At 45.4% G+C, this 72,089-nt stretch overlaps 2 protein-coding genes across 2 annotated transcripts in view; both read left to right on the top strand.

The window, feature by feature from the left end:
- LOC119378971 (BMP-binding endothelial regulator protein) overlaps positions 1-9,902 on the top strand; it is a 230,375-nt gene extending 220,473 nt beyond the window's left edge. Inside the window, exons 16-17 of the mRNA XM_037648088.2 lie at positions 6,665-6,795; positions 8,429-9,902. Coding sequence (XP_037504016.1) covers positions 6,665-6,795; positions 8,429-8,613 — 316 coding nt within the window. The 3' untranslated portion in view covers positions 8,614-9,902. The remainder of the gene's footprint in view (positions 1-6,664; positions 6,796-8,428) is intronic.
- A 20,627-nt stretch (positions 9,903-30,529) lies between these two features.
- Positions 30,530-49,283, top strand: LOC119378970 (death-associated protein 1). Its single transcript, XM_037648087.2, has 4 exons — positions 30,530-30,781; positions 34,571-34,685; positions 41,045-41,087; positions 48,794-49,283. The coding sequence occupies exons 1-4, from the start codon at positions 30,730-30,732 to the stop codon at positions 48,908-48,910; spliced, it is 327 nt and encodes a 108-aa protein (XP_037504015.1). The 5' UTR covers positions 30,530-30,729; the 3' UTR covers positions 48,911-49,283.
- Positions 49,284-72,089: the final 22,806 nt, after the last annotated feature.

Genomic DNA, 72,089 nt, shown 5'->3' with positions numbered 1-72,089 from the left:
CAAAGGAGTACCTCCCTCCCAACAATGTTCCTTTCTCGGAATGCAGATCCCGCATCGACTTTTCGAACGTAAAGTACGCTTGGCTCTCGCACACAGCGTGCACAGCTCAATAATTCAGCCTTTTAACGAAGGCTCTATGGGTGCCGCCTAATCCCCTCAATGATGTGATTGTCTGAGCCCCGAAAATGCACTGCAGGGGCAGTGACGTCACCCTCTGTGCGCCCGCATCAAGTTGCTATCGCCGAGATATTGAATTCCGCGGCAGTGTCATTTTCTTTGTAAATAGCGTGGCGCATTGTAGTCTGCACAGTGGCGCCGTCAACAAAAGCCCCAACTGCAACAGCGTGGGTTTTCACTGCGATAGCAATTATATGGACAGTCTCGACGGGTTTTTGCCGTCGCCGTTGCCGTCATGTCCTTCCGGTATGAAGTCCAAATTGATAAGATCCCCCCCGCGCATTATATGTTCTACCGCGGGTAAAAGCGCTCGAGCGGGGGAGATGAACGCGGCCGAAGCAGGGTTCAAACAAGGCGGCTCATCGCTCGGAGGGTGCATGCGATAACATCACCCCGCTCGGGGGAGGCCTGCCGTCGAAGCAGACAGGAATCGCCTGGCCTTCTTTAACGAGCCTTAAAAGACGCGAGGGGGTGGGGGAGTGCCGCGTCGCGCGAGGAGCACCGGAGGAACTTTGAACTTTGAATCTAAGGGCGCAGTCGCGATCGCTGGCGCGCGCGCTATCTCGAAAGCCATCACAGCGGGCGGCTCAACGCGAAGTGACTATGCGGAGAGCATCGCTCCATGGAGTGGCCGTATTCTCTTACACCAGCGTTTTGTAGTTACGCGAGATCGGATACAAAACAGTTAGCTGCCAGCCTCATTTCGTGTAACACTACAATTTGTTGCTATCGCACTCATTGCTTCGCCCTTGCGGTGAAACTGTGCCCTTTTTTTTCATGTTTTCTCTCCGGCTGATTTAACGAGCAGCTCCTCTTTTTTTTCTTTTCTCACACTTTCTTTTTTTGTGGCGCTCATTTGAGAAACTAATTGCGGAGCTAATCGCGAAGGCCACGAGCCACGTAAGGAACATAGCGCGGTGCCATGTGCTATCGATGCATCTTTTCTGCAAGTTGTCCTTCAGAGCTACGAAATGGGCTTACTATGAAGTACTGCACTTTTTGCCCGCGCGTGAGGTGTGTTAGGTAAAAAGACGAAGAAGTCTGTCGAAAACGACTACCCGCTGTCCGTACAGGGGCAAGAGAACGAAACGTCCCTGGCGATCTTTCGGGGGGATGAGGGGTGGGATGTAGCCCGGTCAGCCAGGGGCGTAGACAGAATTTTTTTTCGGGGGAGGGTTCAACCATACTTTATATACGCAAGCAAAACTGAAAAATTTCGGGGGGGGGATTGAACCCCCCCCCCCCCCCTTGGCTACGCCCCTGCGGTCAGCCACCCCCTGGCTACGCCACTGATTGCAGGATATGTGCCACTGGATATGTGCCTTCGCGAGGCGTACAGACAGGCAAGAAATGAAGAGGTCGGCAAGAGAGAGAACTGCACAGAAGTCAAGTCGACGCCAAAAGTAGCCAAGCGTTGATAAAGAAGTGACCAGAATGACATAAACAATTTGGCCATTTGGGAGGTTATGCAACACGGTCTAATCAAAAACTAAAAATCATTAAAAAAGAAAAGGACGCTTCATTCTAATTGATACAGTAACGTCTTTTAGCTCTTAAAATTTTCAGACTTTATGATCCACCCGACTCTTGGCCGATCCCCCTGAGTGGGTAGGTGCCATCATCCAAGGAGCATCATCATCATCATCATCAGCGTGGCACCGAGCGTGGATGGTAGTGAAATACTTTATTCATGCTTATTGTACACGTGCACTGTGGGCGTGCACAGCGGCTGCCCGGCCTCTCTCTCTATCACGTCCGCTTTGTGTTACGAAGTGGGTGAGTTAGTAACAATATTTAAGCTGGCTACATAGAAGTTGGCAACATACAGGGGAGCCGAGTGTGGTGAAACAAAGTGGGAGCCTTTACGCGTCCATTGAGCGTGGAGCACTGACCTTAAGATATACATATAGATAGCTTCACTTGGCTTCACTTACAACCGATTCTGACATATGTCATGTACGTAACATCCGCCATGTTTTTATTGTTTTTGCTTTAAAAGGACAGTCGATTCAACATGTTACCTGTTTTGCGGACTCAGTCAACTTGTTTGCGTAATGTTTCGAATCGGCGCGCCTTTCTTCTGTTGCCTGGACAACCGTTCTACGCACATTTACTTTCGACATATGTTCGCGTGTTGTTGCAACCATTATGAACGCATGCACACTACAGCGCACACCGTTGAGCGCACACTGCACCGTCCAACGGACTTGGTGCTTGGGTTGCTTGGGCCTTCGCCGTTTTCTATATTTAGATGCGAAGTATCTCTTGCTCGGGGGTATGTAAGGCGGCGTGTTAATTCGCACGCACGCAGCGTTGTCCGAACTGACACTACGCATGCGCGACTCTCCTCCTTCCCTCTCTCCAACAGCTGCGCGTTACTCTCTTCACTTCTCTACCAGCACCTGCTTGCGCTTCGCTTCGACACATATGCTACTCTCTTCCTCTCGTCTCCTCTCCTTCAAATAGTAGAGCGCTGCGCGCGTTCAGTCCAGCGCTTGCCTCGGTTGGCTCCTCTGAAATGCGGGCTCGACATGCCGAAATTCTCTCCTGCGCAGCGCCGCGATGAGGGCCAGCGCATGCGCGTCCCCTCCCCCTCTCTCTCCTCTCCTACGCGCGCCTGTCGACGTTCCCCGCACGCGACACGACGCGCGTAGTGTTCCTCTTCGCGTTCCACGACGCGAGGTCGGTAGCATGCCCAGCGAGTGCCAACGGAACGCGATCGTGCAAGTGCTCCGGCTTCGCATCGCCTCATGGTCTCCTTTAGCGGGAGATGGTGTAATTTTTTTTATTTATTCAACGTACATCACGATAGTATAACCATATACAGGGTGTGTTTTTTTTTAGACAATGCGCATTTTCTGTAAAAATTTTATGACAGTCACGCTCCAATTATTTTCGCACACGCACTCTATGCCGAGGCGAAAATACATGGCCGCAGCTAAAATGACATTGTTGTGAAAGAATCATTAATTAACTTTTTAATTATTGACGTGAGAGCAGTTGTTTATATTAGAAAGTTGTAGTGCGTACCAATTTATGGTATACCGCGCGCCTCTCTGTTAAGTCAGACCGGGACTACCCAACTATATACCCATGATGACTACACGTGACATTATCATTGCACAGGCCTTCACCCTCTTGCCTCCTATTTTCCTTCCTCCTCACCCTCGCATCACTCCTCACGTACCCTCATTCCCTTTCCCGCCCCCTGCTATAGTATACATGGCTATGCTATGGCGGCATGGCTATGCTATATGCTTTACCCAATCCCCATCCTCCTTTTCATCCTCCTCACCCTCACTTCTCTTTCCCACCCCTTGCTATACAATACTATACATGGCTATGCTATGCTTTACCCTCTCCCCTCCCCGTCACCCTCACATCACTTTCCCATCCCCTTTGCTATACTATGCATTTACTCTCCTCCACCTCTCCTACTGTTGCATGCCGTAGCGATACTCGGATTTCCGCCTTTCTTAGCTTCACTCCTACCCGCTTCGCTAGTTTTGTGCGGTCGATAAAACGCCCTACTCCAAGCTTAAGCTCCGTTGTAAAAACCACATTTACAACAACTTTCTCTGACTGTCAGCCTGGCCAGTCTCGTCACCGCTTTTGCAATCACAACACGGCAACGATGGGTGGTGGCAGTTTGCACATGGTTTGCGCATCGCGCAACACACTGCTTTCAGTCTGCTAACAAAATCACTTTCAGACAATAATAGTTACCCATATCAGACGAGCTGTCGAAGTGATTAGTCAAGGCACGGGCCACCATCCCATTTACGATTGTTGAGGAGCCGTTTGATAAATGCGGGACATCAAACGGACTATCAACTGCATGGATGTAGTACCATATATGCATGATACTAACGTGCATTTTTTTTTCGCTAAATGTACCCCTTAAATTTGTGTGGACGTTAAGATCGGGCTCAAAAGCGAAATCGGCATCAAGTTATTTTTTTCAGTTTTCCTAATCTAATATTACTGGCATGTTACAGTCTGGGGCGTGCTAGAATCGTGCAAATGCAACATACTGTTGTATACCATAGCGATAAAGAGTAATGATAGTTTCTTTATGTGAAGGTATATATTGCTTGTTTCAACATTTTCTTATTGCCACAATCTGAGAGAAGGTGTTCTACGAAAAAAATCATCGGTGCACGTTTTGATTACACATAATTTAGGCATACCAATATCATTTTTACATGAATTTACTACTTTATTTACATAAAATAGTGCATAGTCAATTCAACAAGGTGCAATCATTGGGGCATAAATACTGCCAAATTCGTCAGCTGTCTGCTTTGTTGTTATTTCTGCCTCTTGCTTAAATCGACCTGCTGGATAATTCGACCAATTTCATCAGTCCCGTCAAGGTCGAATTAATGGAAGTTGACTGCATAGAGAATAAACAAAGGCATTAAGATAGCCTGGTTTTGCTCCATTACTGGAGACATGAAATTTCATACCTTAAAGGAGTACTGACTCGATTTTGAGACATCGCAAAAGGGTCATTTTTCGTTTCCTTGGTATGCTGTGTCAACGCTGTCCACACACCGGTGTCGGAGAACACGTATAAGTTATTTTAACTTGACTTTGAAGTTTTCATCGCTGAGCATCTGCAAGCCAGCCCCACTGCAATGGACATTATCCCGACAAGTCAAGACAGTTCCCCCGAGTTTGCGAGTTCTGCGTCCTGCATGCAGCCTAAATCGTAGAAATCACTGTCAGGGTCACTGGACGACAGTTCACTCATTGTTGTTTATGTGCACCACGAGCAGATGACAGATTTGCCACTAGTACGTCGCGGTTTCTGTATTGTATCCCCGTGACGTCATACTGACACGAAACGTCACTGAGAAGCCGCCCCCTCGATATCGAAACCGAAAGTGTCTTTTTAAGGTACCGGTAATTAAAATATATACGATGCATTCACAGGCACCACAATACTCGTTTTAGGTTTCTCAACACCAGTATTTTTATTTAGAGCAACAATCGAAAAATCTTTAAAATTCGTGTCAGTACTCCTTTAAAATGTTGTTTTCTAGCAGATAAGTATAGCTTTTAATGAGTTCAAGGGTGCCATCATGTATTCTATAGTCAAATAATGTAATTGCTAGAATGTCACATATTGTGCTGTCAAGAACCTTTCTCAGATCAAGAAATAACCAGGCCACATAGGCTTTTTTTGACATTCTTTAGCAATATTTCCTGTTTTATGCTTAACATATGGGGCTAATATGGGTAGGGGACTTGCTTTCGGAAACCCATATTGAGCACTGTTTATTATTTGATACGAGTACTTCGTGAGAAAGCTCTGTTATCTGCAATTTTGAAACATATTGATACACTTTGGATAGTGCTAGCAAGATGGATAGTGTCCTAAAGTATGATGTGATTTAAAGCACCACTCTCTTGCATATTCATGGGCTAGTTTAAGATTGCAAGGTAAAAAAAAATTATGTTGATGTTTCACTGTGCGAATGTGGCTCGCATGCAAAATTATAGATGCCCTCTTTGTGCAATTTCACATATAATTTTGAATGTTTTGTATGTAAGGGTTGCAGTTATTCAGCCTAGAACCTTCTTCGGGAGTCCCCTAAGTGTGCATATATAAGACCGCGCCTTTTGCCTGTCTTGTTCAGCTCGTGCCTGACTACAATTTTGGGGTCAGTTGACTCATTCTTGGCCTGCTGCCGCTTGCATTGCTGCTCTGTCCTCTCGATTGCCAGACAAAACTGGTACCTCCAAGGCACACACAAAGCCCATAGTATCTGTTGCAGGAGGTCAACCCAGTGTGCCTCCACTGTGGCAGCACTAGTGTCCCTGTGCATGTTCCCCCAGATACATGGACACTACAGAAGCATTTGATGGGTACAGAAATAAAATGTAGAGTTTCATATGTAGGGTACTTGGAAGACAGCCGAGATATTCAAAAGGCTTGCCTGACATAAATTGTCACTAGCAAAAGAGGAACAAAAAGAATCAAGTACATGGCCAAGAATACCAATGCAGCCAACAACCATCCTGTCATTCCAATTCCACCTCATTTTTCTGCATTTTCGTAACATGTTTCACAGATGTTAATCACATCTTGAAGCTCAGCTACAACCAAAAATGGCTTGAGATGTATGCGTGCATTCTGAATGTGCATACTTTCTTTACTTCCCCTTGATTCTTACATGCAACCTTGGTGTACACAATTGTATGGTGCTTAAAGGGGCGGAAAAGGAGGCTGGCAAGGGTTTTGTCAACATTCGTAGACTTTCTATTGGCAAAAATGGTTAGTGCTAGACAGCATAGTTCATTTGCCTTGTTAAATAACACCAACAGCAGCAGTTCATCATCCCTACTTGAATCAACTACGCCAGCCTCTTCCACATAATGTGCCCAGAAAGCATTCAGAGGTAGATGCATGAATACACGGAAAAATATGGGAGATTTAGTCGATTAATCACCCTTTTTGTTCTTTCCATCTTGTTTCCAGATCGTGCATGCTGGACATGTGCGAGTGCCTTCCATCAGACAAGTGTTACTGTGACTCACTCAATGCCTATGCACGGGAATGCAGCAGGGCTGGGATCAAAATTAATTGGAAGAACGTCACAAACTGCGAAGGTAAGCATACTGTCGTCCTGCCCAGGACTTCATGAGTCATGAGGGGAATGAGGGAGCCGGGGCAGAATGGGCTCCCTAACCAAAGTTTAAGGGAGGCCCAGCCACTCTTGCCTGCTGGCCAGCAATACATGCGCACATCCATACCACACCCACCATGGTAGCTTAGCGGCCAAGCTAGGTGGTGGGCTGCTAAGCTCAAGGACCAGGGTCCAATTTCCAGCCACGCCAGCTGCATTTGATAAAGGGGAATGCACAAACACCTGTGTACTTAGATTTAGGTGCATATGAAAGAACCCCGGGTGGTCAAAATCAATCAAGAGTCCCCCACTACGACATGCCTCGTAATCAGATCATGGTTGTGGCACGTGAAACCCTACAACTTATTATTGGTAGTATTATCCCCACCGTTTCACACACAAATACACATGCATACAAGCTTTCTATGTAGTACTGGTCCTAACTGTGATTAATGCACCAATAGTTCCTTTACTCTTCTAAACCTAGCATTAACATCACCTAAAACAGCAGTTACGCAGCACACTTTGCAAATGCATATGCTTTGAAATGGAGCATAGTACAGTGACAGAGAGAGTAGCTGGTTGAAAGATTCACCTACACTGGTGCCCAGGGCCATACCCAGGAATTTTTTTCGGGGGGTGTTGGTGCGTAGAACGGCTAACTTTGGCAACTGGTGGTCGCTGTGGAGACGTGCAAGTAGTATTTTAAATGAGAAAATTTCGGGGGGTGTCAGAACCCCCTCAACCCCCCCTTATTTACGGCCCTGCTGGTGCCCCAGGAGCAAGAAGGTAAAAGACTAAGGGGTGTGGAGATTCCCACAGGGGTGAATTTCAGGATGTGGTAGCCATGTTCCTATGGAAGGCACCGAAGATGTTACTTTGGTAGATGACAACTACACTTCAGTGGATGGTAAACTGCAAGTAGCCTCCCTACACTGTATATTTGCACTACCATATTTACTCAATTGTAACGCGACCACGATTGTAACACGAAGGGTGACTTTTCATTGCATCCAGGAAAAAAAACAAGCAGTAGTTTTGGTATTCAATTGTGACACGAGGGTCGACTTAAGGTAGCAAAAATCTGGAAGAAAACTCATGTTACATTAGAGTAAATACAGTGCTTTGTGCATGGCTACGAAGTTACATCTGAAATCTGAATGAATTGACCTTCCTGTGACAGCACCCAAAACATGGAGAATGCCATTGAAAGTGATACACCTGCAGTGACTACTGAACATAATATGGTTGGTATTGGTATATATGTCGATCACAGTCACAGCTTGTGAAGCACCTTGCCCTCCTGCATGCCACTATCGATAGAAACGTGCTGATTCATGTACAGGCTTCAATCACTCTGTGTGTTCAGGCTTCGGAAGATGTATTTGTATGTGAGTGTCCGCATGTACGAGTTATAAATACCAACCACATGCGTAGACAGGTGAATGAGCGTGCATATAGTGCAGAAAATTTTCTGCTCTTAAAGCTTCACAGGGGGCTTTTATTGTACAAAATTTAACCGTATGTCACCGTAGTGGAACAGTTTAAATTAACTGGCGCGTCTAGTCCTCGGTCAATATGTCATGTGGCTGAAGGCTCACTGCTGCTGAATGCAGGAATGCACTGCCCCAGAGGCTCGGACTATACACCATGTGGGCCCCCATGCCGGCGGACATGCAAGAACCACCATCTCGAGCGGCCCTGCCGACGGAAGTGTCAGCCCGGGTGTCAATGCAAGCCAGGCCTCGTCTGGTACAGGGATCACTGCGTTCCACCCAGCGAGTGTCCTGTGGCCTCGTGATGGGCCAGCTGCCTGGTCAGCAAACCCCCCCTTCACCCCACTCCGACCCTGCCCCCGCCGAGGCCTGTGCACCATCCCGAGCCACGCCCACTCGACCGCAAGCTAGATTCAATCACAGGCTGTGCAAACACATACCCTGCTTATGGCTTTGACTTGGAATGCAAGTTGACGCATTAATGGGATACAAGAGTAGTGCAGGTGCCAGTGTTCTTGGATAGAACGCTGCCCCACATCTGGTTGTTTGTAATGCACGCAACGAGGTTCCCGTTTATTGTACCGATACTGGGCAGCACAGTGCGCTCCTTGACTGCGGAATATGCTGCATAAATGGGCAACATTCCATCGACACTATTCATTCGATGTGCTGACAATGTTTTCTCCAAAATAACCACACCAAAATTTACGTAAACATTACCTTGTATAAAAATTTCGAACTACACAGACACCATCTAAAATTATTCCAGCAATACCTCTAAGACGGCAAGACAACATCAAGAAAAAAAGCTACAGTAAATTAGATTGTCGTAATTTAGTGTCCATTTCCATCTAGTTTGCAAGCGGTCATGGTAGTCAAGTAATTCATGTTCCACAAACCAATCGTTGTTTAGAGAGAAGTGGAGGGAGGCAAGAAGTGCTGTGTGGCGTGGCTGCTGTTGGTCTTACAACTTAGTAGCAGGTTCAAGCCTCGGTGGGGCAGTCATAGTCTGTTGTTTGGTTCCTATCATTTCAACAAAGGTGTGTCCAGGTCCAATGCGAAAACATCAGGTCTGACCGCATTCAGACATTGGCATCAGCATTCTGGTCCAATCGACTCGGAGCAGCTTAGCTTGTTATTCACGTTCCGAGCCTGTTGATATTTATGTCTGTCGAAAGCTGTGTACTTGCACTGTTCTATGTGCTATTTGTTCTTATTGTACCTCATCAAATGTCATGTGTGTTCGTGGTTGGCTAGTAGCCGTTAACATGTGTACTAAGATTTAAGCTACCATACGTCATTTGTTTCATACTTGCACATTCAGTTTCGATGACCATTATTGCTTGTAGCATTTGTTCAGTCTTGCATAAGTTCCAAAACAAAAGCTGTAAATATAGGCGAGGCAAATATCAACAGATTATAAGATCATGTTTCATTCTACAAGCCCTGTGTTCCCTCTCTGCTTTTATGTCTCTCTGAACCTTCGTGGTCCGCTCACACACATGAAAGATCTGAGCTATAGTATCCACAAGACATTGTTTTGTGTTCACCATTCCTGTTTTATTATGCACCTAGGTGATGCTAGTAAGTGTATCTTTAAGCTTCCGTACAAGAAAATATTTATTACATTTATCATATAAAATGCTTACAATAGAAAATGTTCATGTGAATTTGCACCATATAAGCTAACATTACAATTTTCTGTTGATGAAGGAATTAGCAAAAAGAAAGTGTCTTCAATGCCAGCTAAATTGTCAGTATTGCAAGGTTTGTAAAATTTTATGTGTGCTTATTTTCACATACAGTCAAATCTCGTTACAACGAACACCACATTAACGAACATTTCAAATTAACGAACTTTTAAGAAATCCCGTGCCAACTGCTTATAGTTTCAATGTAAAAATATTTCACTACTACGAACTTCAGAATAACGAACATTTCAGAATAACGATCGTTATTTAATTCCCGTGTAATCTTAACAACACCTCAGTACTACGAACTTATATCCCGAAATGCGAGGATTCTTAGATTTCAGTGTATCGGTCATGGCAGTCGGAGCTGTAAGGTAGCAGACGACGCAGCGCGAAGAGCGGACGCCCTCCCGCTAAAACCTGAGATGGCACGGGAGGAGAAAGACGCGGGCGGAGAACTTTTTTTTTTTTCCCTTCGTTGCGGAGGCGACAACGCATCAGGTTTTGTAAAGGCCCAACACGCGGCACGCGACAGGCATAGCACGCGACTTTCGAGCGACTGCGACAAACGGGCTCCGTCGCGCTGCTCGATTGAAAACTATTGCGCGCACGCAGGCAAATTACGAAAAAGAATTACAGAGTAGATGAATGACAACATGCCAAATTTATTATTGTCTTGTTTGAGATAAAGATGCCATAAAAGCGTTTCGGGACTTCCTTTTTCCGCAATTTTATGTTTAACCGCGGCAGTAGTATCTGCTGTGATCCCATGGGGCGCCCGGAAGCGTACGCTGCCTACGCTACGTCGCACTTTGCAAACTGCGTTATGTTGGGGTTAGTCCACGAGGCGCATCTCGACAACGTTTCCTCTTGCTGTCATAGAACGTTTAAGAAAAGCCGCAGCGCCTCACATCGTTGCTTCGCAGGGAGAAGGGCTACCTCACACGACGATGTTGACATTGCAGCAAGCTACCACCAATGCAGCAAGCTACCACCGAAACATCAAAACGAACCGTCGATCATAAATAACGACAAAATACGGCCGCTGCCTCGCTCTCCGCGTGAGATGGGGCTGTAAAGAAGGTAGTCTATAACTTGCATTCCTTGAAGTACGCGCCGATTGGAAGCATCACGAGCAAATTGCAACCGAAGCAAGGGTCAGAGATGCTGCCATGTTGTTGGATATCGTCATGCTCACTTCCGGGCGACAAGCGATGTTTTCTGGCTTTCCAGAAACCTGGGATGCTATCGCGGAACGATTCTATTTCAGATTCCAATGCCTTTCGTGCTTTTCGCGCTTGGCCAGTGGTCAGAACGACGGTCCGTCCGCGTTATCAGCGCGATCAGCCAGCCGTGTGGAATCGGAAATAGCATCGTTTCGCGATTGCACCCCTGCGACAAGCGACGGCGATGGATGGCCCTCCGCGACAGCAAATCCTGTCGGCCGTCGCTCAAAACTCGCGTGCATGCAGTTGGGCCTTAAAGGATTGCAGCGATGACATGGACGACGATGTCACGGTAGCACCCGAAGATCGCGACGAGTCCGTGTCGGCCACAGATGCGTTGGACTACTAGAGGAAACTCCGCATATTCATAGAAAAAAGCGGAACAGCGACCGAAGCGGCGGATAAAAATGCGGACGGTCTAGAATCGTTCGTGACGCAGAGTTTGTGCTGCACCCGTCAAAAAAACGATCACGGACTATTTCAAATAAATGTGCCTTGTCTGACGTTCACGTGTGCATTGTTGTGAGAAACGAGTTCAAGGACGTACCGTTGCAAAGGTAGGACGTTTGCGTTACTGAAATTCTATTGTTATGGTAAATTTTTGGGCTTTCACTATAACGACCTTTCAGAATAACGAACATTTTTCCGCGGTCCCCTGAAGTTCGTTATACCGAGATTTCACTGTATTCTATTTTAACCTGTTCCATGCATGCAGGGCATGGTATCTTAGCTAACTGTTATGGCAGCTGTTATATATATTGCTGATTTGGTGATAAAGTATTGTTAACTTGTATTAGCCTACACCAAGTTACAACAGGGCTTCGAATGCTGTAAAAATAAGACACTGTCCTTTTAACATTAACTGTAGCGCTGTGCTAACTTCGTAACGTCAATGAGTTCACACACCTCAGTTGTTTCATTGTTTTGTACAGTTAGTTTTGTGCACTAGCCTTGCAGCATCTCATATGGTGTCTTCAACTTTCTTCAGTTGAAAATTTTAAAACATCTGCAGCTGTCTAACTGTGTTTTAACAGTTATAGATGTCGTTATCTCGATCCTTTCTGTATGCATTCAGTCATCATACTCATTGCTTCCAATTGCCAGTATGAAATGCTCCGTTACTATTATCATTTGCATTCATTAAAATACAAAAACCTCAGGCACTGCATGAGCTGATAAAGTTTTAAAGCTCCCTACAATATATTGTGATGACTTCAGCCCATTACAAAACCAGCTGTCACAATGTGCGTTGAATTGGAGATACTGAAACATGGAAAAAAAATACTACTTTTAATACTATGAGCATAAGCGTATCATTCTTTTTTATGTAGATTTTGAGGCTTGACAATGGCAGTGGGCTGAAAAATACAGACAGAAATGAGTCTCAGCCTGAGATACTTGACACGCTGCATTTTAAAACATAGACCATACAATATTTAAAGAATGTTTAATTTTTGAAAACCATGGGATACAATATACTTGGCAAGGAAATGGTCAAGTAAATTGCTACGACACAAATAAGCATGATCCTCCCATATATATCCTTCAAAGCAGGGTCATACAGTGCAACATTTGTTTTTGAGTGACAGTGCCACCGCTAGGTGGAAGTGATAAGCATCATGGTTTTTTTTTTCCTTTTTTTTTTTTGTGCTCCCATTGGCACTATCCACCTCAGGACAAGTCTTTCCATGCGGTTTAGTCACTTGAAACATCTTAATGCCACCTATTAATGCAGCCTCCTAGAAATGGCAGTTATTAATTCAAGGTTATCAAACAAAACTTTTTGTTTGATTTCTCAATTCTTCAAAATGTGCTTTTTTTTCATGGAGAATTACTCTCTGCAACATATTTACCTGACTTTTATTATATTATCATTTTTCTGTAACCTAGAGAAGTGTCATTTTATCTTTAACTCGAGGAAAATAATCAAAGTATGAAATTTAAACCGACCTATACGAGAAAAAATAACTTTGATACATGGCGCTAGAAAGCACGTAGGTCTGACGGGTTTCAAGAGACAAAAAAAGATTCGCAATAAGCCAACTAGTTATGATGCCACAGCTTCTGTGTTGAGGAATTTGATCTTGCAATATTTCCTGTTAACCAAGAGGGGCAACATACATGCTGGTTTTCGTATGTGCTAAAAATAGTGGTGCCCCCAATCTTCACCTCATGGGTACTTCGCTGTTGTGACACTTCAGTATTATAACAGATTGTATTTGTTGTCTACTAGAAAAGTTTATGCTGCATGTTGTGGTTATACAGCAGACTCATTGCTTTTAAGTGCATGCTGTGGTCCAGTTTTGGTGTCCTTCAATATCTTGTGCCCTTGACTTTATTTTTATTTTTTTTCGACCAGTTTGAGTTGACAAGCATTAGTCCTTTCTTTTATGTGTACTGTTGTGTCAAGCACGAATGTTGTTGTGACCGTATAATTTATTTAGGTTCTCTAGCACCATCTTTTATGTGTATGTGTGTGCTTTGATCACAGTTCATTCTTCTTTAGTGAAAAAAAAACTTTTCGGTTATCTCCATTCAAGTGGTTATATTTGTGTTTTGCATTTCTTGCCTGCCAAGTGAAAGCATCATCCCTACTTTCATACGCATCAATCTTGGTACCAATGTCTGCAGTGGCATTATAAAATCCCATTTATGAGGTAGTGATGAGTTGCGTTCATTTGCAGAAAGAGAGTTGAGAAAATTACTACATAAGTTTGCCCTGTGATAATATGCATTGTACTTAATGTTCAATCATTTAACTTATTTCACACATATTTGTGCATTTTGCAAAAAATCTTAAAAACGTGTTGTTGTACGAGCTGTTTTACACCGAACAAAAGGTAAACTTGGCATTCTTCATGTGGGTCTATAATAAGAGATTTGCTAATTTGTTTGTCATGAATACGAGTTTGTTTTGTAAACGTGTGAGTTGTGAATTCAACAGTTCAATGTATAAATCTGGCCATCTTTAGGAGGAAAAGTTCTCAGTAGCTTTGAACAGTGTAAACTCGTAAACTGTGTATTAATACACTGGACCAATTGGCATAGTGTACGATTGCACAATCCTGTTGTGACAGTAGTATATAGTGTTCCTCACCAATCCTAACGTGCACCACTAGTGTAGAAAATCTGTCTTTCCGCTTTATGCTTCTATAATAAATGCTTGCACAATGTTAGTGCCACTTATATGTACATAATAGTTGATATATAAAGAATGTTGTGGTTTCATGCTCAGAAAGTCTGTCTTTAGTCCACATGGCCTAGTCTGTGCCCACATTATATGTATTGAAATAAAAACGGCATATGGAGTACATGTACCACAAAGTAAAGTTCTAGAATAGGTGAGCCAACCTTTCTTACTTTTTGGATGCTACACGAAGCGAGGATGTTCGGCACATGGTAACCCCATAAATTCAATGCAAAACTTAGGACAATCAAAAACGGTGACAAGATGACAGTAAATAGAATCTCAGTTCTTTTGTGTTGAGCTGTGAGATGAAACACGAGTGTACCAACTTTCCAAAGAACCTGACTTTGTTCAGCAGGCAAGCAAAAAATTTATTTTCACAATAGTAGAACCTAATACCAACGCTTAGACATAAGACAAATTACAAGTGCTTTTACTGCTAGAAGCTTCTAACCTCTGCAGTTCTGAAATTAAATTTGGTCATTGTTCCACGAGCTCCTTCTTCTATGTAAAAAAAAAAATGTGAAGGATGCAGTGCGATTAGTAGGGACTGAATTATAGGCAAATACCTATTTTTTTCTTTGATGCCATAGCCAAACCCTTTGTATGAGCAACACTTATGGGATAAATGGTGGATCAATTTATAGTGCTTATAATTTCTGTCCTTTGAGCCTATGTATACTAATTTTTGCTTTTAGCACTTCAAAATGCTTCACTTACTAGGACACTGTTTTAAAAGTACAATTCAGTAACTTCATTCCGCAAGGCCTGGCAGCATTGGCAGACGCTGTTGCTACTGGTGGCAATTAACACACCTGTCAAAGTGACCAAGCACATGTGTGGTCGTTAGCCGAGCTCTTCAGGGTCTCTCGCCAACTGCTTGACACTCATTACCAGTACCAGAGAAAGAGTTCATGAAAAGTCTCCTTGAGGAATGGACACTCAATTCCATGGTACACTGTAGATGATAATTTCAGAGAGAAAGGCATAGAATTTTCAGAAAGGTGTACTGTGGACTGTACACCTTTCTGTGGAATAACTGCTGTAAATTGTGCCATGTATGCGTTAGATGGAAGTGTGCAAAGTCATTTAGAAGTACTGTCAACTGTAGTTACACAGTTCCATTTTCTCAGCACTTCTACTCCTTTTGTGATTGTACGGACACATTATAGCCAATGGCAGCTCATCTAAACTCTGCAAGAGATAGCTAATAAATCCTGCTCCTGAACAGAATGGCTGCTTGGGCTGGTTGGTAAAATATTTCTTCATCAAAGAACAAAAGCCTTATTTTGCACACAATTTCCCATGCAGGCTTCATTGCCATCTTACTAGCACGATTCTAGCACTTTGTTCTGTCACCTGCTTTCCTTTATAATAATGACTTGTGCACAAAGCTTTTTTTTGATGAAAAAGTCTCTGCGCTTGATTCTCCCCCCACTCATTTTTTATTTAAATGGGCATATGTAAGGATATACATATACTCCTGCATTTTGCAAGACTTCGTAAAGAGCAAAGTCAGTGATTTACAAAAAGCACAAATAGAAGAGTTGTTATGAAAAGTTCACAAGCTGTAATGCATCTATCACGTCATAACACAAGTTTGATAAATACCATGTGCATGGCAGCAGCTGTTGAAAAAGTATGTGTAAAGCAGGGGTGTACCCAGGCTTTTATTTAAAGGGGGCAGCAAGGTTCGACCCCTCTATATGTATGTGTGTTGTGTTTGCATGTATATACACACATATAAACTGAAAATTTTTGAAAGTGTTTGAGGCCCCTAACCACCCCTCTGGCTACGTCTATGGTGTAAAGGCGTACAGTCTGTCTTGAACAAGAAACATGGATTTTTTTTTTCTTCTCAAAGGAATTCCAGTGACCACAGTGACATCTATTGTTGAAATATGGATATAGCCCTGTGATGTGCTGAATTTGTCTGGTAGATGTCCCTTTCATGATCATTTGGCTGCACCACCTGGATACAGGTAGTGCATGTGTGCGATGGACATCGTATACAGACATGCTGGATACATTGCATTAAGGTATCGGGGTTTTTTGCACAGTGTCTTCAATTATAACTCATATTAACATCGGACGCTGTGTCAGAGAATATCAATATGCGGTACATGCAACGACCAGGGGACACACACACACACAGCAAGAGCAGATACATCACATGCACAGTTTCAAGCATGCTGGTGTGTCCAGGAGTGCAACATAACTGGGCAGCATACTCCTTAATCTTAAAGGCCTTCCACCAGACACAAATGGTATATTAACTGAAGTTTTCAAAGTAGACTATGCCAGAAAACATACAAAGTACCATGCACACATGAGCCACTGATATGAGAGCGGCTCGTAATTTGAACATGGCAAATAATATGGTTCCATAATGAGGAAAGCGAAATGTAGAAAGCAAGGACAATTATTAAACCAAAAGACACGCATTAAAAAACTTCAGGAGACGTGTGCATATACTTAGTTGGCAGTGACACACACCAAGAACATGGCGAAAAACCCCACAAGCATCACGAAATGCAAACTTCAGCCGACACATACTGGAGCCTTTGTAGAGATTGCTCGAGCCAGCAGATTGTTAGTTTGAGAAGGTTGTTTACCTGGCTGTTCTACTAAGGTTCATTGCAATTTTGTCAATTAATTTAGCATTTAACGTACCACACACTGTAGAGCATTCATCAGCTTGCACAATGCAAAGGATTCTGATTACTGTGTAGTAGGGCACAAAATAATGTGAATTAATACTGGTACAGAAAAGAAAATGTCTTACATTTGTTTCATCTCATAGTGCGCAATCATAAGTGTGCCCCAACTAGCTCAGCCAAGCTATGTTTTGTTTCTGATGAGTTTTACCTCAATACTATGTCTTCTTGTATGCCTGTGGCAGTCACACTGCTCACAAGACACAAGCTTAGGTAAGCTTACAATAGGTGATTTTGACATGTGCATGGATGACAAGAGGTAACCAAAACAGGACGAGAAGGACATGCACTAGTGCATGTCCTTCTCGTCCTAAGCTCTTCAGAGCATCCTAAGAGCATCCTAAGCTCTTCAGAGAAGTTTCAGCTGAAACTTCTCTGAAGAGCTTAGGATGCTATAGAAACGACAATTCTCCCCATGGGGAGTGCTGTCCTTGGTTAGATACAAGTGGAATCCAGCACAAATGATGATGGAAAGCCTCCTAACACTGACTCTTCTAGCAGCTAGTTACTGGAAAAGCTGTTGCCTGTATCATTACATCAGAGAGATGACCGCTTGACTAATAAAACTTTGGGTCTGCCATATTCATTAAACAATTCACTTCTGCCACACAATTATAGTCATTTACATGCATTTTATTTTTTTTTTTTTTACTGTATATTGCATACTTGGTACTTTCCTGTCAGAAATGCATATTGTGCATGTTTAACTGTCCTGTAACGTTCCTGACAGGGAAGTAGTTAGCACATATATACATTTATATATAGCATTAAGGAAAGAAAATACACATGATTGAAGTTTGTCAATTCTCACTCACTCCGGATATTAGCTTGCCACTTTTATACGCCATCAATGGAAGTAAAAATGAAGTGCACACACTGAGATGCTTACAGACATGCCACTAGCCAAAATGTGAAGGACAGGAGAGTAGCGATGGTGATGTCCCATTGTCTGAAGGAAGCTTTTGTGCTACATTCTGGCACCCTCATGTACCCACCATAGATGAATATTCACAAACATATTTACACTACCTAACTGTGTAAAGAGCAAGAAGCAGTATATACACTGTAAAGACTTTACAGATTGGCATCCTTAGCAGTGAGCACAGCAGTGAGTTAAGACGCTACCTCATGAAAATACATTGCTAGAAAGAGCAAAACTTCCTTCATAATGCTGCATCTTCCAAAAACCCATGTACAGAATCTTGCATGTCATCAAAGGAATGTATGGCCCAATACCACAGTTGTATCATTTCATTGCATTCTCATTGCACAAAAGTTTCCATGAAAGAAACTGCAGAACACTGCAGCCTTCTCTCTCGATCTCTACACCCCAGTGCATGCTGCACATATTCTCTTGACAGGTAACCTCTGCAAACATTTTTGGATGCCACAAATATCCCTTTCACCATGGAAGCTTGTTTTGCTGGCTAATCTCTAGCTAGCTGATACTAACAAAATCTCTTTTCTCAGCCTCAATGAACTCGGGTGTCAAGCTACCCATGAAACACAAAATTCCTACAGAACGTCGTTAAAACGTTTAAAACCTCTATAAACCTCTACAAAACGTTCTATTGAGGTTTCATGTTTCATGGGTATAGCTGCACTTTTTTCACCACTATCACTTTTTACTGCTGGAATTTTAAACACTTATTGGACAATTAAGTGATATTCAATGTCAAATGGAAGCTTGCTAGAATTGTACCTGTAATTATGCCTGAAAAACAACCAACAAGTTACACATATAGCTCTGCTCGGTTATATCAGAAAGCTAAAAATGCCAGGCCTGCGCGCAAACACGCAGCACAGTCACATCGAAAGCTTGAAGAGTGGCTTTCTAGAGCCTGTTCCAAACTCTCTTGGGGCAGCTAATACAAGTACACATGCAAGCTAGGTATCCACTATGTCAAAATCAACTTTTTGTGACGTAGGTAAGCACCCACTATGCCACTCTTCATCCTTCTGCGGATAAGTGCGGTACCCGCTACACATCTGTGAGGCATTATGTGCACTTTGTTGATGCTGCTTGTAGCAGATGACAATGAAGAATTATGGCTGAGCACTTTGTAGTGGGTGGGAAGCTTTAAACCACACACTTGTTGCACAATTAGCATTGTGTGACACCTGGTTGTTATTTTACTCTTCTGCCACGCTATATTACATACGTTAATGCGATTCCTTGCCTGACATGAGCCTCTATAGGGTCTTTTTGCAAAGGAGTTTCAAGCACCAGTGTAGCTCTGTGTTTGAATACTCAACTGCCACGCAGAGAGCTCGAGTTCAAATCCCATCTGATCCTGGTTGGTTGGTTGTTCAAACTTTATTGATCGATATTTTTTATTTATTTAAATCTTTTCTTATTTCGCACGATAGTGGTTACGGACACTGGTGGTGGCGGCAGTGGGGGACAACTACAGCACTGTTTTTGTATCTCATAACAGCTTTCGCTGTAATAAACATTATTCACAAGAGAACAACACATTCATTCGAAATGCACGACATCTATCTAAAAGAAATTAATAAAAAAAAATTCAGAAGGACGAATGGATCATTACTGGACAATACAACTCTGTTGTCTCCTTGACAGCAGAGCATGTTACATATGGGAATACTATTCCAATTACAATATATTTTTACATGAAGACTATGCGATTTTGTTCTTATCATACTAATCTTGGTGCTCTTGAAACTCTAGGCCAGTGGTTCTAAAATGGGGTTCCACAGAACACCAGGGGGTCCACGGAGACCCATTTAAATAAAAGCCATGTACTTCACGCAGCATGCTGTGTTGTGACCCCCCCCCCCCCACTTTCCTTTCTTTCACTGCGAGGGGTCCCTCATCTATTCCACCGGTCCACAAGGGTCCCCGAAAATTCAGGGCCGAGAAACATTGCTCTAGGCCTTGGGAAATGGTTTTATTCCTGGGCATCAAATTATCCTGCTATGCTGTTGAAAATGGGGGTTTAACAATTAAGAGCCAGCCTTGAGCCTTTTACTGTTCAACTTCACCCTCATTCACTTAAAAAGACATAACATCATGGTGTATGCAGTTGGCATCTGTACGTAGAATTCATCATGGTCCTATCTATTAACTCTGCAGTGACTGCAGCAAGCACTTTTCAACATTTCATTGTACCTTGCATCATAGGGGCTGAATATGCCACCAGAGAAGAGCATGGCCTGAATGAGCTAGCAAGCACATAATGGCTAGGTATTCACTGCTTTTAAGTGGCCAAGCCCTTCCCTACATACAGGCACAGTGGTTTCTCGGTGTCTTGGTAGTACGGAACCTCTCCTGGATACTGGAAGTGAAAAGATTGTGGGGACAAATCTTGGGACCATCCCAGTTGGGTGGTGACTGTCACTTGATAGCTATGCTGCACAATGACTACATTACTATAGCCTTGACATCCTGAAACAATTATAACTGTCCTCCACTAACAAGGAAAGCTTGGAAGCAGTGTGTTAACAATTGCCTCTGTGTCCTCTGATGGTGTCATAATTGTTGTACAAGAACACCAGCTGAAGCCCACTGTCTATGTCTTAATGTGTTACAAGTAAAAAAAAACAATTTACATATAAGACATGTGGCTCAAAACAAAAATCACTGCTTATGTAGTAAAGCACTAAAGGATTCAAGGTTTAAACAAGTTCTTTGCAAAATTTGGCTGACTATCCTCAGACAGGCACCACAGTTGATGCCACAATACAGTTCCTTCTGCGGAAGCTACTCCTCTCCACATTCACAACTGCATCCCTAGAATAGACTCCAAGAACTTGCCTCAAGCTGCTGTCATACAGACAACGCTGGCCTATAGTATAAACATGAAGTGTCTACCACAAGGCACATATTCAGTGATGTCTCTTTCACACAGCATGGCTCTTCCTGTGGTCTTTTCGTTCCTTCTACAAAGCAAACATTTTTATGGCATTAGAGCTTAAATCATTAAGGTTGACCAAGCTGCATGCAATGAAACATACATTATGTCTTCAACGACAAAGTAAGGCTTCAGCTTTTGTGAAGCGCTATGTGCTTTGGAATAGAGAACGGAACCTGCTCTTCTCCATCAAGGGAATACATATTATTTTTGATTTACATTGACCTAGAATTTGAATCAAGGCTACGGCAATATCTATCGTAACTTTTGAAATTCTTTTTCAAGGGCTTCGACTAAACTGTGTATACACACACAAAAGCCTTCTTTTTCACAATAGCCAGAAAGTTTATCACAACATGTGACACAGCACAAAGTGAACGCACACCAACTAGCCCACCTTGCAATCTTACAAGTCCATAGTGAAGGATGATGAACAGCGCCAGAGCATGAGGAGAAACCAGGACAGAGAGAGTGTACACTATCCTCCACTATGATGTACCAACATTTCGCTGCTGTAGTTACAAGTCCATTCTGCATAGACTGTTGGCCCACGAAGCCTGCACAGTATATGTTGTTTTAGTGGACAATTAATTAGCACACACAACCAAAATAAATACTAGATTAACATGGAAAAGCTCTACCAAGACCTCCTAGGCTTTGAAGTGGACACTGCGAGACCCTGGCCTTGCCCATCAAAATGGCACAAAGCCCCTAAACTACCATGTCACGGCCTTCTGGATCATAGTGTCATGACACACGCACTTCCTGGGAAACAAAACTGAAACAAATTAAAAAAAGTTACTTAACAAGTTACTTAAAGGGACACTAAAGAGAAACAATGAATTGGTTTAGATTGATAAAGTGTGCTCAGAAAACTCTTGTGTAGTTTATTTCAGCACCACAGGTTTATTATTAGAGGAGAAAACCAAGTTCAAAGTTTCATTTTTAAATTTCGCGCCGAACTTTGTAATTCGTGACGTCAAAGATTTCAAAGAGCATTTAACGTATTTTGGCGCCACTGGCTCGACGAAATTTCCACGAACTCATTATGTCAAGTCTCTGGCCCCCTCAGAGGACAATGTACTTCGATTTAACCGATTAGGAACTACGTAGGCCCAAGCAGGCGCCGTCAAAAATATGTGGCGTCACGGCAAATGGTGCGGGAATTCCAAGGTGGCGTCGCCACCTGTATTTTCTTTTTGCGCGTTTTCTCGCTTGTTAAGCGTCTTCTCGTAGCAAGCATGATGTTTTTGGTATCATGAAAGACTGCTTTACTAATGCGAGAAAAATCGTTTTGCTCTTTAGTGTCCCTTTAAAGCACTCTGAGGCTTGCCAGAATTTTACTCTTGTGTCTTAAGATCCAGAACTTTGATTTAATCCAAAAAAATAAAATGTCAAAAAACATAATCAGTACACCTTTACATGCCCTACACCTTGTGTTCCTTTAACTTCATTCACTTACTGATTTATTGTACCCTAAGGGCCTAATAATAATAGAGAATGGTCATTTGGAAAAACTACGTCAATTACATAAAATACAGCAAAATGCACTCCAGAAACAAATCATGAAAAAAAGAAATGAAAATGGAACAAACTATAATGGATCAAGTAAAAAAATTGCTCTTGAAACGCAGGTGGTCTGCTACTTATCTGTTGTAAGCAAAGGATGGTAGCTCCAGATATTTTTTGAAGGAATGACTTGAAGAGGGCAAATGTCTTACAGAATGAGACTGAAACCTTAAAGGGCTACTCACTAGGTTTGGACATCACAAATAAACAAGTGCAATGCATAGATCATTATGAAACACTGGCATGGATAAAACAGGTCAAAATTTAAAACAGGAAGCTGTGCACCCTTCACTAGTGGAAGTCATTATGAGAGAGAGTGAAAGGTCACATGCACGTCGTATACCTATGTCACAGGCTTTACGTTCATGGCTGGTCTGGAGTCATGGGCATGCATCCAGATTGTTCCAGACCGGCTGTGGAACATCACTGATGATGGCACGTGACTTCAGTTCTTTATCCAATGCAGAGCGCTCAATGCCACCACTCCAAGTGTGCTGAGGAGAAAAATATAAGAAAAATAAAGGAAGCAGGGCTCATCGTATTAACATGATGTGCTTCCTCGCCTTTGACACTTAATTGAGAGAATGCAAGGAAGCTAGTGTGCTGCTTGTGGACACGTACCGAAGCCAACGGGGAGCTTGACGGCTCTGGCAGTAAAGCCCGCCTGCTGGAGGTGTGGTAACAGGACAGATCAAATTCCTTCAGCATGTCCAATAATGAACAGAATAGAAAATTTCTTCAATAAAATTCTTCCCAGGCGGTAACTTTAAGCGATTAACCAAAATTTTCAATGGGGCCTGGTGAGGGACCCCTTTAAGTCTGGTGAGGAGTGACAAATTCATTACGCACGTCATTGATGACATTGTATGTAGCAAAAAAAGGCACGAACGAAGTCTCATAGTGAGATGTGAGCATGCAATGATAGATGAAGGAAAGATTTCAGGTCACACTTGTGTTCAGTGTAAAGTTAGATGGAATAAAAAGCATCAGGTTATTCTGGACCATTTCACAAAACAATACCCAAACAGTTGTGCAGACTTGCGCGCAGTGAATTACATGTGATTACTTGTAATAAGTGACATATTTGGTGGTTTTGTAAGACATCCATTGCTTTTTCTAGTTGGTAATGCTCGCTGTAACTTATGTTTTTGTGTAATGAACTACATATAATCAGTTACCTCATTCCACGCATCTCAGTGCACTTGACCTTGGAAATAACTACAGTACTACAGAACAATGCCTGTGGTAGTGCCACAAGCAGCTGTGTGGATTGCACATGTTTGGACAGGCAAACTTGGCCACTCTGTCTTGATCGAAGCAGCACTAATATGGCTTGATAGCAATGGCTACTTTTATTGGGCCTATTCTGAGCACCTTCTGCAAGAGAGCTTTATCAAGTGCTGCACTTCAGAGAGGGCCAAGATGCAAGCATAATGGCAATGTAACCACAATCTTATATGCAAAGCAGTGGTGTAGCCAACGTTTATAGAAAAGTATCTATAAACGTTGGGTGTAGCCAGGGGGTGGCACACTGGACCCGTGCCCCCCTCCCGAAATCTTTTTTCTGTCATGGTATAGAGAGCACAAAATGACACTCGACCATACTTATCTGCCCAGACCCCACGTCGGATAAAGGGCATGCCCTAAAGGCAAAATATATTTCATGAGTGAGTCTGAGTGAGCTCCACGCTTTTTGCCGACCTATTGTCCAGGGTACACATATAGCTAAGTTTTCAGTGTCGCTGCTGATCTTTCAAAATGAAACAAATGAAGACGATTGACAGTAAATCTTAAAGCAATTGTAAGTGAAGATAAACTTAGTGTGAAGCACTACAAAGGATGCAGTGAAGTAGCCAGGCCTGGTTATTCTAGTTACTGCATTTGTATAAAGTTACTAAAGGTTGGGAGGCTGTAATTAGAAGTAATCTTATTTCTCAGTAACTCCTTCATTACATTCTTAGGTAGTACTAGCATGGTCACTGTAATCAATTACATTTTCAACGGACGTATGCAATTGTAACGCGTTACTTTTTTTTCTGTAGCATGTACAACTCGGCAAAGGTAGTATACTCCAGCTTCAGTCAGATTATAATTTCATAAAGTTTATATATATAATTATGTAATTTCATTAAATTTCAAAAATTTCTGAGGGGTATGCAAAAAACGCCAGGCCTGCGCTGAAACCGCAGCACAGTCACAGCGAAAGCTGGAAGAGCGGCGTTTCTAGAGCCCGTTTTAAGCTCTCTTGGGGCTACAATACAAGTACACTAGAAAGGTACCCACTACGCCATAAATCACAATTTTTGTGAAGTTGGGAAGCACCTACAAAGCCATTATTCGTCATTCTGCGGAGAAGCGAGGAACCAGCTGCACGTCTGTAAGGCATTATGTGCACTTTGTTGGCGCGACGACTGATGACGATGAAGAATTATGGCTCAGCCCTTTGTCAATGAAAATGTGCAAACATTTTGTTGCCACTGCTAATTATAAATTTGATGCAAGCATTCTGCATAAGGTGTAATGATATGGTGATGCAAAGATATTTGAATGAAGGTACCATTACTTAACAATTTGTGGGATTTTATGGGTCGAAAGCACAATATGAGAGGACACTACTACTTCTAATTGGGATTGTTGTCAGGGTAGTAGGCAGTTGTTAACGTGACTGAATTATGCAGACAAATTTTCATTTATTTACGTTTAGTTCCGTTTACCAGGTTCTGCACTGAGCAGACATGGTGTCAAGGCTGAGTTGAAGTGTTATATCCCAAACACACAGGCATCTTAGGGATGCCCTTAATGGTATGTTGGGAACACTCAGAATGACCCATAAAAGCTCCAAAGTGAAACACTGGAGAATCCAGATGGGCCTTTTTGGGGGTCGAAAAAATAATTCCAATTCCATGTCTTTGAAGCCATTGCACTTTCACTATTGGTCAAATTTCTTGTTGTGCTACAAGATAACTCATTTGTCATGCGACATCACAAAATTTCTATAACCCACCATGTCAAGGTACACACTAAACAGTGCAAAATTAAAAAATTTTTGCAATAGCTGGAAAGTGCACCATTCTTGAGAAAAAATACATGGCTACCCACCAATCTCTCTAGCATTAGCTACTCGTAGTTGCCAGCGTGAATCGATTTTGTTGCTTATAAATATTGAGCACAGCTACAAGGTGAACTAGTAGGTGTTCATCGTGAAACATGCGCCAAGTAGACACTACACAGACCAAGAAAGTCTGCGCTCAATGTCCCGTCTTCTGTTTTCGGTCTGTGTAGTGTCTACTTAGTGCAACTTTAACAATTAGCTTATAAATGCATAGCAGTACAAGTTACTTGGAACTTTTGGCACCAACTAAAAGTTCTGACTAAATTGGAACTTTTAGTTGTTCGCCGACCCTTCATCCCAATTAGAATCAATAAGATTTTAGCAACAACGAATGCAACACCAGCAGGCCCGTAGCCAGGGGGGGGGGGGCGAAATTTTTATGACACATGTGTTTACCGATACAGGTGTTTTACCGAAAATAAATAATGAAAATATGCGTTTTTCTCAAATAGTCCAGGCTTTCAGCAAGTGGGCCTCCCCCCCGAAAAGAATTCCTGGCTACCAGAAATAAACACCAGAAAACACCAGAAAACACCAGAAATAAACGCGGCCATGTGTAGTGAAACCCTATACTCCGTTTCATACATCAGCTGCAACGCTGTGGAGGCTAGCGAGTCTTCTTGCAGTAGATGCGTTCGCACCTAGAAATAGTCCAGTGAGTTTACCACCCGTAACATGGTTTGTTTTCGTCTTTAGGCTGAGTAATAGATGAAGACGCTTTGTGCCTCAGATATAAACAAACCTCGTTATACGACTGTCGATAAGTTGTTCTGGACCGCTTGGCGTCTCGTTTTCGATGTTTGGTGTTTCATTTGCAGCCCGTCGCGACGCATCACCTCGTGCTCGGCTCGCATGAGCGTTTACAATGACGAAAGTCATGCACTAGACGCACGTACTCGCTGGCTCAACTTCCTGCATAGCTTGCGCAGCGTTGCACCTGATGCATAGAACGGAGTATAGAGTTGCCAACTATGCGAGGGAAATATTATTGAGCCAGAAACAAACGGGGCACACTGCCTAGTTTACTATGTACGCAGCAAAGAAATTTTAATAATGAAAACCAGCCCTAGGAATGTAAAGCAAAAGCTTCCGTTTTGCACTTTCGGTTTATTTTTCTACGCAGGCACACATCGCACGAACTAATAATCATTTACAAGAATACATATTGCGTAACTACACTTTCTACTCAGCAGCCAAAAGAGCTCTTCGTTCTCTTCCTGCACTAATGTAAAATTCGTCTCCAGCTGTGACATGCCTAGGAGGTATCATCGCGGCAGCCACATTTCTATCTTCTACGTTAAGAAAGTTGAACGTTGAGCATGCGACAGACGTAGGGTGCACTTCGACGCCGATTCTTTTCTTTCTAAGGTGCTGTATCAACTTCATGTCTAGCGTTTCACCGCTGTCACCAAGGCCTATCACCAAAACGTCAATCTTCGGTTCAAGCAAGGTGAACAATGAGAACGCTTCTTCGGTGATGTCGTAGGGAGTCTTCACTTTCCACTGCAGGACACTTTTCGGGAAAAGGGCGATCGGGCCAAAAATAAAGAGACCGTTGTTCATACGGAACCCGGCTCTTGAATAGGAATCCACGAGTAACCTGTCACCTCTGTCCTTGTTGAGCACCGAAACTGTCGTCTTTCCGTCTCCTTCATATGATGCCCAGCGGACGGGCAGTCGAGGCTTGAACGCCTTGCCGATGAAAGTCCTGCTCGTAGCCAACATCTGAATCTTCTACGCTGTCAGCAAGTCAACGAAGTCGCACCGCAGCCGCCGTATTATTGAATGATATACAGGAGAGTGATGATTATTTCCATTTTTTACTTGTGGGAGGTATCATTTTGTCCGTCGCCGGCACGCGGCAGCCACATTTCTATCTTGAGAAGAGCCGGAAGAGCCACGCTACGGTCCCCGGGTCCGTTAAGAAAGTTAAAACGGGGGGAAGTGGTTGTTTTTGTGTGCGTGTGTGTGTGTTTGTTGCGAGGAGGAGAGCGAGAACCATTTGATGCGTGGACAACATTTTGGTGCATTACGTCAACACTGCACAAAAAGGGCTTTCGACACCAAAGCACTAGCCAAAGGCCCCGCCGCTCATTGAAGAAGGACGTGTGCTTCCCGCAACATCCGGTGACCTTGCCTTGGCGCACTGTGTATCGGCAGGCGAACTTCTCAACGAACAAAGCACCGCGGAGGACATACGAGAACGGAAGAAAGCAATATATATAAAAATAGAAGATACGGGACGGGGGTGCGAACGGAGGGCGGCGGAGGGAGCAGGAATGTCTTTTCGAAGAAAAAAAAGCAGCGGAAAGGGGTGGATGTGTGCACGACATCGCGCTGCAAGTCCGCAGGCGCCTCTTCCGAGCCCCAGGCAAAGAAACAAACGCCGAAGACGGAATGACATGGGCCTACGTACAGATGGGAAAGAACAGCGGGGGAGGGGCGGAGTGGAGCTATCTCTTGTACTACACTCGTACGGTTGTGTGTGGGGGTGGGGAGAGAGCGAGGGGGCACGTGTGCGCGCAAACGAAGACGCGTCCTGCACGTGCAGTGGCGCTCAACAGATGCATTCCCCCGTCAGCAAAGTGGACGCACGATAGTCAGGCAACCATTTTAGAAACAGCTCCGGATCCCATAACACTTTTCTTGGCAACAAATAGTCACAGATGTTAACATGAAAGAACATATACGAGTAGCTTTAAATCGACAAAACCGACTACAATTATCTAGTCATGAGTAGGCGTACGCATCAAGGGACTGGAGAAATTCGGGGTTATTTGGGTAACTCATACATGAAATACAACGTGACAAGAAGTATTCAAGGTGGCTTTCTGTCACTAGCCTATAAATAAAACTGAGGCATAAGAATTATGTCTCTTAACCGAACACCGCACATCGAGCTAAACATTATTGAACAGATAAAAGCCAACCGGTATCACGTAATGGGCCTTTACGCGCCACAGACACATAAATATCATTGTGAAAACTGCATCTGCAAGAAATTTACATCACGCGATGAACATTTGCGTTCAAAGGTAGCGCATCCAAGATGGGTACAAGGCGAATGACGCATAAACACACATACACAGCATGTATCTGCTGGGCGAAGTCAGGAATTTTTTTTCGGGGCGGGGGGTTCAACTATACTTTATGTATGCTCGTGCTTGCGTTTGTATGGTTCGTATATATACGCAAGCAAAAATTGAAAATTTTCGGGGGGGGGGAGGTTGAATGCCCCCCCCCCCCCGGCTACCCCCTGAGTCCTATGCCTGTCTACTTGTCATTCGCCGTCCCGTCTTGCATGCGCTATGCCTTGGAAGCTATAATTGCAAGCGAGCCCGCCGTGCCACCCTAACAGTTGCGTCTGTTGTTAGTCATGCATGTAAGCGTGTACAAAAATGACCCCTCAATGCTATAGCTATCGTTACTTCGGGGTTTTCCGTCCATGCTGAAGAGTGTATCTTGGAAAAAATATTTGGTATTTCGAATATACACTATTCGATTCGAATGCCGAATCGAATAGAACACTATTCGATTAATTATTCGAAATTTTAGAAGATATATTCGCACACTCCTAGAAACAGGCAAGGAGGTTTTTGGGTGGCCCACCATGATGTTAAAAAAAGATGCTGGAGTGGAAAAGTCGAACGATAAAACGTCGTCAGCTAAGAAAAGTAGCAAGTCAGCTGTCACATGTGCTCTTAGTTTAAAACCAATTAGCTTACCCTTACCCACGGTGTAAGATGTATACTCGATCTACATATATCTTACATCATGCCCTTACATCTCGTTTGTCTTGTGATGAAGCCAGTGTCCACAAACCGACTTCAGTTATTTAGCCCTGTTTACTGTTTTTATCCACTTAGCGCGTGTTAAGGGCCCAAAAACTATAAAGAAACAAGAGGTAAAGACAAGGTTGGTTTTGAACACGGACCTTCGACGGCTAATTGTTCCGAACAGATACTATGTTACTTGTATCCTATCAAAACCTTTTACATACTCATTTGGATATATTACCTTCCTCGTAACCGACCAATGACTAACCTCGCATTTACGTCACCAGAACAAGGGCATTTTCTAATCAGACATCAGACGAAGGTTATGTTTTTCAGGTAAAATATGTCCAAACGCTGGCTTCACATTCGCTTCTCCGAAGTTTCGATTGCTTCCACTCTAGAATTTTTTTTTAACCTCCTTAGAGCCCGTCGCCTTCTACAGCCATAAAGGTGGATATGCATAAACAAGGAGAAGGAGAAAATAAACTTTATTACTGAAGACAAGAGGAACGAGCGGAGTGGCGTCCAGCAGCTAGGCCCGCGAACTGTCCCGCGACCTTCGCCACACAATCAGCCTGCTCGGCCGGTTTTGGTTTGAAGGTTTGTAGATTTGGAGTGCAGCAAGAAACTGGCGCTACTCGTGGGATGTGGTGTGGTTGAAGCAATAAGTTGTCGGCAACAACGCGGTGTAAATAATAATTGTAGTGACAAGCCATTCCTCAACATTTTTCACCACTTTTCACCAGATTTTGTCTGGTGTAGCCGTTCTGGCACCTCAACACCAGCAGCCCCCAATTTTCACCAGATTTTCCCAATCTGGTGCCGAATTTCACCATCTGGCAACGCTGTACACAACCCACAAACTACACCACAAACCCTTTCGAGTACGAAACTTCTACCGCGATTTCTACCTATCCCAGATGGCGCTACATACAAATGTCAATTTCTATTTTACCTAAAACGTTAATTCTGCGTTGTTGGTTTAAATATTTAATTTTTATCCCAACATTTCAACAACATTGTTCATAACTGCACTTGTAAGGCAATGCACTAGCAATTAACTTTATGAAGCACCAAAAAGTAAACAAACGAGCAACTTGTTTACAGCTTTCGTTCGTACCCACAATGCATTTGCGAAGCAGATAAAGAGAAGCCAGGAAAGCGTAGCTTGGTCGAGGAGCGATTGTGCCCTCTTATTACTTTTCTTGCAAAGTAGTAACGAAGCTACTCAAGTAGATACGTTGTCATACATCAGAGAAGTCGGGGAAATGTCTGCTGTTGAAGACTGTAGTGAGCTGAAAGGCGGCCATCCTCCAGCAGGTAACAGAACAACTGTTCGCAGGTTTCTTGTTCGCATGCATATGGTCACTGTGATCGACACGTTGCAGCGCAGTTTGCTCGCACCTGCAGTTCCTGTCCGCACAAATACTGATAGTGTCAAATACGTTGTGTTCATCGCGCGACATCTGTTAAAAAAAAGAATGCTCTCCGCGCATCTGTGTTGTATTGCGGTGTAATTGCGTGTGCGCATGTGCAGCGGTGATGGCATCGTTGTATACAAGCGTGAGTTAGTGTGTGAGAAAGCCTGACAGTGCTGTTGTCCAGGGAAACGCCCTTCTTGTCATCCAGAATTTTGAGCATGACACGCGCTGTCACCCATGCATTATTTGTCGCGGCTAACTTAAACTTGCGTCCGCCGGTCCCGTTTACTTTCGGTGTAACCTGTTCTGATGGGGAGATTCCTTCGGTAGCCCTTGCCCGTCCACGTGGTGAAGAACCAGTTTCGGCGCGACACGTTGCCGAGAATAACGGCACAAACTGCGCTTTGTTGACCTTGAATCGAGGAAGGACGCTTTTGAGCTGTCAACGCATTAGGCGCAGGACTGCGGTTAATGCTTTCGCAGAAACCTTGCGCGTTAATATGGTAATGTTCGCCTCCACGTCTGTTCCAGTTGTGGCTTAAAAAGGAAAAATCCTGGAATTCCTTGGCCATGCAGCACTGACAAATTTCATCGTTCATATTTCAATGTATTTCAGTATTATCAAGAGATCCATACAAACGTTTGCATATATAGTTACGTGCTGACACGCTTTCATTTGAATCTCCGAAGGGTTTTTGCGCCGGACACGAATAGGATGGATTTTTGCCGAAGGCAGGTGCGCAACAGATTTCATGTTGTACGCGTGGCTCGCGGTGCTTGAAGCAAAAAAAAAAAAAAAAATGCTGTGAAAAAGCTGCGCAACCTGTTCAGCTGCGTATTTATAACTTGTAGATCTTATGAAGTTGCTGCTACATTTCACATTTCTAGTTTCTCATTCACTTGCAAGTTGCTGATTGCTATAGATAGTTCCATATATTTTCCTGTGGAATTTTCTGGGCATAGTTGCTAACTTAGTTATCTATCATTCCGTGTCGAATGTACCTTCACTTTTTTGTTCTTTTTTTGAGGCACGGTTCTTCAGAAACAAATGCATTGCCATAACATTCTCTGATGAGAGAAACAACAGTGTTACTGCTTCTTTGAACTTTAATAATATTTAAAATGTCTGTGAACTCAAATTTTCCATAATGTAAAAAATAAACAGAATGTTAACACATTTGGGGTTATTCTGCAATTTTACTAAAGTTGCATCTGATTTCAGGAAAAAATTCTCTGTGTGAAAAATTTTCTCTCAATAATCATTTACCCTAGATTGGAAGTCTTCTGACAGTAGAGACATGCTATGGGGTACTTTTGTTCATTCAGAAATGTTCCTGGAGTGAAACTGATAGCTGTGAAATTGCTGTGCTTTTTTTATGCTCTGCTGTTCAAAGTTCGCTACTGCTTGTGTACTGCAGCTGAAAATTAACTATTAATAGTGCGCATGTATAGCACAAAATGTGCGGGCTCAAGGCAATTTTAAAAAGAAATACCTTCCACCACTCTCTCTCTCCTTCAGTTTTGTGCCCATAAATTCTGAATGAATTTATTGATTTTCTGATTATCCATGTGACACTATGGTATTTGTAAACTTTTATGAATATTTCTTTCAAGTTTTATAAGCTTAGAGGCAAGATGAAATGTTAAAAAAGGCAGATCTGAAGTTACCTTTGTTAAAATGGTCTGTATTTACAGATTTTTGCAGTGTTAGTAGAAAGCTCGAAAGTTAGGTATAAGGGTAAAATATTTTAGCAGAAGGCAAATGTGGGAATCTACATGAAAAGAAAACCCAAATTTCATGTCATTCTTGCTGCTTGTTGAAGTGTTTATATCAAAAGGGAGTATAATAGTGCATTATGGCTAGACTTGATAACTTTGCTTAGGAAGCAAAAGCAAAAAGAAAATTTTAATCAAGAAACAATTTCTGCAACTTCATTGACTACTGCATCTGACATAAGCTTACAGCTGTAGACCTTCGCTGCATTGCACACTGTAACTCTATTTTCTTAACTATAAACATGCAAGCTTATGTCTGCAATTGTACTTTAAATGCTTGTTACTGGTACTGGCCTGACTGACAGCCAAAGTAACCAGAATTCAATGTGATAAAGTTTCCTTATCCTTTTGGAACTGTGGGATTGGGTGACTTCTTTTTGTGATGTTTTTCCTATATTCACAGGACCAGAGTTATGTTTTGTCCTATCCAGGCAAGCAGGTTGTGTTTAATGCAATGTTCATTTTTTGAGGCCTTTGAATACTGGCCCGAGAGCCTAAACATTTAACTTACTAGCATCACAAACACTGCCAGAGACGCTTTATTACCTTGCCCAGGGCGCGCACAGGTTCTTGAAACACTTAATATTGGAAAGTAGATTGTGAAGGACCTTGAAAGTAAATCCTTTCGATTTCTTGAGCTGTACAGTCCAAGATAATTTATGTATGGCATATTTGTGCAGTTATTCTATATTGCTTATGCCTCGAATTTCAGTGTTTAAAAGCTTTTTTTTTTTTTATCTCTTTCCGCTTTACCCACCTATATGTATGATACTTCACCTTGAATTACAATGACCTGAAAAGAAAAATCTGCACATGTAACCTGTGGAAATTGCTGCATACAATGCTAAAATTTTTAGAAAAAACAACCTCCATTTGCGGTTGCATGAATTGTCCACATCTGGTCTTTGGCCAGCTGCTCTGTTCCACCTCAACGACGATGGTTTTTGGGGAAAACTTTGTTCTAAAGGTGTTTTTTTTTTACAGCAGCACTGCTGCAGCAGCACCGCTGCATTTCAAGGCAAAATTTGTGTATAACCTGCGTCGTGATTTTGCTGTTAAATCTTTTAAGTCTACATGAAGTCAAGTCTACATCTTTAGTGCAGGATAAGATGCAAAAGAATAGTAAATTTCAAATTGTGTACTATATATATATATATTTTTTTTTCTTGTATAACCCGCGCTTCCAGTTACAACAGAGTCGAAAGAAATAACTGCGCACAACACTGGATACCAATGTTTTTTAAGCACTTCAGGAATTTGCTGTAAAATGTGTATACCTATTCACTGTTTTGCTCGAAGTAATCCAGAATAATTGCAAAGTAGTTTACTCGCATGCTTTTGCGGTTGTCATGTACTCTTGGTCACAACATGCGAAAAAGATTGTGGGTAATCTTGGGCACTTATAAACCAGTAGAAGTGATCCAAGGCCAGGTGCTTGCGAAAAAAAATAATAAAGAAATACTGCAGGAAAAAGTGTGTACAGTGTGTAAGACGCGAATGGTTGGCATGGCATTGCTGTTACCGATAACTCTAACTAAATTATGCAACCAGCACCCTTCTTAAATTTCCATAGGGGCCAAGCTCAGCAATTTGTGCTGGAATGACCCATATACTTGTGGCATCAGTGATGCAAACACTGGAATGTATAAGTTAATTTACAACCAGATAAACATGCATGTTTATGAAAGTTTACTTACAGCCACAACTGCTGCAAAGATGCAGGTGTTGACAACATCTGCATCTTTGCGGATTAGTATCGCATCCAGGTAATCCTTCCTTGAGTGGGTTCAGGAATAACTTCCGTGCTGGTTACAACAGGCTGGCCTATACATTGATTTATAGGCATAAATACAGAAGTTGTAGTGATTGAGCACTCACTGGAAATGCTTCTATATATTTCTTCTCTTTACAGTTAAGGCTGGTGGCATGCGTATTACACAGCATAAACCAGCAGGTAGTACTCATGAGAAAGCTCCCGAATTAAAGAAGGATGAAGGAGACGATGCTGTTGAAGAGGTTTCTCCAAGGCAAGTAGCATTGTTGACTTCTTATGAAGTAGTTGTCGATGTTGTGTTTTGTGTTATAGTATGTATGTATAGCCGCCCAAATCTTTATTGTGCGCGAGCGCCAACTTTTTTGTGCGTCAGCGCCGTACGACGGAGCCAAGTTGCAAACAGGGCGAGAGTAACCGCATGCCCATGAAGTGCGCTCAGCTGGGCCCATCGTCTCCTTGGCTGTTCCTTCGTGGGAACGTCACCCTGCATTAACTCAGTTCAGACGAACAGGCAGCGCATCTTGCTCGTATCTTATATTCCGAAGATCAGCAAGCGACAGAGAAAATGAAATCCGCAGACGTCACACGCCCGCGCGCATGAGATAAGCTGACAAATGTGGATCGTCAGCTTATCTGGCGACGCAAATGCTTTTTTTTTTTTTTGTGCTTACTCTCGCCCTGTTTGCAACTTGGCTTCGTCATATGGCGTTGACGCACACAAAAGTCGGCACTCGCGCACAATAGTTCAAGATTTGGGCGGTTATACATGCATACTATAGAGTTTCCTGTTCGTTTTATTTCCACATAACAATAGCAGGTGCAATTAGATTGCGTGTCATGCAGCTGCTTGTGTATTAGACTAGCTGCAGATATGCAGTTGTACAAAATACAACATTGCTGGCTGTTAACTGACTGCACTTTTACCACTAGAATTAGAGTTGTGCAAATTTTGTTAATGCAGTACACCTAACCCTCGAACTAATGCAGTTGACTCCTTGCATGAAATTTTGCTGTTATTGCATTGATGATGAATTCACTCGAGAAAAGACACTGTTGAGCAGTGTTGTAGGTAACATGTTCCAAGTAGCGGCGTTACCAGTAACATGTTACTTTCTTCGGTAACTTAGGAACTTACTCGTTACCATTTCGGAACTGTAACGGATAATGTACTTGCGTTAACGTTTTTCGGTAACGTGAGGTGTCACATTACCCGTTACTTTTTATTCCAGTTATCCCAGGAGTTTTGCACAAAACTCAGTCTCATAAGCACCACTTTCACAGATCTCTCCGAGAGGTTCTTTTGTCAAAGCAGCAGACTGCTGCTGCCCCGCCAGGCATTAAAGGGACACTAAAGGCACATAACAATTTATGCCAGAGTGAAAGCTCAGTGTGTGATGTCTGAAACGGCAATATTATCAACAGCAGTGCCCTACTTACCGAGAAATTAAGCTAAATGTATCACACGATGAGCGCCACGAGCAAGACATTTCGGAAATGATCCTGATGACGTGAGAAAGTCAGACTACAATTAATCACTCGTAATCAAACTAGCTGCAATAAAAAAAGAACCTTCCATGCATCAAGAGATGTAATAAAATGCTGCTTGTTCGTTTCTGTTTGATTCATGGAAAAAAGAACCTCTTTGGCGTTGCCATGAAGAACTGCGCGTGGTTCAAAGGTTCCGTTTTCGCCAAACTGCGCTTCGCCCGGCGCACTGCTTCGCTCACGCGGTCGCGTCTCAGTGGTAGTTTCGGTATTGCGTACTGCCGCGTGTGTTTTGGGCGCTCGTGAAAGTAGCTCCGACAGAAAGTTCAGCAAAATGCCGCATGCATGTGATGTTGCCGGATGCCCAAATGGCGCACGCCACCGCGCAGTAAAGGCGGGCAACGTTGGGCACGGCAACAGTGACGTGAGAAAGACAGTTTTCAAGCGGGTGATTTGAAGTGCGCTAACGCGATGCGGACCCTTAAAACGTGATTTTATTTCAAAATAAACACTTCCTTGGCACAAAAGTAGCACTACAAGGTTCCTGGACCGTTATTTCAACAATCAGCGTCGACTTAATATTTGCCTTTAGTGTCCCTTTAAGAGAGTACCGTCCGATGAGTCCGTCGAGCGCCTATTTAGCGTAGGGGCGGATGTATTCACTTTGAAGCGAGGCGAGCTGTCCAATGACAGCTTTGAAATGTAGCTGTTGCTTAAATTCTATAAATTGTAGCTATTAGAAAGTTCTGCCTGCGATACTCTATAGCTAGAGCTCCATGTTTTCGGTGTTTATTTTTCTTGAAGATCGGCGGGTGTTTATCAGGGTTTATATTTTTGGCGGAAATTCGGCGTTTATCGGAGTTTATTTGTCATAAATCCCCAATTCTCCGAAATTTGGAGTTCTGCATTATTCTTGAAACCCCAAAATCTTAGATCAGTTCATATCTGAATACTAAAACATCAAAACACGAAGCGCATTTTTTTTTCTAGAAGGTTTGAATGCACAAAAACATATACGCACAAGTGAAATACTTGAACACATAACACCTGTATTTGTACTTATAGCAACCTTATGCTTAAAGCTTATTGTAAAGCACGCAAGCATACTTTGCGAGGTTGCTGTCAGTGATCAAAGCGCGCTCCTTTCGATTGACGACTCTCAGCTTTGAAAATGCCCTTTCAATGTTAGCGCTAGAAACGGGAAGCGCCAGAAGACTCAGCGCGCAGCGAGAAAGCACTGGCCACTGGACATTGTGAAGTCTCGAAAACAACAGGGGTTCAACAATGCTACATATTTCATAGCACTGATAGTTCGCAAAATCACTCAGGAGCTGGCTCATGTCATCAGTTTCAAGAAGCACTTATTGAAAAATAGGTGCATAGGTTTCAAACACGCAGGGCAGCTCATGCTTCACATTTGGATTCACAATTCGAACACAGTACCAAAACAATTCTTTGGTGTACTGGAGTTGGTCAGACAGGTTCCTCTCAGATGTCTGCCTCCACTTTTCGGCAACAGCAGCGTAGTATCCGTGAGTCTGCGACAGTCGTTAAGTGGTCGGTCTCGTCAAGGAGGTCCAACAGACTTGTGACATCTGATGCAAAGAGCTCGGTTGGATCACGCCATTGACTGATGAGTGCGTGCAAAGGAAACCCAGTATGGGATAAACTTGGTGTACCAGGGTACTCTCTGCCTCAAGTTCCTTAATGATTGAGAGCAGGGCACACGAAAGGGTCTTCAGAAGCCTCATCTTAACGAGCAAGTCGTGCACAGCTTCAGGCGATGAAATAAGACTCTTTGAGCTTCTCGCACTTCGTTCCCTTGGCTTCGTTGCTTCTCAAGAAAGACAAAATGGTGCGCCAGTAGTCCAAAATATCTTCTAGAGTTTCATAAAAAGAAAACCACCTCGACAGACATACGTTTTTCAGCGACTTGATGGACATGCCCATGGCCAAGCGCACAAGACCAAACTTACAGCGCAGCTCCCGCAACGACTTCTACAGGGCAGGAAAGTGCACAGCAAAATCGAAACTACGTTAAACGAGCTTGTCTTTATTCCATCCTCCAGAGCGTTGTTGAGTAGGTGGCACGGATCTTCGAAGTGAATCGCCTTGAATTCGGGGTTGGAGATTTGCAAGTCCTTGTGAAGCCTCTGCAGGTAGGAAGCTGAGTAGGAGCACAATAGAGCTACGTTGCCTAATACAGCTATGTGCGGTTAACTTTAAATCGGTCAAACCAGAAGATGTATATGTGAGCGCTTAGAACTTGCCCTTTTGCTAAAGAACGGAACCAGGTCATATTGGCCCTTGAAATCGGAGTTTATCGGATAAATCCGAATTGTCAAAAATTTTACCGGCGAATGTTTATCTTATCGGATTTTTTCGGATAAAACCGAAAGCACGAAGCCCTATCTATAGCGTTTGTTATCAACTTTGTTTTCAAAATGAAATTTGCTTTTTTCTATTGCCCCGCCACAGTGGTCTAGTGGTTATGGCGCTCGACTGCTGACCCGAAGGTCGCGGGATCGAATCCTGGCGGCCGCGGTAGCTGCATTTTCGATGGAGGAGAAAATGTTTCAGGCCCGTGTACTTAGATTTCGGTGCACGTTAAAGAACCCCAAGTGGTCGAAATTTCCGGAGCCCTCCACTACGGCGTCGCTCATAATCATATTGTGGTTTTGGGACGTTAAACCCCAGATATTATTGTTATTATTTCTATCTGTAACTGCGGGTACACGTTTCTGTAGTTCTTCAATTTTTTAGCAACGAGGCTGAACTTGAACAGCTTCACATAAACATGCGCAATTTTTACAGCAATTATTCTAGTTAAAAGAGAAAAATTTGTACATTTGCAAATATTTTTTCCTAGAACTAAGCCGTTTAAGCATTTCTTTATGACTGCAGTTTTTGAGCATCTGTCTTGTTAATAGAAGCACACAGTCAGAACTACTCAGATTTGTTGAGAGTTGAGTTGTGTTTGATGTCATACTGAGAGAAATGGCTTTAAATTGTGCCACAGGGTTAGAAATCATCATACGTAATTCTAGAGGCAACTTAATAGGCCTCTGTATTATTGCTGGATGCCGATACATCTGCGCAAAGTATTCTTGTTAAATCAGTATTTCAGGTAAAATCGTTGTTTGGGCTAGAAGTTTTATGTGAAATATAAATATGAGCTTTATAACATTGCTCCCGTGGGTTACTACAGCAAAGACGCACTGATTCAAATTTCTTACCATGGAATAACGGCACAAGTAACGTGCGTTACTTTTTTTTCTGTAATGGTAACGGTAACGCGTTACCTTTTTTTTATGCGTTCCTTTTTTGTTAACGTAGCGAGTAACGTATTTAGTTCCTTGTTTTTCTGTAACGTTTACAACACTGCTGTTGAGGGAGATTGGGAGGAAAAGTAAGCATACATCTCACTTGCACTAAGCTGCTAGCAACTCTGAAGTGGTCTAATAGGACAAGCTGATCGGGGCGTTTGAGTATCTCCTTTTGCAAAGCTTCTAGATCAGGGGGTAGAAAAACACTATTGTCCTTTCCATGTGGATGGGGAGTGGGGCAGTGTATTACAAGCTACTGGGCGTAGGCTTTGCATGAAGAGTGACAAAACGTGCATATGCAGTGGGCAGAGGTGTCATTGCCCTTCTCCAGTCAGCAAGAGTCTGCCATTTATGGATTATGTCAGAGGTGGTGGTTGTTTGCAAGTTTCTGGGATCAACTGAGGGCGAGGTCCTAAATATTTGGGTAGGTGTGACAGATTGAGTCTCTCTGAATTAAGATACTTGTGGACGCATTGCATCCGTGCCATTTCAAAGTGAGGGTTAGGCAGCAAAGTTTCGTAGGGGTGGTTACACAGAGCAGGAGACCCATGTATGAGAGATAGGAGATGAAGTAGAGATACAGCACTTGAAGCAGCAAGACTATGGGCCACCTCACTACGTCACCCTTGGGCATTCACATGTCCTGGTCTCCAGGTAACCCTAGCATAGCGCAAGTGCCATTCTGTATTTGCTGGAGAATCTAGTGTATGCGTAAAGCAGTGGAATCTTCCATGTTGGGGTTCTCTGTCTTTCAGTGCTTCATATGGGTATGTGTAGATGGTGCATCACATTATCCTGTAAGGCAGTTCGCGTGGAAAAAAGTTCTCCCTGTGTAGGGGTTGCATGGTCCATTCTGCGTTGCAGTGCTTGGCCTCACTGGTTGAGAGTTTGTACCATACCAGGGCCAGGCATTGTCCATTGCAGCATCAGTAAATACAGCATTGGTAATGTACCAATCATGCTTGTAAAAGTCTCTGTGTGGGCATAGAGACCCCATTTGCGTGTGGTTCAGATGTCTTGGAAGGGTCCAGGTCAGGTAAAATTTGGGTGGCCATAGCATTCATATAGGGCTGGATTACCAGCAAAGCTGTTTAGGCTGCTTACATGCACTGCATACATTTTGAAATCGTACATTATTTTGCATACAGAACACTCACACATTTGTACACTTATATACATTTACTTCATTTCGAAACAGTGGTGATCAGTGCTTTACGATCCATATGATGCATGTAAGACGGGTCCACTGTTAAAGGGAACACTTGCATGCAGGGCATGTTTGGATTTCGCTCTCTTGCAAAAACATAGTGGCGTGGATTTGCATAAACCTACTGGTGGTTGACAGGTCTGCCTCTTTTTGACAGACTTGTGCATTGCATGAACAATGTTTCCCTGTCCACTTGCTGTTAGAGGACCAGCAAAATGAAAGATGCTCATTGGAGTGTTCCTTTTAACAGTGGACCTACTGTACATGGTATGACGTCATACTGCAGAAGCGCCACGACACTATGCCAACACAAGTGATACACGTTTTTTAACTTTAGCAATATTCTTAAGAAGTTCCGAACGCTGGCCTCAGCTTTTGGTTCAAGTTTGTCACGGCAATAACCAAGCACAGTGGCAGTGGGTTGATAACCTCCAGCATCACAGAACCAACAGAGCCCTTGTTCATGCACCGAGCATGGTGAAAACAGTTTGAGTAAGTGGTGCTGTAAATAAGATGCAGTGCACATCTTTTGTGCTGTTCATTTGTCGACACTGATACTTTGTTTATTGGTGACCTGCATATTTTCCTTTGTAGTCCTCCAAAGCCGCACCTTGTCATTTCGGGAGTAGTTGCCAAGGTATGTATGGCCTTTTTCTCTACACCATACATTGACTGCATAGCCACACTTTGCTCTCTTGCCTTTTTAAATTTATCAGATTAGAGTTGTAGTGAATTTTGGCTGAGCATAGTAGTGTCAGGGGTTTACGTGTGCAGTATTGTTCTGCAATGTACAGTGGAACTCTAATTACTATTGTTTCATAAATATGGTGAAATTTGCACTACTTCTTTGTTATCTTCAAAATAGTGTTCAAGCAGCCAGCACATACTGCCATAGTGAAAGTGGAGCATGCCATGTGTTAGAAGCTGAAAGTGAGTTCAGTGATGGTGTGTCTTGTAGGAATACCAAGTAATTGGAACTTTCCATAATTGTTTGTCAGACTTATGTAAGAAGTACAATCGGATCTTGCACATCTTACGGAGAAAGATGCAGCCTTGGAGATGTTCATTTCCTAGCACTTTCCTATATTAAAAAAAAGAACTTACCCGCCCCACCTCGCACATTTGTTTTTTTGCCGTTTCTCCAGCATTTCTTCACTTATGACCACACCAACCATTAGTCTTGATTTCACACTAACTTTAACCCCTTAACTGCTTTGGACGAGCAGAGCTCGTCCTGCCCAAACTGTCCCCAAACTGCTTTGGACGAGCAGAGCTCGTCCTAGCGGAATAGGTACTCCCCTCTAGCGTTCAGGGCAAGAGGCGCTCTTCTACAGCTTAGATTGCGTGTAATCCACCAGATGGCAGCATTTACTTGGCAATTTATAGCGCAGAGCAAAATGAGATTCGAAGAGAGGCTGAGGAAAATGAAGAAGAGTAGATGGGCAGAGAAGGTTTTCAGGTATTTGTATAGAAAAAGCGTTGACACGCAGTGGAGAAAAAGAACTAGGAGGCTCACCAGTAAATATACGGCTGGCAGTGCGGGCGATATGGCAACAAGGAGCATTAAGCGGAAGGTCAGAGAGGCGGAGAAGACTTATTGGATGACAGCGATGGAAAAGAAGCCGGCTCTGAGTAACTACCGAAAAGGAAAAAACGAAATAAGGAGGGAAAGGTTTTATGATAATTCAAGGGGAAGCGCTTTACTGTTTGAAGCAAGGTCGGGCTGCCTGAGAACGCGTAGTTATAAAGCGAGATTCAGTAACGAAGAAGAACTATGTACATGCTGCGGGGGAACTAAGGAAACGATGGAACATGTACTGATTGAATGTGGCGATATTCACCCAGGTATACGTGTGGGCACGAGTCTACATGAAGCCTTGGGTTTTAGGGACAACAATGGAAAGCTGAACACGCCCGCGATAGAAATAAGTAAGAGACGGTTAGAGTATTGGTGGCAGAAAAGTAGAGATAAAGTACAAAAATAAATAATTGGGGGAAAAAAGGTTATTCTGCCTTAAGAGGCAGAGAGATGGACTGTGAATTTATATTTTTTGTTATAATAACATAGATTTAATCAATGTAGATAAGGCATTAGGACAACATGAAACAAGGAAGGTTTTTTTTTTCTTTTTTTTTCTTTTTTATCCTTCGAGCCTGGTGGCAGACATGTCACCGCCCCGTTATAAAGGGGACGCTCATAGCATCCATCCATCCATCCATTTTCTCCTGCGGAAAGAGCGCGGTTTTTGTATGAAAAGATGGCTTGCGGTTGCGGGGACCTATGCATAACTGGCTCGTCAACACGAAAAGAGGCTTTTCGTTTTCGTCATCTTCTTCGAGTGATGATCATTCGGATACAGATGTTTATCTTGTGTCCGGAAGTGAAGACAGCGAAGGCGGTGAATTGAGCATCTCCTCCGGTGATGATGAAAACAGCTCGGAAGCGAACATCGCGAGTGCTCCCCAGTGGATCCTGCTTGATGCGGGCAATCCTCCTGTGAAGCCTCCTCGCTTTCCATTCTTGGTCATTCCAGGCAAGACTTTCAACTTGTCATTGCCAGATGACCTTATGGAATATATTCAACAGTTTCTTCAAATGTGCTTCGTTTGCTCTCGGAAGCGAGGAGAAAACGGGAAAAAATTGAGAAAGGAAACTCTCTTTTGGTGCAGGAGCTGCAACAGGCCCCCTTGCATTATTCCGTGTTTTGATTTGACTAAGTATGTGGTACAAATATTTTTTTAACATCGGCTAGCTATTTTTTAGTACAATCAGATTCGAAATCAGCAATAAAAAAAATAGGCACTTTTGGTTGGGAAATTTTCAAAAAAATAAAGCACTTAAGGGGCTAACAGTTATGTGCACCATTACACAGTATAGTATAATTAAAGGGGCTCTGCAACACTTTTGAGTGTACAGTGGAACCCTGCTGATACGTTTTTGAAGGGACCGTAGGAAATAAACGTAAAGACGGGAAACGTAAGAGTCGAAAAACGGGAAAAACAGCAAAATATTTAGTGGTACAGAATTTTATTTCAGTTCTTACGAGCAGCATGAAAATTGGCGCGCTCAGCCGCGATCTAGTCGATGGATAGAAACGCGGAGCTTAGGACGGCCTCATCCACAGAAATGTAATCAACGTATGTGATTTTTTTAACACCAACAGCTGTAGGCATGAAAGAACTAAGCACACGCAATCATGACCGGCACAGCGAGTCCGACCGCGAACCGCACGCACGACCATGCGAGCTCCAACCAGCTCGAACTCCTCCCGTTCTCCGACAAATAACGATGATGATGAGTCTACGCCAACGCGATGGCAGAAGTAAATGCCAATCTCGAAGGCCTTGCTTTCGCAAGCAATTACGTCATAGACGCCATCTTTGCAATTTGAATCTTGAAGGCCATGCTTTTGTTTGCATCAATTGAAAGATTCTGTTGCTTGCGCCTCTCATGCGGCTAATATTACGGTCAAACGAGGCCAAGCTGCGTGAAAATGCACCACTACTGCTCTCTTTGGTAGTCACTCGGTCGGCTCCGAGCGCACTTCGCGACGTATCATACGGGAACAGTCCGACAGTTACGACGTAACAGCGGGGTTCCCAATACGTTGTATCCTATGGGAGCTATGCCGGGACCGGCGGAAAACGACGTTACAGCCGGGGAAACGCAGCAGTGAGGAACGTAACAGCTGGGTTCCACTGTAGTCTGAAGTGTTTCTCAGTAAGGGCCCTGTCAACTTTTGAGCCAAATATAGCACTGCATACAGAGGGAAATTTGAAATTTCATTTCGAAGATGGCTGAAAATCACTTTCTCTCCTCTCTGCAAACCACGTAGTCAAAGGGAACGACTGCGAAAATGAAGGGAAGGACACAGCCATTGGCTCATCTCGTGATCACAAAAATATCCTCAGTAATACATCTATTGCTCATCCCGAGTTGAATAAATAAAAAAGAAAGTCTCTTCAAACAGTATTGAAAAAGACACACTGACGTGTTTCCTCTGCTGGCCTCCGATTGCTCTTTTGAACGGCTGCATGTTCAGCTCGGATGCACTTTCTCTGGCACGAATCTAGTGTGGGCTCGGCATTGTTGCATTCAGTTAGAGCGCTGATGTTTCCAATTAAATGTGCCATTGAACTGTGTTGGAAGCTGAGTCGAAGTCTCTCTTGAACATCGTCTATGGATGCATTTGCTTTTCGTCCATTCAATGTCTGCCAGGCAAAATAACTCTATTTGTTAGGTGGGTTTCTTGGCGTTTAATTGATCAGATAGTGCAAGAGAAGTGCTGTACAATCTGAAGGAATAGCCTTGTTGCACAGAATAAATATTATCCATAAAAAATGCCACACACATACGACTTCTGTTGCATTTGATACAAACAATGAAAAGGCAGCAAAAGCTCACCACTGAGCTTTGTGGAACGGGAACAGAAATATACCTAAAGTTAGGCCCAACAACGTTATAAATAGTTGTCACCAAATACTATGCACCTTTACAACACAGCATCCTTGTTTATAGGCTCGACTTTGCCATTTTTGTGCTCTCGGCAAGGAAGTGAAATAAACACCGAGTGTACGGTAAACATTCTTGTTACCTAAAGTTCTATTATATCACTTCTGTGCAAAACGTTTTGCTACGTGCGATTGCATTGATGAATGCAATACTAGGGTCCTTCAGTACTTCTGGTCATGAAACTCCCACCAAAGTTTCATACAGGGACAAAAGGTGCCGCTGTGAGTAGAAGGTGGCCGATCTGCTGCATTTGGACGGGCATTCGCGTGTTCGAATGGGTGTTACCCATACAAAAACATTCTGCCCACATTTTTTTCACCAACTAATATATAGCGCTTAAGTTGTTTACTAGCTCAAGTTATTAATCATTAGAAAAAGTGTGACTAAGGCTGCCGCAATTTTGCTTGTGCTCATACTGTGGAGATAGGTTTAGCACAAAGCTTACCCTACGAGGCGACCGTGAAGGGACGCGACGTTCTCCACTGCCGCAGCGAACAAAGACGCTACGGCCGGGTTCGTCGACTCCGGCACGGCGCAGAAAAGGCACTCGAAGCAGGATGTCAACAAAAAACACGGGTTTATTAACCCAAGATGCAGCACAGTACGACAGTCACGGGCTTGCAGGCCGTAAAGGGAACTCCGCAAGACCGATCGAGTACGCTTGCCAGCGGCGCTACAACTATCACACAAAGGGCAGCAGTCGAGCACACGAACGAGAAGCCGCCTGCTAGAGCAGCGCGTTAACCTCTCGTGCTGGCCTGAGAGCATCTGACGCGGGCAAGCCCGCGCCAGACAGAAGCGAGCTCAAGGGGGAAGGGGGTTGTCACTGGCGGCTAATGAGGAGAGGCGTTGCGCAGTGACGTAAGCTAGCTTGGTGGCGTGAGCATGTGAGCATGTCGAGGCATGTCCAGACGCGTGCCCGCGCGCCGGGAGGCTGACGCATGGCTTGCACCAGACAAAGAGGCCTGGCGCTGCCGCCGCGGTCGCCATACCGCCGATTAACGGCGGTTCCCGGCGCTCGAGCCGCGCGGGGCCAACACGCGCGCTAGCTGGGGAACGAGGCGCCAAAGGGAAGGGCGCGCTCGATTCCCACAATACCTATACCTTTGTTTCCCAATCCCATTGTAGTTTAAAGTCGTGCTTAAATTTTGCACAGTAAGCAAGTCTAGCTAACCCAGAAATTAATGTCGCTTGTGTAAGAAGTTATGATGGGCACTATCGCCCGCTGGAGGCCCACAACACTTGTTCTTCTGCTAATTCCCTGGTTCTTTCTGGGGCATCATGAAGCTTCCAGTGAGAACTTTTTGGTCAGAACTAGTAAATCTGAACGTGAAACAATCTTGGCAATAATCGCAGAAGCAGTTGTGAACTGTGCATGCTCTGTCTAGGCAATGTTACGACTTCCAAGCGGAAGTTGTTGCATTTAGGCATACAAGCTTTATTGGTTCGTACCTACGTACCTACCAGAGTGTCTTGTCTCTCCATCCCCCCGTCCATTCAGATTTAGTGTCGTAGTAAACATCAGTTCATTGCTGGAATTCAAATAATGTCTCTGGTATCGACATGTTCCTTGCATGCACGAACATATTTCGATATCAAACAAGAACCCAGCAGTACCCTGTTGCGTAATGGCTGTCATCCACCTGACCTGTCCGTCGACGCCCTTATATCCGGCATGGCAGCCTTGCACACAGCAGGTGTTGGGCATCGCTGCTTCGGCAAATTACTAAGCATCGGTGTCGCATGTCAATAGACGTTGAAGTGAAACAGCTGCAAGGATGCACAGCAGCACTCCACGCCCCTCTGGTACCCCTCCAGTAGCCGCAGCCGCCTTTCTTGTTCAGATGAATTAAGGGATGCCACGAGCATCAACTTTCCAGTGTCCATAGCACGTTTCATAGTGTCTGTAGCATCTAGTATAGCGCCTCCGCCTATCTACGCAACGCTGTGGTGTGGAAACTGCGGGTGCTATATGAAGCTTTTCCATAACGTTACGCAGGAGTTTCATGACCAGTACAAAAGCATTGAACGTTTTGTCAGGAGTTTTAAAATATTTTTTTATCTTCTTAGAAATGCTTGCCGCCAGCAGATAACTATTGCATGTAATTTGAGTGGGTTGTTCAATTAATATTTTTCAAACAGCGTAGAAACAGGGCTTTGAGAAAAGACAACACAACTGAGGTGCTGTGTTGTGTGGTCTTTTCTCGATGTCCTGTTTCTGCGCTGTTTGAAAAATGTATGTACATACTGTGGAGATAGGTTTGCATGAAGCTTACCTTACAAGGCGACCGGGAAGGGGCGCGACGTTCTCCACTGCCGCAGCGAACAAAGACGCTATGACCAGGTTCTTCGACTCTCTGACACGGCGCAGAAAAGGCACTCGAGGCAGGTTGTCAACAAACACGGGTTTATTAACCCAAGATGCAGCACAGTGCGACAATCACAGGTTTGCGGGCCGTCAGGGTAACTCCGCAAGACCGATCGAGTATGCTTGCCAGCGCCGCTATGACTGTCACACAAAGGGCAGCAGCTGAGCATGCGGATGAGAAGCCGCCTGCCGGAGCAGCGCATCAACCTCTCGTGCTGGCCACAGAGCATCTGCCGCGGGCAAGCCAGTGCCACACAGAAGCGAGCTCATGGGAAAGGGGGTTGTCACTGGCGGTCAATGAGGACAGGCATTGCGCAGTGACGTAGGCTAACGTGGTGGCGTGGGCATACTCCGGACATGTCCGGACGCATAGACACGCACCGGGAAGCCAACGCATGGCTCGCACCAGATAAAGAGGCCTGGGTGCCGCCACCATGGTCGCCGTACTGCCGATTAACGGCGATTCCCGGCGCTCGAGCCGTGCGGGGCCAACACGCACACACACGCGCGCACACGTGCTAGCTGGGGAACGAGGCACCAAAGGGGAGGGCACTCTTGATTCCCACAATACCAACGAGCCCATATAACCACGATATTGAAGTTCGTTGAATTATTTTTATGTTTTATGGCATGAATGACTTTGCAATAATTAATTATCCAGTTACGTTCTAATTGTGATTAATTGCTGTAAAATACACTAATTTATTCTGACACTTCCACCTGCTTCAAATTGAGTCTCCAGAAATTTGGCATCAAATTATGTAAATTCCGCCCGTTTATAGATAGTTGATCATAGTGCGTGTATGAATAGGATACACAAGACAAACTGCTCAACATGTTGTCATTGCAAATGGCATTAATAAAAGTTGGAGACTGATGCTCTAATGTAGAGTGTACACTACCTCCGTTGAGCCGCTGACTGCATCGCATCACTGAAGCTAGAAAGCCGTAATAAACAAAGCCATTAGAACTCTTGATGCCGTGAACACATAAAGACTAGACAAATGCATTCTCATGGTAGTTGAACAATGCACAGAACCACAGTTCCCTCTAGTAATTCTTGTAGGAATCTGTGTGGCGCAAAAATAAGTGTTTCTTCAACCGCTTCAGTCACACTCTGAGGAAGCCATTCCCGACCATGGCGGCCACATTTCAGTGGGTGCGAAATGCACGAGCACCCATGTACCTAGATATAGGTGCTTGTGAAAGAACCTCAGACGGTCAAAATTAATCGCGAGTTCCCCACTATGGTGTGCTTTATAATCACATCGTGGCCTTGGCACGTAGAAAGTTGCTTTACGTGACAGAACTGTGGTGCAATAATGAACATTGTTTATTTGCTGTAGAACATAGGTCTGCGGCACGTTAGTTGTCATTCAGTTGGCTGAATGCAAGACATCTGGTCAACACTGAAGAGTGATTTTTTTGCATCGTTACTCTTGTCCCTGCCTGGCCTTTTCAGGGGGATGCTGACTTTCCTCCAGAAGCAGTACAGGTTTTCCACAACAAGCCACAACCATCGCATGAGTATAGGGCCTGTTCCTCCAAGCCAACTATTATCCAGCAGCCTAGGAAGTAGGCATTTCTGTGCTTTGACAGTGTATTGTGGCTTTTGCCAGTTTTGATGAAGTTGCTGAGAATGTTTGCGCTTTATCATTTGGACCAATTTCAATTTGTTTTTCAGTGCACTGTCACTGTTGGTGCCTCTTATTTTTTTCAGCTATGAAGGTCTTGCTTTTGCAGGGATATTGTTTTGGTTTTATTTTTTCTATTGACAACGCTGGGTTGATAAATTGATTTGGGGCAATTATAATCCTTGGCACGTATGCTTTTTTTATCCTTGTTTTGTGTGCCAGGGCTCATCCCATTTCCCTGGTATATTTTTTTAGCAAAACCTCGTGCGAGGTTTCTTGTACTACTGTTTTCATTTGAATAAACTTGTGGTCTTGGCACTTTTTGTGTTGCTGTGTAGTGCATGTAGTTATTAGGCATGTTCTTATGTGGTGCACTACATAAACACTTTGACATTTGACATTGACATTGCAACACTTTGACATTGCTGCACAGTGTGGTGGTAAATTTAGCGTTGTTCATAGGTTACATTGTTCTATTCCCTTTCAGCAGTTTGGCCAATGACTTCAGTCTTTCAGACCATACAGTTTCTCAGAGTTCTTTACACAATGCTGGTTGCAAAGCTTCGATCATCCATCTTTTGCAAAGGATTTTCAGGATACAGTATAATACCAGGGCACCATCCACAGAGCCAGAACAGATGCTCTTACAAAATGTTGACCAACGTCTGAGTAGACAAGACTTCAGAGATGGAAAAGGAAGGGGTATGGTCAGTGGCGTAATTACAGAAAAATCTCAAGTGGGGACACACATCTTGATGCCATGGCAGCCATATTGTTTTTCATAAATATATGTTTTAATTATATAAAAATTGAAATGTTTTCAAATCAATTAAAAAGGAAACGTGCATGGGCCTGAGCAGCCAATAGTTGGCAAGGTTAGTTTCTAAGTGTGACTCGTAGGTATAGGCTCTAGCATTAGGCTTGTGCAAATAGTAAATTTTAGGTTCGAAGCGAATAGTGATTTTGGTCGAATAATTTCGAATCGAATTCGAATAGTATATATCGCATATTATATAAAGAAAAGTGAGCATATTTGTCATGACCCAACCAACCTGCACATTTTTTTTTTAAATTGTAACAAGGCATGTGCACATGTCATTCTTTTTGGTTCAAAGGAAGTGGAAGCAACTTTTAATAGTAGCAGGATTTGGTTTTCGGTAGAATGCAAATGATAATATATTACGTTTTAAAATTTACTTTACTTGGAGCATATAAGCCGGTATAACAAGTTTTTAAACGTAAAAAAATGATGAATCGATGTGAGGGAATATGTTCATTTAACCTTAAAGTGGCGCTTCGCGGCAGTGCGGATTTTTTCTGGAAAGGTGTATTCACTGTACAGCACCTCTCCACTGCAGTGAAACTACCTTTACAGGAGGTTACAAACGGACATTGCAAATTTTTTTTTGGAAAGGTGCTTTTGGAATATTCGAAGTGCTCGAATATTCGCACAAGCCTATCTAGCATATTTCTTTGTCATTCGGGTAAAACCATCTAATGAAAATGCTAGCAGCTTCGTTTGTTTTCTGGTAAAGTGTGTTTATAATCACCAGGTTTCTTTTTAATAACAATTATATTTGAGCAATAGTATACATACTCTATTGTCAATGGCTTCCACCAAATAGTCTACATAAATAACGGTAGATGATCAGGGATTCTTTACTTTGCACTTTGAAGGCCAGCATAATAAACATTTGCGGCACGTCAGAAGTCGGCCGTCACATTTCGGCAAGCACGACCTCTACAGTGCCTTTTGAAGCCAAAAACGGCATTCTCTTTTGTGCTTTGTTTCTACTCATTGGAAGGGCTCCAGATTACAGAGTTGATTTTAAGGAGAGTGCACTATGCTTAACTGTCAAGCAATTCAAATATGATGTTTGAAAGGTAAATCTCAAGGGGGGACACTTGCAAGGGGTGTCCCCCCAGCTTGAATACAAGGGGGGTCAGGACCCCCTGACCCCCCCCCCCACCCATGATTTATGCCACTGGATATGGTAATATCTGATATTCCACTGCCATGCACGTGACATCTGACAGCACACACTGCACAGGGTTCGCATAATCTTTGCTGTGTCATGCACTGTTCCTGTCTCCCATGCCAACCAAATGGGCTACCTGCTCCCTATTGCCAGTTTGTGATACTTGTGTATGTTACAGAAGAAACAAAGTTATCAGTTGTGATTGCTTCTTTTTAAAAAATTCATTTCAGTGACCATTTACTGCTTCAAGAAAGTTATTGAGGAATTACTGAATAATTTCCACATTACTTTCCTCCCAACCTTCATAATAGGGCCATGGAACAGCAGTCGGCGCTCTGGGATCAACAACGGCGCTCTTGACATGTTTAATGGAGAGCGGCCACTCTTCCACGCTATAGAACACCGTTTCATTGATGTAGGTGAAGTGTATGTGCAGAAAATGTATGCATAATGCACATTTACCATGCTCACAAAATGAATTGCATCAAATTAGGGATAAGTAATGCACATTCTTCTGTTTTTGTGTCGCATTGGCACAATGTTGGTTCATGCACTTGCATCAGAGCCAACATGGCCTTCAGTAGCCATATTAGTAGCTTCACGACGTGGTTATCTCGAGTAATTGCACATAGCCATAGGCGTGCGCACGGGTGTGGTGGGGGGCCTCTGGTAACCTAAAAAGGGGGGGGGGGGCAAAGTCAGCCCCATACATTGACTTGTAGGGAGGGGGGTGCTGCGATGAATCCCCCCCCCCCCCCCCAAATCAGATGAGGAACCCTGCGCACGATTATGCACATAGCATTTCATTTTGTGAGGACTGTACAGTTCACTGTGCATTACCTGCCTCTCTGCATTTTCTTTTCCCTTCCTTTCAGCTGCTCAGAGTAGCAGGCCTGAGCAAAAAGGTAATGACACACTCCAAGGCGAAGAAAACGAGAGGACAAGAAAGGGCGCCTTTCCTGTCCTCTTGTTTTCTTCACCTTGCATTGTGTCATTACCTTTTGCACAGTATGAACCACCTAGCCCAACAAATTTTATTTAGTAGGCCTGAGTAGAAGCTTCTCCTGCCAACTTCTGCTAGTAAAGGAAAACAAGGGGGATTGAGCAAGCAGTACGTTATAAAATCTGTTTCTTTTCAAAATTTTGGGGAAAGAAGGTATTGCCGCTATGGGAAGAAATGCGAACAATGGAATGCGTGGCTTTCCGCGCAGCCTAGCGTCAGGTGACGTCCGCTAGTCCGTGTCGAACTCGAATAGGCTGTGGCTGTCGATGGGCGCATCTTTGCTTTAGAGAGCCGAACTACGCATGTGCTACCGCTGAAGATTATAGTCCCACAATTGCGTCCGTGTTTTCTGCGTGAGAATAAAAACATTATTTTCTACGGGGCGCTGTTCGAAAAGACGGTCAGCGCGCACCACGGAGATATTTATATTTGTTTTGCTTTATGCAGTGTCATTTCTCGTTCTTGCACCTGTGAAAATGTCGCACCTTTTACATGCACCTCACAGCCAAAATGGCATCTTCGTCACTCGTCACCCTCCAGCTTTTCCAACGACCCGCCGAGGGAGCTTGTGACAAATTTCACTAACAAGTGGCTATGTAAGCCTGTGACGGCCGCTTGAATAATCAAATGGCCTTCAGAGAAGGTACGGAAGGTTCACAAACCAAAACTAAATGCGAACTGCGCGCTGACCGGACTACTTCGCGGAGCAGTACATGTGCAGTAGCTCCGACCCCGTAACCTTTCCGTCATTGCCAAGGAATGATGATGATGATGAACGAACTATTTAATTAGCAGAAAGATCCCCCTCCCCCTTTCAGAAGGGGGGACCCAACCTAGACATCGGCCATGATCCCGTGGGCCCTGGCAGCGTCTTCGGCCTGCCGCACTAAGCGTGCTTGTAATTGTGAGTCAGAGCTGAGGAGCGCGGCCTTCCACCCACGCCCGTCTGGGAATTCGTCCCTCATGGGAGCCTCCGGGCACGCCCAGAGCATGTGGCTCAAGTCCGCCCTGTTATTGCAAAATTTACACTTGTCCGAATAAAGTTCCGGCGCGCAGTGGTTCATCGTTACCGGACTAGGGAACGTATGTGTCTGAAGTAGGCGCCACGCCACCGCCTGTCCTTTGCTCAATGACGCGTGTGCTGGAGGATAAATTTTCCTGCTGAGCCGATAATGCTGCGCGATTTCTCTGTAAGTGGTCATCCTTTCAAATCACTCATCTACCTCCCAGCTCGAACTCGGCATTCCAGAGGCTCGGTCTGTGAGTCCTCGAGCTGTCTGGTGTGCAGCCTCATTGCCGGGTAAGGAGGAGTGAGCTGGCGCTCAGATAATATCGATTGTTCGCTGGTCTTTGTGTTCAGCCAATATTCTTAGTGCGATTTTTGATATCCGCCCTCGTGCAAAGTTTCTCACTGCCGTCTGCGAATCGCTGATGACTACTGTAGTTGAGGTGGCTGCTATGGCCAGTGCAATGGCTGCTTCCTCCGCCTCTTTTGCGAAGCTCGTTTTTACCGAACCGTTGACCTTATGATGTCCTTTGTAGTCCACTACTGTTGTCATTTCTTTTGTATTTGGCCGCATCGACGTACGTTGTTTCCGGGAAATCTTTTAAGTTGTTATGTATATTTTTCGCTCTTTCTGCTCTCCTTGCCTGATGATGGTCAGAATGCATGTTTTTTGGTATTGGTAAGATTACTAAGCATTACCTTATCTCGTAAGGGATATCCTTTTTGAAGCCAAATTGACTTGTGTAGTTTATGCCCAATTCCTCTAGTATATTTCTGCCTGTTTTACTTTGAGTTAGTCTTTCGTATTGTGCGATTCTCTGAGCTTCTATAAGCTCTTCTGACGTGTTGTGGAGTCCTAATTCAAGTAATTTCTCATTAGAGGTAGTTATCGGAAGTCCAGTCACCTGTTTAAAAACTCGTCTAATTATTCTTTCAATCTTTTCTCTCTCGGCCACTTGCAGTCTGAGGTACGGAATCACATATGCAATACGACTGATGACAAAAGCCTGTACCAGTCTTATCATATTATTTTCCTTCATACCATAGTGCCGGTTTGCAATTCTTTTGATTAGGCGCATAATTTGCTGCGCACTGGATTCAAGTAACCTTATCGTTTCTCCGTTATGCCCGTTCGAGCTGATTGGGAGCCCCAAAATTCTTATGCTTTCGACCGTAGGTATTTCTTTGTCTCCAATATAGATTTTAATATTAGGTTTATCCTTGTTACTCTTCCGACCTCTACATGTCGGGTTGTAAAAAAGGAGTTCGGATTTTTCTGGTGAGCATTCTAATCCCTTATGAGCGACATATTCTTCTGCAATGTTTACTGCTGTTTGTAAAGTTTCCTCTATGTGTCCGTCACTACCTCCTGCTATCCATAAGGTAATGTCATCCGCGTACAGGCTATGGCGGAGTCCCGTAATTTCCTTCAGTCTTGTAGGGAGACCTATCATGGCCACGTTAAAAAGGAAGGGGGATAGGACTGAACCTTGCGGCGTTCCTTTGCTGCCTAGACTAAACTCTTGGGATTCTCTCTCGCCTAGTATTATTCTTGCAGTCCAGTCAGTAAGGAAGTCTTTTATATAATCGTAGACTCTTTTTCCTACCCCTAACTCTTGAAGATTTTCAAGTATAGCTTTATGTGATGTATTATCGAAGGCCTTAAGATCTAAGCCGACTATAACCTTAGTATCCTGTGTTGCGAATCCCGCATCGATTATTTGATGTTTAATCTTAAGCATAATGTCCTGTGTGGACAGTTTTGCTCTGAAGCCCACCAACGTATGGGGAAAGAGCTCATTGTCTTCCATATAATTTGTCAGGTGAGTTAGAATGACATGCTCTAATAACTTTCCTACACATGATGTCAGGGAAATAGGTCTAAGGTTATCAAGATTTAATTTCTTGCCTGGCTTGGGAATCATTATTATTTTTGCCGTTTTCCATTGTTTTGGTATCTGACCTTTTTCCCAGCACTCGTTCATATATTCGGTGAGGGCTTCGATGGACTTATCATCTAAATTCCTAAGCGTTTTGTTCGTGATTCCATCGGGACCCGGGGCAGATGTCGTATTCAGTTTCATGAGTTCCGATCGTACCTTGGCCTCTATTATGGGTCGGTCTAGAGAATCATTTTCTTTGCCTTTGTACGAACTTAATTGCTCTTTGGTTGTATCCCCAATGTATTTCTGCTTCAGTTCTTGTATTAGTTCTTCTTCGGTACCTTTGTATTTGTGCAGAAGTATACTTAAGTTTTGTCGTTGTGCTGTCTTGCTCGCGTCCGAGTCTATCAGACATCTTAGGAGGTTCCACGTTTTGGAGAAACCTATTTGTTTTTCCATCGCATCACACTTCGCGTCCCATTGTTGCCTGCACAGTTGCTCGGCGTATTTCTCAATATCTTTACTGAGGGTGACAATCTTTTTTTCTAAGGCTTTTGTTGTGCTTTTGTTTTTTCCACCTTTTTTCTAGGCTCTTCTTTGCTTCCCACATATGTAGGAGCTTACTGTCTGTGTTTTCTAGTCCTTCTGTCTTTGATATGGTCTTAGTTGCCATTTGAATATTTTGCTTAAGCTTTCCGAGCCATTCATCTAAGTCTTCGATGGCATCACTTGCTTCCCTCTCCCTGATTTTCCTGAAACTATCCCATTCAACCATTTTTAATGCTCTGCCTTCCCTTTTACGTGGGCCCGCTTTAAAGGTAGTCTCAATAATATAATGATCGCTGCCCATATTTTCGTGTGTGTTGAGCCAATATGTTTCGATTATATTCTTAGTAAATGTAAGGTCAGGAGAGGTGTCCTTGGATATGCTGTTTCCGATCCTAGTTGGGAAGAGCGGGTCGGTTACTAACGTAAGTCCCTCCTGTTGGGCATCAATCGAGAGATTTCTACCTTTGATATTTTCCTTATCATAACCCCAGGCCGCATGCGATGCATTGAAATCTCCTACTATAACAAGTGCTTGGTTTTTTGTAATGTTTATCGTTTTTCTGAAAAGCGACCTAAATTTGGTCTTTTCTCTAGGGCTGCTATATACGTTTAATATAAATAGACTTTCGCCGCTCTTCTGCGATGGAACTAACTCAACTAGAACGTGATCGACGTCGCAAATTTCCGTATCATGTTCTATCACCGTGAGATTTCTTCGCATGAGGGTTGCTACGGACGTTTTTTCATCACGGGATCCATAAGATTTGTAATTCGATAATTTAGTCGTTCCTCCAGTTTCCTGTAAGGCGATGACGTCCGGCGCCTCCTTTCCGTTTAGGAACTGTTGTAAGTTTCCCCGTTTCCGGCGATACCCACGACAGTTCCACTGCCAAATTGTATACTGACTACGTCGAGCCATGTTTGGTAGCTGGCCCTTCCCCTGTGACTTTCTACTTCGGTCGTTAGTGGCCAGTTGTATGGTTTAGTATTAGTTTTAACCGGGCCTGCTCCTATAGGCCTCAAATCTGTTTGCGTGTTCTCCACCGCCGTTAGTCAATTTTCTATGCTATCCTTTGTTTTATTTCTCCAAGCTGCAATTGTAATCCCGCGAATTGCTGTTGCATTGCCTTGGTTAGTTCTCCAAACATATTCTCTACTTTCTTTTCTAGGAGTTTTGATATGTCTTCACTTTCTACGTGAGATATTTCCTCTGCACGTCGTTTTGCTGCATGCGCTCCTGACGCTTGTGCAGACACACGAGTTATAATTTGGGTAGACGATTGTATGGGGCTAGTTGACTCGCGTAGCTGATTTCGCCTAAGCTTAGCGTTTTCCTCCTTTAGCTGTTTTATTTCGTCCCTCTGTTTTGCGTTTTCTCGGGTGAGTTGCTCTAGCATTTTCTTAATTTGACTTAGTTCTTGCCCTAGGGCGGACTCTTCTACCACTGCCTCAGACGAACTCCCAGACGGAAGAGATTCCCTGGAAAGCTTGCCCGCTGTTAGGAATTAGGTTTGCGTGTCGATGAAAGCCGGGAGGCTGGCGAGCCGATGATGCCGAAGATCGGACTTATCGCTGAGGAGCAGAGCAAGGAGGCCAAACGTTTACAAAAACGGTAACAACGTTTATAGCAGAAATAGCAGGTTATAGCAAGTTATCGCAGTACAGAGCCTGCCAGCACGACCAAGTCGGCTGGGGCGTCTCTTCTAACAACGGACCAGTCCGGTCTTAAATAAGGTCCCAGTCCATTGTGATGTGACCCTCCTTTAGGCCGCAGGTGTTGACGCTCTTTTAGTATCTTGACGTCCCTTTAGGTAGCAGGTGTTGACACTCTTTTAGTATCTTGACGTCCCTTTAGGTAGCAGGTGTTGACGCGGCTCGTGGCCGCTCTTTTGTACTGTTATCCGGTCTGCCGTGGCGCAGGTGTTGATCCCTGCTTCCAGGTCGCCGGTGCGGGCCCTTTTCTTGGTCGCAGGGCAAACGCTGACCGCGATGCCGTGAACTTCCAACGAAGTGCAGGTGTTTGTTCGCTTCCCCGTTAGGTCAGGTGCTCTGGCACAACACCGCCCAGCTCACCGTTGTGCGGTTGCCCCGACCACCGTCAGGACCCACTCCGGACTCTGCCTGAGGTGACGTCTTTGTGCTTGACTTGGATCTGGCCCGTGACCTGGATCTGTGAGGTGCGGACCTTGATCTGGATCTTGATCTGAGTCTGTGTTGGGTATTTTGACTTTCCCCTTCGGCGAGTCGCGGGAATGAGCTGGAACGATCCCTGTGTCGTCCTCCTTTGTCTTGGGTGGCATTGCCATTTTCCTCCGCTGGATTTTCTGCTGTGTGTTGTTCCTTCCAATTCTGTGTTGTACTTGTGTTCGTCGAAACGTTCATTTCTTGTTGTTCGTCGCGTTGTCGTTGTTGTTTCTGCCACATTCTGTTCTTCAAAAGATATGGGGTCTTAAACCGTTCTTTGCATTTCTTATCTCCTGTAAGATGACCTTTACCGCAGAGGTAGCACTGTGGGTCACACTGGTGGTCGTCAGTTGGATCAAGTACTCCACAACCGCTACATTTCTTGCTGTCGGGCTGTGGGCAAACATCCGCCCGATGTACAACTCTTCCGCATGTAGTGCATGTTTCGTATTGTTTCTTGTAGAGGAGGCACCTATATTCGGCACCACGGTAATAGACAAAGTACGGCACAAAAGACCCTTCAAAAACAATCACCACTGAGTCCGTGAGTCCCATGCGTCGCGCATGTAGAATGGTCGGCTTTCTCTGCTTGACCAAGCTCTTCTCTGTCTTCTTGATTGTCATACGTCGGTATTCTGTGTATAACTCCCTTGGATGTATTTTCTGGCGCTGTTATATAAGCGGCTGTGGTGTAGCTCTTTTCATTGACTTGGATTTCTTTGATGTTGCGGTAGTTCTTCGCATTTGCCAGACTGGGCGTGCTCATGATTATGGTATTCTGTCGCATGTTGATTTTCAGAGTATCTTCTCCAGCAACGTCCGGCTGTATTTTTGCCGCTCGTAGAACGCCGTCTCCGATGAGCGCTACACTCTGTCTCGTCAAGTCCAAGCCACCTCCTGGACGTATTACTACCTTGTAATCATCTTCCGGCAGTTGCGGTTCTTTCGGCGCCGGCCGGCGATGTAGAAAATCCTTGAGCTTCCGAGGCGTCTCCTTGGACGCCTCGCCCGCGTTCGTGGCAAGTTCGGCGTTTGTCTTGCATTTCGCCTTTCTGCGTCATTCATGGGCCGCAACTCATCCTTGAGTGCTGTTGTACTCTTCGGGAGTTAGCGTCTCCCCCTAAACCTCCACAACTTCCATTTCGTAGGCTTCGAACAAGCCGGGGGCCCGACTTGTCGCCTAGTTGCCAGCGCGTCGATGGCCGAGCGATGGCATAACTAGGCCGGCGTCGTTGTGGGAACTTGAAAGCAGTGTCACGGCTCAAAAAACTAGGCCCACCTGGTATATCCTGGCGTCTGACGAATCGGGTGATCGTCTGGCGACAGCTGTGATGGTCTTGAATCCTGTAATTGTCCTTATTCCGCCGCAAGAATGAGAAATTGTCAAAGCCCGTACGAGAGGCGTCCGATCGGCTCGGCCCCCTAGCTGCCCCTAGCGGCTTCCCTGCCAAGGAATCTTTTTTTTTTTTTCGGATATCTTATCGCGTGCGTGTTCCGATGTCAGCCATGACTTGCGGGTGATAAGCTTTCCTTTTGGCATGGCTCCTCGCCTATTGTCACACGCACGCGCCGCGTAATGTAGATGACGGAGAGCTGAATCTGCGACGAACCAGCGCGCATAAAACGCTTGTTCTCTTAAGCCGGGTTCAGACTACAGCCGCATCCAGGCCTTAAAGTCAGGGGAGGCCCGAGGGGGCCCGCGGCCCCCCCTCGGCAGCCCGGCGGTGGCACTGCGGCACCCATTTGACAAGTTCTGGAGTTGAATTTTAGTTGCCGTCCCTTGGCGACCGTCCGCTTCCTACCACCTAGCATAGCCATATGAGCGCGCGCTCGCGCCAAGGAGAAGTCCTCTTCCTCTTGTTCTTCGACCGCCTTGATGATGATACGTGCAGAGCACTTTAGGGGCCGGGGCTGCCGTATGCTGTCCTAGCTTGGCGTAACGCTGACAAAACCATGTGTGCTGGCACGCGCTAGTGCGTTCGGGCCTGTGTAAGGGAAGGGGTTGGGTAACATGGAGGAAGAAAAAGAAAGGAGGGAGCATTACGTCACGCAGCCAGCCTTGGCAAGCCAACTCGCTTTGAAGCCAGGTGTGTCGGCCCAGCACGTGACCTTTTGCGTCAAGATCACGTAAGAAATGAGATTTGCCGAGACTTCGGTTTTGGCGCCCTCGGGGCAGACCGGCTGCTCACGGAGGAGGTTCAAAAACAGAACCGCACCGGTAGTACTCGAACCTACCGCGCGCGCTCTGACGTTTTGATCACGTGTTGGGCCGACACGGTGGGCTTCAATCGCGTGACGTAATGCTCCCTCCTCTCTTTTTCCTTCCTCCATGTTGGGTAAGACGTGGCCTCTCCCCCCTACACTCAGCATACACGTGAAGGCGTCGGGGAACGAGATTCTGCAGACGCGCGATGAACCCGCGTGGCGGGCTCCAACAAGAGTTCGGGACGAGTAACGGCAACTACAGTGAATTCATGGTGTGCTCCACCTGCAAGGACCCGTTAACATCGGGCAAGGTGCCCGTGATGAACGGAACTTTAAGTCGACCCATGCATATATATCGCTTTCAAACTCCTCAATCATCCCCCGTCTGAATAAGGGGTATTCAGACGGGGGAGGAATGCTCGGGGGAGACGGGGGGGTTGCGTATCACGTGACCGCGACGTCACGGATTAGCGAGTGGGCGTGACCCCCCCGCGCCTCCTCGGAGGAGACGGGGACGTTTTCCCCGAAAGGACAAACGATCCCCCTGCGGTGGGGGATGTGGCGGAAATTCGGGCTCTTGCTTGGCCACATTGTTGCACTTGCTCCTGCAGAGAGCGGCAGTGGGTGTCCAGTCTGCAGCTGGATGGTCGTCTGCAGCTCGTCAAACGGGTGGTGCAAGCCACCAGAGTAGTCTAGTAACACTGGTCTCCCCCTCCGTTTGCCTCGTCCGTGTGAGTGGGGGGCATTTGTGGAGACTTCTCCTCGCGAGCTGACGTCACTAGGCTCCGCCTTTACCCCCCGAGCATTTCTCCCCCGTCTGAATACGTGACGTCAGCTCGCGAGGAGAAGTCTCCACAAATGCCCCCCACTCACACGGACGAGGCAAACGGAGGGGGAGACCAGTGTTACTAGACTACTCTGGTGGCTTGCACCACCCGTTTGACGAGCTGCAGACGACCATCCAGCTGCAGACTGGACACCCACTGCCGCTCTCTGCAGGAGCAAGTGCAACAATGTGGCCAAGCAAGAGCCCGAATTTCCGCCACATCCCCCACCGCAGGGGGATCGTTTGTCCTTTCGGGGAAAACGTCCCCGTCTCCTCCGAGGAGGCGCGGGGGGGTCACGCCCACTCGCTAATCCGCGACGTCGCGGTAACGTGATACGCAATCCCCCCGTCTCCTCCGAGCATTCCTCCCCCGTCTGAATAATAGGTAGTGGGGATATGGCTTGGAAAGAGAAAACGATGACGGGTTATTCATAAAAGCTACGTTTTTGGCCAATCCCCCAGCGTGGGTGTGTGCCAAAGTTATAGGATCTGCTCTACTCTACTCTACTACGTTTCGGTGTTGTCCCGAGTGTCATCTCTCGCTGCTCGGCTCTACCGTCTGAGGACTCGGTCACCCAGAACGCCTCGTGACAGATTCTAAATTGAGCGACAGCCAATAAACGCTACAAAGGTATCCTACGTTATGCCGGCGTATTCAGCAACCAATACGCGCACCGCGGCAGACACTATTTGCTGCAGCAAGTATTTGGCTTGAAGGTCAACAATCGCTCAGCTGCAAAATTACAACCTCTCTCCATATTCCAGCCAGGCGTTGTTCTGCAGCTGCTTGTCGCGGTACAATTTCAGACGCTGGTCGTGCAGTGCGGGCCGGCCTCTGTCGCCCTTTTTCTACGAGCATTTCATCACTGCACAACGAAAACGCTTGCGCACGGGTCATGGTTATGGGCACACAACGCAATAAACACCGGCAAACCAACTGCACAGACACGCTACTGGCCCCGTGAACGGAAAATGGTACGTAACGGTCGCATCAGTAGTCATCGTAAAAGTCGCGGGCCCGCCAACATTTACGCCCCAAACGTTACGTACTGTACGCTAAAAACAACGTCTGAATGCACGGGGGGGGGGGGCACAATCTGCCGCGTACATTGACCCATTTAGTCACTTAAGGGGGGGGGGGGCAAAATCTGCCCTATACATTAATTTAGTAGGGTGGGGGGGGGGGGGCGCTCCGATGAACCTTTGCCTAAAGTCCCTGGATATTTTTGGGAAAGTACCGTCTTTATACCGAGCCGCCACGCCGAGCACCCTCCTCTCGCGCCTTCCACCTCCCCGCTTCACGGGCCGTCGCCCGGGAAACGCGCGCGTTATCAGCGTGACTACAGTGTTAGTGTAGCGTGACATAGCATTCTTGATAGGAAAGTGGCGCAAGCCCCGAGAAGTTGGGGTGGCGTCGCCTGGCGGGAGGCGTGGATGACGTCACGGCAAGGACTCTTCGACGCCCGCGCGCCGTCGTGCACACTTTGAAAGGGGTGATGAGGTTTGTTGTATCGCGCTGCTAACTTCGGGGATGGGTCTGATTCCCGTCCACAGCAGCCGCATTCCGACGGGTGTGAAAAGCAACATTCCTCTGCTTAGATACATGATTTATCTGCAGCGTGTCTCACAATCATGTCGCGGTATTGACACGCAAGACACCTTATTCACATTATTAGGTTGCGTTGTGCACGGGCGATTCCTTTAAAAAATATGATGGCTTCGCCTCCACAAGTGTTATTGCATCGGACGCATCCGCGATCGGCGGACGGCGTTCTTGCCGGTGTGCCAAGCCCCGCGCACGATTAGGAAAGCGCATGCAGTATTGAGCTTCGCAAAATATCTCGAAAGCGCTCACCCGAGAATACTGCCGCAGTTGTTGTGTTTGTTTTTCTTGTGTACTCGCTCACTCATCATGTTGCTTAGTTTCACGTTTTTCTCGCAATAATTTCGGGGCTTCATTTCACAACATAAAAAAGTTGAGGTTAATTGCGGAAACTCCTTATTGCTGTCAGATTATCGTAGCAACGGCGCTGTACACTTGTATAAGTACTAGTTTAGATAGCCAGCTCGTAAATTAATTTTTTTTTTGCATTTGATATACCCCTGAGCATCGTGAACCTTTATGTGGATATGACGTGCGAGACCACTAATTGACTCATTAAGGCGAAGGACGTTCAGTTAATACTTGGGCCACGTCAGTGAGAGTGAAACAGTTCAAAACGCTCATTTCGACTTTCAAGCGTTCGTTTTGCAGACGATTGTTATCAACAGTGCTCCCACGAGAATTTAACATTACCGCTCGTGACCCGGCGGTCGATCAGATCAGCAGTTCATGTAAATCGGTGTATAAGGCCACATAATCCCAGACGAGTGTTGAGAAGAAATGTTTACATAAATCCAACTATACTAACACCTCAGAATTTCCGAAACCATTGTGTGCGGGGCAGTATTATCTTGTTTAATTTCCCGGATGTATTAAGTGATTATTTACGATAGACAGATTCATCTAAAGTCTTCTGTAGCAGAAAGCGCAATTCTGTCAAGTCACCTAGATAATCTGCAAAGGCATACATAACTTGTACGATAAGCCGCAATGTAGTTAGTGAATTCAAAACGTCCTAATTTAATTTGTAATCTTCGGGACGCATGTTCTAACCGTGGAGTCTTCGCCACGTTGTAATGAAGTTAGAACCATTAGCATAAATTTTTTAGCACCGATGTCTTAGAGTACGCGGTGAAAACAACGAATGTCTTGCTCTCCTGCATCACCATTTTCACGGTGAAGCTTCCGTTCGGGCGGGAATTCGCCCATTACAAACTATATTATCCAAACTTTCTGCAGCTCACTAAACTTTCGCTAGCAGTGTAAACTTCTACCTTCTCCCGTGAGTGATTTGCATCGCAAGTATCGCGAAAGAGCGGGTAGGCGGCAAAAAGGCGATCCTCGGCCGTGGAGCAAGCGAGTCCTTTCCGTGACGTCACATCGGCGCGACTGCCGCGCCGCCAGTGTTCGTTCTCGGGGCTAATAGGGCCGGCGCCCGCACGGTGGCCGTTTGGGAGAGGATATAGATAAGGTTTGGACACTTGGGAGAGGAGGGTTGGACACTTTGGAGAGAATATGGAGGAGAGTGTCGCTACTTTCTATATATTAAGGGACTTTACCTTTGCCCCCCCCCCCTGATGGGGAACCCTGCGCACGCCTATGTGAACAAGTTCATTACGTTGACTGCGTTTACGGTCACTATCATTTTACCGACGATCCGTACGTTGCGCGCGTAGTCGAACACGGCTTTATGCGCGCGATCATCGTCACGGCCTGAAAGCTTGCCGCGTTTTGCTCGCTGGGCATATTGACAAGGAAAGCTTGGTCATGTCTGACACTCGGAACACGCACGCGGTGCGATAGCGCCAGCCGAAACAAGATTCTAGCGCTACGGTGTCGCCGACAGAAAGCACAAATTCGCCCACAGGCAGCCAAAGCATATCGGAGTTGGATAAGCAATCTCGGACCGACGCTAGGCTGCGCTGACTGTGCGAAAAGCCATGCGTTCCGCTGTGCTCGTAATGAAACGCGATGGCTATGATTACGGTGCGCGCTAGTGTTGCTACTGTACTATCGTGAACAATATAAAAGGGAACACGCGAGCGCGTGGCGAATAGCCTCAAACTCCAATTCGACCGATACTCTTCCGGCGCTGTCAAGAATAAAATGGAAAGGGGGACGCTTTCCGCGAATTGTTGTGCACTCCCATTACGCGTCTGTTGTTACGATGCGCGAAATATATGACACAAATAACAGCATGATACTGTATAGCGGCTTTTGTAGCACTCACGTGCAGCAAAGGGCCGTACTTTTTTTTTAATCATATTTCGCTCTATCTTGATTTTATGTCCTACGCACACAAAGACACACATGAAGGGAAAAAAGTAGGAGGGAGCGCGCCTACCGGCCATAAGCCAACCTCTCGCCTTCACATTTCCCATGATGCACCCGTTTCATTTTCTTTTTTGCTGCGCTCATGGGAAAAAATCCACGCATCTCCGCGAAGTGAATCATGATGAGTGGGCGAAGCTCTAGGTATCGTATGGGTGAGTAACCGTACGTTACCCGAGCTTCCCCATATAATGTAAATTGAGTGACATAATTAAAGTGACAAAAGAGTCGACGACAACGCTAGGTCCTGAGGTCCATAATGGCTACGTTGAAGTCGCCGACTAGTATGAAGGGTTTGTGCTTGTAGGTGTTTTATATTGTTCCGTCACAATTATGAGTTATATTAGTGTATTGTTAAACCTGATGTTTCGATTTTACACGGTGCTGTGCCGTGCGCACGGACGCCATACGGACAAGCCTCGACCTTGATGTGCTTCGCCCTTAAAAACTAACGAGCGCGCGCGCCCAGCGTCCACAAGCCAACCTCTTGTTTAATTTTTTTATGGCTGGGCGGCTGGGCTTCAAAATTTTCACATGACGCTTCCTGCTAGTTGTTTTTTCTTTTTCCCTCCATGCACACTCACAAGCCAATGGAAACGCGGCATTTTGCGCAGAGCTGTAGACGGCACACTGCAGCGCTCTTGCCATATCTGCCCGCGGCCCGTGATACACAATCGCCTGCCGTTTTTTTATCAGCAATAGCGCGGCGGGCGTGACGACATTTAGCCTTTTCCGTTTCTCTATGATTTAGCGGGACCGCGGAGCCCTTTCCACTTTGTTTCCGTCTGCGGTCGCTGCTAATCGCCCTGCGTTGGGTTTGTGGCTATTCATGTGGCTATTCGCCACGCTTTCATATTGCTCACGATAGTACAATATTTAGCACTCCTGCCTAATTCTTGTAAAAATGATGCATATTGACCTCTAAGGTAGCCGAAGACATAATGTGTTAAGTTTCACGAAATTCGGTTGCGTTAATGTGGGTAAAATACGAAAAAGCCATTGGATATTTGTGACGCCACGCTGAAATTTATGCGCCGATATTTCGGCGCGAGATTTAAAAGTGAAACTTTCATCATATGGTATGACAGTGGAGTGCCCAAATAATTATTTACCAGTTTAAACGGATTCGCTGTTTCATTTTAGTGTCCCTTTACAGAATCCCTCACCACCCCGCGTTCAAAGACGAGGGAGTGGTTTCTTTCTCGCCTTCGCTACCCTTCCTACAGGCACACAAAATGAAGTTTGATCGCGCACGATAGTCATGCGAGACAAGGAAGAATGTTAATGGCGTGTAAAGGCTATTTCTGCAGCCCTCGGGAGCACGGCTCAGCGTTTCTATGAGATGGAGAGGGGACGAAAACGATGAGAAATGGAGAAAACAGTGTCGTCGCCAAATTTTTTTTGTCAGGGCGGGTATATATGGTATGTTCGTGCGTGCGTTTGTATGTGTGCGTAAAATTGAAAATTTGGGGGGGAGAGGGGAGGTATGACTCCTCCCTCACCCCCCCTCCCCTCCCGTCTACGCCAGTGGAATAGAGGATCAGGAGGAGGGAGCGTCGCGTGTACAGCTCGATCGGGACGCGGAGGGAATGCCGGTCAGAGGAGCTTTCATCGTATAAGAAAAGTTTCAGAGGATCCCTAATATATATATTCTTATTAAATGAGAACACAAAAGCGCTATTTTGGCTAATTTGTTAGAGAGGGGTGCGGCAAAGTGGGGCTGCCAAGTCATTTGCGTAGCCGGGGAGGGGGTGGGGTGTCAATTTTGCGTGTGCATGTCCAGTCGTGCTCAATATGACTTGCAACATGGGAACGCGTGGCCTCACGGCTTCCGATAGACATTATTTCAGCAACTAAACAATGTTCGCCCATTTGGAGATGATCCCAAATAAGAAAATTATATCTAGTTATTGAAATGATTAACAGTTGATGTCATACGCAATTTTTGAACTCGTCAGGCCACGCGTTCCCATGTTGCAAGTCACATTGAGCGTGGCTGTATATATATATATATATATATATATGCAGACACACACACTGGGTGCAGCTGTCTTTAGCCAAATACAATATTAGAGGCGGCGAGTGAAATCTGTTGCAAATTGCTGACAGCCACCTTGCACATTACAGACAATTGTTTGTTTTGTAATTAATTAATTTGTTAATTATGATTATTAAACTAAATTGCTAAATATTAACCTTAGGCAAGAAATGCGACTTGTAAAGTTCGAGAGCGTCTTCAGAAACCCCAATAGCATTATTTGCGGTGAAGAAAGAAGCCCGCGAAATACGAAAAGAACCACGTGACTAGCGCATGCGCGCGCAGCGATCATGCTGCTTTCAGCCGTAGAGCGAACACCCCCCCCCCCCCCATGTCCCGAACCTTTTGCCATTGTTGGAATGGACCTAGTCGCACCTCATCCCGTAACGTCCGCAGGATATCGATGGATCGTGACAGCGCAGGGGCGTAGCCAGAAAATTTTTCGGTGGGGCCACCTCCATGATCTGAGGTGGGGGTCGGGTCGGACAGGCAAATTTAATCGAGTGTCATTTTGAGCTCTGTATGCCATGGCAAAAAAATTTTCGGGGGGGGGGGGGTCACGGGCCCGGTGTGCCCACCCCCCCCCCCCTGGCTACGCCACTGTGACAGCGGTTGACCATCTCACGTTTTACGCATGCAGAGACCGCTCCTCTGCGCTCTAGTTCTGCCTCTGACGTGGCCACCTTCTTTCACGAAGCCATTGCCTTGCGTCATGGTCGCGGCAAGACTTTTCTGTCCACACTATTTGAAGAAATGCTTTAAACTTGCGGCACAGTTCACAAGACAACATCAGCATACCGGCTGTCAAACCATAACAGAGCGATCCCACCGCACACTAATTGATATGATATCAATGTATATTGGGCCCGCTCATGACAACTGAGACACAATCTTACCATTTGTGACGTTTGCTCATAATACCGCCGTCCAACGCACTAATGGGTACTCACCGTTCTACCTCGTTTACGGCCGTTCGGCAACATTCACGATCGACGCTTCATTCTTACGCACTCCAACCGACAATTCTACAACTATGCCGGAACAGTTCGTCTCGGAGCTTCAAAATTGTCGGCAACTTGCGCAGAAGCCAGTCAACACGATCGCAAGCAGCGGTATGACAGCTCTCGTCGTGACGTGTCTTTCCGTCCTGGTGACGAAGTGCTCCTTTGGACGCCTACTCGTGTCCCCGGATTGTGTGAAGTTTCAGTCGCGATTCCTTGGACCCTACATAGTTAATGCACAAACATCCCCTGTAAACTATCGCGCTACTCCCGTTGATGTTTCTTCTGACCGTCGCTGCCGTGGTTCAGAGATAGTCCACGTTTCGCGTCTGAAGCCTTTCTTTCGACGTCTATCCCCAGAGCGCACGGGGAAATTATATATATATATATATATATATATATATATATATATATATATATATATATATATATATATGTGTGTGTGTGTGTGTGTGTGTATGTGTGTGTGTGTGTACGAACACATACAAACGAACGCACGTGGTTGGCCCCTCCGCCCTCACCCGAAAAATTTTGCTGGCTACGCCCCTGTGCCGAGTTGTGTTATAGAGAATGAGGCAGTGTGTTCATTTGCATTGTTTGCTTAAGTTGTGTTTATTTGCATGATTAGGTTCAAGCGAACAGTAATCGACAATAGTAGTACGTGGTACGACCGTCACGGCGGTGTGTGTGGTCGCCATCTCGTTTCGGTGGCGGCGTTCGGCCATGCACATGGCACCATCATAGCCCTGTGATCCGTGTAGTAGGTGGAGATGTACCACCGTATGCGAGGTTGATGCACGTACTTCTCGACGTCGTGATGTATTGACCTCGGCACAGCACAGATGATCGCGACTCGCGAGGAACGATGGGCTAGCCGACGCATTAATTCTGATTAGTCTCCTATCACCCATTGGCTTTTACGCTGCCACAGTGCACGCGGAATGATCTTACGTGTAGCGCATCCTCTTACGTCGCGCCCCGGAACCGGCGCCTGCCCCCGGCCCCCCCCCCCCCCCCATCGCAAGGAAACAAAATAAAAACTCTCTTGCTAAGCCGCCGCCGCCGGTCCGGGGGCGCAGGGAAGAGGGGACAACTCGAACCGCGCTGCTTCTCTCCTATTTCTCCTCTTTCCCTTTCTCATCGCCCTGCGCGCCTGCTCGCGCTTTTGGGAAACGAATAAACAGTTCCTAACCAGATGTTGTAGCTCTCGGTTCCTCCTGCGCGCGCTCTACAATTTGGTGACCCTGTTGCATACACGCCCTTAATTCAAGTTAGAGTCATGTCCCTCGCAGAGCCGGACGCACAACTGACACTAAACCACCATGCCACAAGACCAGGCAGATCCCCCTAACATCGGCCGGAATTCCCACACTGCAGACGCTCCCGGTGACGCAGTCTCTGCAGTATCGCTACGCCTGCCACAATACTGGGAGCGCAACCCAACCGTCTGGTTCCTGCAGGTGGAATCGCAGTTCCACATCTGCCGTATAACATCGCAGCTGCAAAAATTCCACCACGTCGTCAGTGCACTGCCGCCTACTGCAGCAGAAGAGGTCTCCGACATACTGATTTCCTTCAGGACGAACCTCCCGGCAGCTTCCTACGACGAACTCAAGGCAGCGCTGCTCGACAGAACCGCTGCATCGGAACGGACGCGAATTCAGCAGCTGCTCTCAACTGCGGAGCTCGGCGACCGGAGGCCCACGCAGCTGCTTCGTCAGATGATGCAGCTCTTCGGTCCGCGCGCCCACGCAATGGACAATGCCGTGCTACGCGAGCTGTTTCTCCAACGCTTGCCGTCCAACGTGCAAATGGTGCTGGCCACCGCTTCGACTATGGATTTGCCGTCACTAGCCGCACTCGCCGACAAAGTCATGGAAGTGGCGACGCAGCACTTGCAAGTCGCTGCCGTCAGCACTCCTTCTACACGACCCCCGTCGTCATGTGCTGCTTCTAATTTGACAACCGCTACCACCTCGCCTTCCCACATCGACCACCTCGGTGACAGGCTCGAAGAAATAATCGTGGCAGCCACGCGACAAGACTATGCTCCACGCCGTTCGCGACAACGTGGCCGATCCTCAACCCCCCACCGTGCCGGGGAACGTGATCGGAGTGAGTCTACAGGCCCAAGCTTGTGCTACTACCATCGCCGTTTTGGAGCCGAAGCCCGCCACTGCCTGTTGCCATGCGCTTGGATGGGAAACCCGGCGGCCGACCACTAGCGGCGACAAGCGGTCAGGGCCTCGAGGAATGTCGCCTCTTCCACGTCGCCGATCACACCACAGGACAGAAATTTCTCATCGACACCGGAGCCCAGGTCAGCGTCCTTCCTGCAGCAAGGTCAGAACGTACTTTGCCTGCCATTTTATACCTTCAAGCTGTAAATGGCACTCGCATTCCTGTGTACGCACAACGTTCCCTCACGCTGAACCTGGGGCTTCGCAGACTGTTCCGGTGGGTGTTTTTAGTCGCCGACGTCGGGTCCGCAATAATAGGGGCCGATTTTCTTGCCAAGCATGGGCTCCTCGTCGACCTCAGACACAAACGTCTCCTGGACTCAGCCACGAGCCTGTCTGTCCAAGGCATCGCTGCGGGCGCAACTACTGATGTGGCACCTTCCTGCGCTGCAGTAGCCTCAGAACCGTTCGCCGCCTTGATAAATGAATTCCCATCCCTGACATCCCCACCAGATTGGACTCAACCTGTTGCTCACGACATTCAGCACCATATAATAACATCCGGCCCACCTGTTTTCTGCCGTCCACGGCGCCTTGCCCCCGACAAGCTCAAAGTGGCCCGTGCTGAGTTCGAGCACATGTTGGAACTTGGCATAATTCGACCGTCATCCAGCAGTTGGGCATCCCCCCTCCACCTGGTCCCTAAAAAGTCAGGTGACTGGAGACCATGCGGAGACTACCGGCTCCTGAACACCAAGACCGTCCCTGACCGGTACCCACTGCCCAACATCCAAGATTTCACCTCTGCTCTGCACGGTGCCACCATATTTTCCAAAATCGATCTTGTTCGTGCTGTTGCGACCGGGTATTTTGGATCAATCCCACCGCTGACTCCTGTTGTCGTGTCGGTGTATTTGATCCGTCCCTTCTCGACAACCATGCTGTTGCTACGAGAGGGCAGCGTCGTACCCGGACTCCGTTTGGTAGCGTAGTCGAGTCTCCGGGTTGAGGAACTGATGCTAGCAAGTTGGGAAAACAATAACAAGTTTACTGACACTTTTCGTACACTCAATTACATAGTTACAAGGAAAGAGTTCAGCGACGAGCGCATTGGATGAGCCTGTTACCGAGGGCTCAGAGCCCCCTTTCTCACTCAGCACCGTCGTTTTAACCCCTCAGTTTGGCTCCTCCCTCTTGATGACCACCAATCACACACATGACACCTCCCACCATGGCACAGTCCATTTCACTGTCGCGGAGGGGTCATGGCACACTTGAAGCGGCAAGAGTCCTGCGGTTGTCGACACGCAGGTGGGGGAGAAGCAGAACAGGTTCCTCGTGCCTGCCCATGCAGATCTTTTCCCGACGCAGCGAAAGGGTTGCGGAGACTCCCGTCCAAACATACCCGTCAGGTGGCTTCGGCAGCGTACCAAGCCAAGCCCAGGTGGTCCATTGTCTCCGGCATCGCCGTCCCAGACTTTGAGGCCGAGATTCTGCCCATTGTTGGTCACTCACCGTCCCAGGAATTTCGTTTCCAGGAAGGATACAGGTGTTCTAGCAGCGGGAGAACACCTCGTCCGCCGATTCTCTTGGTCAGTGCTTCGCCACCGACAGCCGGTCATAACAGCCTCCTCCCTCGCCAGTGGAGAAACGGAGGGCAGCAGCCAACGCTGCTGCTCGAAGGGTCGACGAAATTCGCCACCGTTGAAAGCCCAAAGCTCGACTTCGCTTGAAGCATTGTCTGGTCAGTTGCAACCCAACTTCTGCGGCCTCTCTGAAACTCAACCACATGCAGAGCAAGCACTCGGCCGCCTCCGAGCAAACCAGGCCAAAAGAGGGTTGGTAAACAAATTTTCATTATTAGCTTTATACGAAAAGCTGACACTCAAAACTCTCAGGACTCACTTATGCTGAGAAGCCCAACGTGCCACATTACTCAAACACTCAAATAGTTGCACGAAAAAAAATCTCATATATCAATTTCAAGACATTGGGAAGAGCACCCCAGACTCGCTTAGAAAGAGCGGCTAAGCGCGTCAGCGTTTCCACTCAAATTTTGCCCTTCCTATCCTTAATGTCGAAAAGATATTACCTAAAAATCAAGCTCCACCTCAGAAGGTGACTGTTCTTAGATGTCGCGGTTTGCAGCCAGGCAAGGGGATAACGGTCCGTATCTACGCTGAAATTGACGCCTCTGAGATAACACTGCATCTAATGAATGGCCCACACAATGCAAGCGCACTCCCTTTCTGAAGCGCAGTACGCCATCTCTCGAGAACTCAATTTTCGGCTCAGGTAGAGCACGGGATGTTCATTACCTTCGTCATCCTTCTAAC

The sequence above is a fragment of the Rhipicephalus sanguineus genome, chromosome 1 (assembly GCF_013339695.2).
Source record: "Rhipicephalus sanguineus isolate Rsan-2018 chromosome 1, BIME_Rsan_1.4, whole genome shotgun sequence".
Taxonomy (NCBI): Eukaryota; Metazoa; Arthropoda; class Arachnida; order Ixodida; family Ixodidae; genus Rhipicephalus; species Rhipicephalus sanguineus.
Note: the sequence above shows the minus strand (reverse complement) of the source record. Positions and strands in the feature narration are given on the sequence as shown.

Excerpts from the sequence above, each read along its gene's own strand:
- LOC119378970 (XM_037648087.2), top strand. The coding sequence starts at position 30,730 with ATGTCTGCTGTTGAAGACTGTAGTGAGCTGAAAGGCGGCCATCCTCCA. Across the intron at positions 34,686-41,044 it reads GTTGAAGAGGTTTCTCCAAG|TCCTCCAAAGCCGCACCTTG; the intron begins GCAAGTAGCATT and ends TTTCCTTTGTAG. Across the intron at positions 41,088-48,793 it reads TTTCGGGAGTAGTTGCCAAG|GGGGATGCTGACTTTCCTCC; the intron begins GTATGTATGGCC and ends TGGCCTTTTCAG.